Below are 53,569 nucleotides of genomic sequence, written 5' to 3'. Positions count from 1 at the left end.
TCATGCCCCGCCAGTAAAGAACACTCCTTGTCAAGGATACCCAAGGACATCTGGGGATTAGGCCTCCCAGCATCTGTGCAGAGAACTGGCAGCAGAGCAGCTCCAAAGTAGAAGTGCCTGCTAGCAGGGTGATGTCATAGCCCTGGCCCCATGGGAGGTGTGTGTGGGTGGGGTGGGGAGGGTCCAGTAGAGAGAGCCCCAAAGCCACTATGAAGCTGCCTCCTTCCCCCTACATTTTCTTCCCCCAATTTCTACTCTGAATGGGGTGGAGCAGGATAGTCACAAGTGAGTTGAATCAGGAATGAAAAATCCTATGAAGAAAAAAACTTCCTTTATTTCTCAGGGCAGGGCCCGGTCAGAATTTTTAGGTGTTTCCTTGTCCATTCATCCTGTTCAGCCCTGACCTTCCTCCACTCCAAACCTCAGGCTCCCAGCCAGGGTCACCCCTTGCCAACAAACCCTTCCACTTTTTCTGAGCTCAACTGGGGAGTGGGCTCAGATATGGCCTGGGTCACCTCTGAACCACCTTGAGGACCCCCAGATCTGGGAGAGGAACGGTCCTTGTGGATTGAGAGACGTCAGGTTGCCCTTAGGGCAGAGAAAGGAGAGCTGCTTCTCCTGGGGGTTGAGGTCCTCCTATACTAGGTGACAACCGAAAGCTGGGTGTATACCCGCCTGGCCCGGGTTGGGGGCGGGGAGTGGGCCCTTGGGGAATGGGGGGGGGGGGACATCACCCTGCGGAGCAGGAATTCCCCGAGTTCCCCCCTCCCTGGGTTTCCCACGCTGGGAATAAAACCCCACGGACCACGAGGCGCAATGCTAGCCGAGGCGAACCGGGCCATCCGCGGAGTCTGCCCATCAGCTCCCCGATGCAGCCCCAAGCGCGGGGTTCGGGCATCACCCTGGGATCCGCCTAAAGCCCCGAGGCCGCCCCGGGTGCGTTTTTTTTCTTCGAAGTCTTACCTCGAAGGGCTGTCCGGGTCCCACCCGCGCGCCCCGCAGCCTCCCCGCGTTTCCAACCCCGCGCGCGCGCGCTCCGGGCCAAGCTCCGCAGGGAGAAGACCGGCGCGCGGGGGTTGGGGGGGGTTCGCCCCCCGCCCGCAACCCAGGAAAACCCCCGGAGCTGCCCAGACGCAGCGCGCGAGCCGGAAAACCCCCCTGGCTCAGCTGCGGGCGCGCTGCGGGGAAGGGAAGGCCCGGGGAGGGGGCGCCCAGTTCCCCGGAGCTGGTGGCAGAAGAGCCGCCGGAGTGCCCGGGAACCCGGGTGAGAACCCCTGGGGCGCCTCGCCCTCCCGAGCGGCGATCGGGAAACCCCGCCCCGCAAGATCTCCGGGTGGGGAAATCTCCTGCCAGGAGGGGAACCCTGGAGACGCGGGGCCGGCCACCGGCTTCGGGTGCGGGGCCGGGGAGATCCGCAAGCGCGGGGCTCGGAACGCCCCTACCCTCCGCCTCGCGGTGCAGAGGAGGGCTCCGCCCTGCGCCCCCCGCGCGCAGCCCCCCGGCCCCGGCGCCTCGGCGCCTTTAAGAAGCCCAGGTAGGCAGGCCCGGCTGCGGGAGCCGCTCCTATGGCAACCCGCGAGCTGCGGTGGCTTCATGAATATTCCGGGGCGCGGGAGCCGGGGCGCTGCCGGAGGGCACTCCGGGGGAGGCGGCCGCTGATGTAAGCTTTACGGGCGGCCGGGGCCACTGGGCTTCCTAAGGCTGCCCCAGCCGGGCGCGGTGCCGCGGAGGGCTGGCGAGGTCCGGAGTGGCCGGCCGCAGAGCCCCCAAGGCGGGCGGGACAGCGGGGCAGCGGGACAGCGGGGCAGCGGGGCAGCGGGGTGCGCGCGCGGGCTGGCCGGCCGGGACTCCCGCACTCCCGAGCGGCTCCCCGCGCCCATTGTTCCCCGCGGAGGCGGGGCGCCTGGAGCCCGGCCACCAGCTCGCCGCGCCGCGCCCCTGATCGCGGGCGGGAGCGAAAAGCCAGCGCGCGGGGTCCCTCCCGGCGCGCCCCGCCGGCCCGCCCGCGAGCAGCGCGGCCAGCCCCGGCCAGCCAGGCGGCCCCGCGGCCGTCGTCGCGCGCCGGGCACGGGCATGGGCGCTTGAGGCGGTGCCCGCGGCGAAGGACGCGTCCCCGCGGGCGCTCGGACCTGGAGCCGGGCGCCCCTGCGCCCCGGGCCCCGGCGCCATGGACAAGCTGCCGCCGTCCATGCGCAAGCGGCTCTACAGCCTCCCGCAGCAGGTGGGGGCCAAGGCGTGGATCATGGACGAGGAGGAGGACGCCGAGGACGAGGCGGCGGCGGGCGGCCCCCAGGACCCCCGCCGCAGGAGCATCCGACTGCGGCCGCTGCCCTCGCCTTCGCCCTCGGCGGCGGCCGCTGAGCCCCGGGGCTCGGCGCTGGCGGACGGCGAGGGTCCGGCCCGGGGCGCGGGCAAGTCCAGCACCAACGGCGACTGCCGGCGCTTCCGCGGGAGCCTGGCCTCGCTGGCCAGCCGGGGCGGCGGCAGCAGCGGGCACCTGCACGACTCGGCGGCGGAGGAGCGGCGGCTCATCGGCGAGGGCGACGCGTCCCCCGGCGAGGACAGGACGCCCCCGGGAGGCCTGGCCCGGGAGTCCGAGCGCCCCGGCGCCCCGGGGCCGCCCTCCGCCTCGCCTCCACCGCCGCCGCCGGCCTCGGCTTGCAGCGAGCCGCCCTCCGCGGACACGGCGATCAAAGTGGAGGGAGGCGCGGCCGCCGCCGCCGCCGGCGACCAGATCCTCCCCGAGGCCGAGGTGCGCCTGGGCCAGGCCGGCTTCATGCAGCGCCAGTTCGGGGCCATGCTCCAGCCCGGGGTCAACAAATTCTCGCTGAGGATGTTCGGCAGCCAGAAAGCGGTGGAGCGCGAGCAGGAGCGGGTCAAGTCCGCCGGCTTTTGGATCATCCACCCCTACAGCGACTTCAGGTAAGACAGAGTCCTCTCCTGGCCCCTGCCTGCTCTCTCAGCCGGAGGAGTTTACTTTCCTACTTTGCTTCCTCGCGCCGGGAGATCTCAGAGAACTGGGGCGCCTCTGGGCTCCCAGGCACCCCCAGACTTCTGCACCGCGCTGGGAACTTTCCTCTCTCTCTCTCTCTGTGCGCGCCTGGGCTCCATCAGCTGCCTCGCCTCTCCTCTCCTCTCCACAGTAGGCCACTTAGGAGAAGGGTTGTAAAGATGGTTGTGAACCTGGCCTAGCCCTGCCAGGAGTAGGCAGTCAGGTTGGAACTCTGCCTCCTGCAGTGGTTCAAGGCCCTTCCCTCTCCCAGGGCTTGCACCTCCACGTCCTCTATACCCTGCTGCAGAGCCGGCTTTCCCCCAGGAAGACAGACCTCGGAGTAGCCGGCTGGGTGTTCGGGCTCCCACCTTGGACGTTCCCATTTGCCTTCGAGGCTGCAGCTGGGAAGGGAGAGTCGAACCCTTGGAGGATGCGGTTCTGGGGGTCTCAGACTCAGTTTGTACAAACCTTATTCTCCCCCCCCCTTACCCTCCACCCTCATCAAGTATAACCCTTCCTGGTAGTGGTGGGTCAGGGCTACATGTCCCAAGCACTTGGCATAGGGTCTGGGACGAGAGGATGACCTTGCCCATGATGGTCAGCGAAAATGCCTAGTGTCCAGCCCAATGAGTCCTGTGACACTCCCCAAGCTTGTCCAGTGTCCAGCGACCCCCCCTTCATCCCAGAGACTCTAGTCTCCACAGCTACTTGTCTCCCTTGGGTCAGTTGAGGGTCCCCAGGCTAACTGATTGTCAGGGAGCCAGATAGCACCCCCTTTTTGTATCCCCGGAGTCAGACTAAGGTTTCTGTGCCAGGGAGCTTGGCGATTGCATCGAAGTTAGGGTCAGGGATGCCCTTATTTCAGACCAAGTTGTGTGTGTGGTGGTGGCATTCCTCCAAATCCAGATACTTTGGGGGAGGTGAGGAGAATGTTCTCTGCCCTTTTGAACTGGGTTTTATATTTTAGTCTTTCTCTTTGGGCCCTGCCCACTGTTTAGCTCCATCCCTGTCTGCCTGCCTGCCAATATCAATGAGTATTTTGCCAATGTCGAGCCCTCTTTGCTAACTCTAGGGAAACAGGGTTTGTAATGAAAGCAAAACCATTTTCCATGCAACGAGAGAGATTTCTGGGGTTAGGAATGGAATGACCAGTCAGGCAAGACTCGATGGCTCAAAATCGATGGTGAGATACAGGGTCTGAGGGTCCCCTCCCTTTATTTAGGAGGCACTATTCTTCCTTGACCTGACCTGACTAGATTAGGTTTCAGGCCAGCCAGTCAGCCAAGGTCTTCAAGTTGTATGAGCAGCTATCAAGTCCCACGGCCCCCTTTCTCCAGGCTGGTTCCTGATGCCAGGTCCTAAAATATTGCCCTTCCCCCCCATTTTCACTTCTGTGATGTTAGGTTTTCTTTTGAGCTGAGGTGGAGATGGCAGACCTTGTGTATCCCCTCTATGGGGTTTTTCCTCCTCTGCATCTTCCTCCTCCTCCTCCCTCTGAATCCACTCTTGGTGGTAGTAGGTTGATTCAATCACTCCAACCACCACTTGAGATTGTGAGGCAGCTCTTTCCTTGCTCAACTCCTGCTGTCTTTGTTGTCTGGGATTCTACTTTCAGGCTTCTCATTACCAATCCCATTGCCTATGATAGAGCTGGGGACGGCAGGGGCTAAACAAGCCTCTGATCAGGATAGATGTGAATAGGGCACCTTCTGGGCATGGGGTGGGGGAGGTATCTTTGCCTTCCTACTTTTCTCTTGGGTAGTGAAGGGTTAGGACAGGAAAGGCTGTGTCCATGGAAACCACCTGCGCTTCCTGCTCTTTCTCTGTCTACCTGGGCAGGACTGCAGAATCGCCTGCTGACTGCTGATCCTCTGGGACATGGTGAAGGGTGAGCATGGTAGGGATGGGGTTGGGAGTTACCATCTGAGCCAGAGAAAAGGGGTCAGTCTGGGCTTTGAGTGTAAGTTTGTATAGGCATCCATAGGGTCTGGTCACTGGATGTGTGCATCCTTGCAAGCAGGCAGTCCTTTTGCTGTCCAGTGCAGGGGGCAGGGGCTGCATATCTAGAAAGAAACCAAGAAAGACCATCTACTTATTCACGTCAGTTGCTCACACCTCTAGGCTACAACATCTTCTGAGGGTCAGAGGCTGGGACTTGGCAATGCCTAGTAAGTGCAGAAAATACACTGCTTCCCTTCCCCTTACCCCCAGCAGCTTCTCCCACTTCTTTCTATGACAGCCTAAATCTCAGTCTCTTGAGTTTCAGTCACTGGCCTTGGGTGTCTCTGTGGCTACCTGTCCCCACTGCCTACTCTGGCTTCAACGAGCACTTCCACAAGCCTTGCTCCGGCTGGTGGAAGATTTATTCATCATTTTGACGGGCAGGAAGCATTGATCCAGCAGAATTGGTTTAATAAAAAATTGCCAGCAAACCATGATAGATGGAGTTTTGTGGTCTGGAGTTCAGGGCTCGCTTATCAGGGACTGCTTCCGGCATCTTCTTGTCCTGGAGTAGAAACGTGGATGCTTTTCCCTAGGGCTGACCTGGCTGGAGGGACTCACTTAACTGAACTCTCTGATCATAGACTTTTCTTGGTTGTCTTCTCCTGCTGCTTCTCACTCCACCACTAACCTTACTCCCTTCAGTTCCCCTCTGGCCTATTTGTTTTCTCTCTCATGCCTCACCTGTATTGAAAGTTTGGGAAGGAAGAAACCAGAGTTAGCCCATAAGGACTTTACTCCCTACGTTCCCCATCAAGGCCACTTGGCTTTTGGGTCTGGCTGCGTCCTTCCCAGGAGTACTATTCTGGAAGCTCAGCTGGAAGATGGGAACTTGGCAAAAATCACTGTGTGTGTGTTTTTATGTATCTCTGTGTGTGTGTCTCTGTATAAGTGTGTGTGGTGTTGGTGGTGTGTGTATCTTTGTGTGGTGGCGATATCCTGATTTTTTTCTGAGGGGAGAAGTGATGCATCTGAGTGATGAACTGGCATCTGGGACCCTTTTTAGTGGTCAGCCCGCCTTTGTGTGTGTCTGCCGGAGCTAGTGTCTTGGGCTGTGTGGGTAGATGTGGCTAGCAGGGCAGTGCCTATGTGAGGTGTCTGTTCTGTGGACCCTCCAGTGCACCAAATCCTGACATGACCTGGAGGGTGGATGGAGGTAATACCATGGCCCTTCTCATCCATTGAGCCATCTCTTGCTTGAATCTTCTGAAGCTTTGAGGCAGGACATGGAGGCAGGTCCCACAGGGTCTTCTTGTCAAGCCAGAAACAGCTGAACTCTGAAGTCACAGTCTGGTAGGTAGAGCCCAGGAGTAGTCTAAACTGACTTCCTGTGCAGTGCATGGAGCCCAGGCTTGGCTATCACTCAACCTTTTCCTAGCACCTCCTCTCCTGTTGCAGGGCCCTCTTGAGTCCTGAGCAGACTCTGGTGGTCATTTTCCCTACCTAGAATACCTAGAACATTGAGATCTTCATGGAAGTGACTCCCAGCACTACCAGTCTACCAGTTTCCTTCCCTGGGCCTTGGCACACTGTATCTGCTCCACCCCTGGATCTGTGGCTCTGAATGTGTTTTGCCTCCAAGACCTCACAGATCAGCTGCTAGAAAGGTGCAGGTCAGGGATGGGACTCAGCATTGGGTCCTCTGTACATTTCCCAGGACTGGCTCCATTTTTTGTCCTGTGTGGCTCCCTAGTACCTCTGGGAGTATCTGCTTATCCAAAGGTGCACTTGTATCTAGACACAGTATGACCTCCACTCTCGGGATCTGTGAACCCTCTCATCTGAGAGTCCAGGTCTGTGAATAACCCCCAAATGGCCCCCAAATAAAGGCTGTGCCTATTGGGGACAGGTGCTTGCCCATGCTGGAGCCTGCTACCTGCCCGTTTCCCCACAAAAGAGGCCTGCTTGTAGACTAGTGACTCTGGCTTCCTCTTTCCATGATCTACTGGCTCTATCACCCACAGGAGGGACTCTCCAAGTGGGGTGGTAGAGAGGAAGAGGGACAGCCAGGCTGGGAGCAGGTCAGTGCCCAGGACTGCAGCTTCTTCTTTGCTGCAAAACTGGGCAGGAAGCAGCAACACCTCGGGTGCCTGGGAGGTGACAGGCTGCCTTGGTGCAGAGAAGATGCCAAGGTGAGCAGCCAGGCTGTGCTGTGAGCAGGCACCACAGACAGCGCTCTAGTGAGCAGGCTACATCCTGACAGCCTGGGGCTGCTGCAAGGTGTATGTGATGGCCAAAACCTGCACATAACTGAGCGTCGGGCAGGGTGGGGCACAGACACACACATAGGTATAGGACAGAGGGTAGGGAGGGTGCTTTCCTTGTATGCAGCTGATCTTGGTTCCATCCCCTGATCCCAGATGGCCCCCCAGCACCACCGAGAGTATCTCTGAATGCAGAGCCAGGAGTAAGTAAGCCCTGAACACTGCTGGGTGTGGCCCCCAAACGAAAAGCAAAATAACTCCAAAGCACAGTTTTCCCTGTGGTGGGGCTTCATGGGAGACTCGATGCTGCTATGGTCTCTTTGACTAGCCCTGCTCCTCTTGTAACCTGAGCACTTGAGAGTCATTTGGCTTCAGTGAGGTCTCAGCATTGGCCCAGCTGACTGCCTATTGCCCTCCTTTCCAGGCTTTTAAGGTCTCCTCTCGGTATTCTGGGGTGCTCGCTGAGTATGCTCTGGCCCCCAGACTCTGTCCTTTTCTCCCTGACCCCCTCCTGGTGTTGGAGAGCTGGTGAGTGTCCTAGAGTCCTAGAAAGGAAATGAAAGCATTCTGGGTGGAGGACAGAGACCTCCAGTCAGAGCAGTGCCTGGCCCTGAGGGGAGAATATGGGGTGTGAGAATCTCTTGTCACTTCCTCTGGCCTCTCCCTGTGCACATCTGCATATGGCTCATGCAGCAGATAAGTGCCATAGAAGTCTCAGAGACCCTTGTGCTTGCTGACCCTGGTTACGTTGGGGGAATTCCACTGAGCAGTTGGGCCGGCCCTCAGCCTGGCAAGGAGGGAGGTTTGTTATGGGACTGACAAGAGAGCCAATGCCAGCGCCAATGCCACTCACATAAACACACACCTATGTACCACATACAGATAGACAAATAGACACACTTCCGTGTATACATAGATAACCACACAAGCATGCACAGACATATAGACAAATCATATACAGATGCATATATACACATCATGTGCAGCCACACATCACATCACAAACATGTACTACTTAAATCTATGCTTCGTACTTACACATGCCATATATACTCTGCACATACAAATACATATACTGTACATATTCACACACAGGCACACAAGATCACACATATATACCACATATATACACACCCTACTCACCCACACTGTTCCTCACCTCCTATATTCTTTCTCACTCAGCTCAAAGGCTCTTGCAAAGCTGCTATTGCCAGTTGCTAATTAAAAGAAGGCCCACAGAGCCACCAGTGGGATCTGCATGAGCCCAGGCATGGACAATCCACATTTACCAGCCAGAATGTCCTAAGAAGCTAATGTCCTAAGAAGCTGGGACCCCTGCCCATGGGCCCCTTGGAGGCACTCTCTGCAGTGTCTGCCCAAAACTGGTAGAAGGTAGCCCTGAAAGGTGGTGAGATCCCCATCCGTGTGTGTGGATCAAACTGAGACTGAGTGATACTTGGACAGGAGGTTGCTAGGCAGTGCCCCAAGGACCAAACACCACACCAGATGTGTCCTGTTTGGTCAGCATACTGCAGCCGAACAACTCAGAAACAGCATTGGAAATGGAAAGATGAACTGTACAAATAAAGCTTCTGAGCTTCTCTTGAGAAGCTGGAAACTAACCAGCGCTGCCTCACCTGCTGTCCCCACCACAGGGAGCTGAAGGGATTTAGGTGTCTGTCATCATTCAGCCAGCTTGCCTTCCAGGGACCCACAGTCCTCTCCCGTCCTTGAGGTTTGTCCCCCACACATCCAGCCATGTCTCTTACACATTTAGCTGTCAGACCCTTGTAGCTTCTGAGTTTACAATTTGAGACACAAACCAATTGAGTTGAGTGCCAGGTGGACTCAGACCAATAACCGCCATTTATGAGCCATGCATTTTGTGCCAACTAACTACAAGGAGCATTGTTTCTTGTGTTTCATTTACTCGTCATAGCTGCTTGAAAAATTGGTTCCATTATTTTACTATTTTACAGATAAAGATATAGACTCTGACGGGGGATAAAAGATTTGCCCTAAATCATGCAGCTGTGAATTAGTACAACAAGAATTTGAACTTGATCTCTGGGACTTTAAACTGAAACTTGTTCCCCCTCTTTCCACATCTCCTTATTCTAGAACCTTTCCCTTCTCTCCTTCTCTACTTATTTTCTTCTTTCTTCCAATCTCCCTCCTCATCCACCACCTTTTAAAAGTCAAATTACAGAATAGTTTGAGAAAACACTCTCTTGGGACCAAGAGATAGGACAGTGGGTAGAGCACTGCCTTGGAGGCAGCAAACCTAGATTTGATCCCCATCTCCACATAAGATCCCCAAGCCATACCAAGAGTGATCCTTGAAGCCGGAGTGATAGCATAGTAGTAGGACATTTGCCTTGCATGCAGTCCGACCAGGGACAGACCCGGGACAGACCCAGGTTTAATCCATGGCATTCCATATGGTCCCCTGAGCCTGCTAGGAGTGATTTCTGAGCACAGAGCCAGGTGTGGCCAAAAACCAAAAAAAAAGAATGATCCTTGAGCACAGAGATAAGCCCTGAGTACTGTCAATCGTGACCCAGAAGCCAAAAAAAGGGAGAGGGGTGAATGATAATATTACAGATACTATTTGAGCATGTAAAGATGAAAACAAGGCTGCAGACTCAGGAACCCAAGTGAATGGGGGGGGGAGAGAGAGTGAGAGAGAGAAAGTGAGAGAGAGAGAGTGTGAGAGAGAGGCTGACTTGTTCAAGGTCATTATCAGAGAGGAAGCCAGAACCCAAGAGTCTTTGAGATGCCTGGCTGCAGAGGTATAAAGCTCTGCATGTACCCCTTGCTTCCAGCTTGGGGTCCCAAAAAAGGATTCCTCTATTGGGACTTTCGCTTGTCTCCCCAATGCCATACCTGGGTTTGGAGGTGATCCAAGTGACTCCCTGTTTATCCAAGAGGGAGAAGCTCAGGATCTCTCATGGATGCTGAGATCGCAGAGAGCATTAGAGCCTGGGTCTGTGTTTACTCAGTGGTTTCTGCACAGATATACTTATCATCAGGCATAGGGAGGATGAAAACACAGCCAAGGCCACCGAGATGGTAGAGCAAGGTTCTGAGTTCTGTTCTTAACACCATATGCAACACCACTCCCCAGCACTGCTGCTTTGGCCTCATGGTCAAGGTGTTGCCATTTCAGTAAAAAAAAAAAAAAAAAGAAACAACTGAACACATACCTCCACAACTAAAATAAAAATGAACAATTAGAGGGGTTAGAGCTATAGTATAGCAGATAGTTTTATATATATATATATATATATATATATATATATATATATATAGGGTGCTAGCCACATGGTCTCCTGAGCACCACCAGGAGTAATCATGAACACAGAGCCAGGAGTAAGCCCTAAGCACTGCCAGGTATGGCCTCAAAACTGAAAATAAAACAAACAATTATGATACACTGTAAAAAAAAATGTAGTTGAAGTGTGTTTCCTTTCAAAATACCTCATAGGACCAAGTATTTTCAGATTGAATGGCAGCATTATTTGAAAATACAGAAAGAAACAGCTATAGGGATATTCATCTGAATTCAAGTCTAGCCCCCAAAAGGAGGCTTTCTAGAGGTCAAAATGGGCCTGTCTTCCCAGGCTTGCTTGGGTGTCACTCCTGGGGTCCAGGCCCCATCTCTTCCCACCTGCCCTCCTCTGACTGTCAGGGACAACCTTGGGCTCAGAGCCCCATGGACTTGCCACCTAGGCCACTGGTTCTGAACAGGGTGACTTGGGTTCCCAGGGAAAGGGGCAAGTTGTCAAGGGTATCAGACCACTGAGAAATAGATGGTTACCTGTCTCCTAAGGCACCTTCCTGAGATGTGCCAGGTAGGGAAAATAGTGGTTAGGGCATACGTGTGAAAAAAGTGTTATAAGGTCTTGTCTGACATACTTGGGACCTATGTGGGACAGACTCATGGCTCTGTGTGGAACAGGATCGTGATTTCGTGGGACAGACTGTGTGACAGGATCAGGGGTTACATGTGGGTCAGATCTGGGGGTTAGTGTGTGGCAGTATTGGTGTCTCATGAGCTACAGGATCAGGGTTCTTTGTGGGATAGGATTGGGGCCCCGTGTATGATAAATCAGAGCTCAGTGTAGAATAGGATCATTAGGGCCTCACATAGGACAGGATCAGAGCTCCCTGTGGATAGGATTAGGACTCCGTAAGGAACAGGATTGTGGCTCTGAGTCAGGACCATTGCTCTGTGTGGAACAGGATTGTGATGGTTTCGTGGGACAACTATGGCTTTGTGGGACAGGATTGTGGCTCTGTGGGACAGGCCTCTAGACAGTCTCGGGGCTCACTTCCAGGTGAGAGCTCAGTCCGAGTTTAGTTGGCACCCAGGTGAGACCTGGAACTGCAGTCCTTGAGTGTGGCCTCTGAGCCCCCCTGTGATGCCCTCCTGTTTAGGAAGCCCTCCGGGCCTTGGAGCTCCTGAATCTTGTGGCATACACCTCCAGTGTATGATCCAGCTGCCTCTGGCTCTTTCTGGGAGAGGGAAAGCTAGAATTACAAATAAACATCAGCACTTGCTCTACCCAAGTCAGCATACGTGACCCCTCCACCCACTCTGCTCCCTTTGTCCTGGGCTGGGGCCAGCTGGTCAGTGAGCTCCTGCTGGTGGGTGGAAAGATACGTGAAAGAGAGAGAAAGAGAAATTCCTTCTCCCCTTGTGTATCCCTAGCTCTGGGCTCCCCCCCCCCCCCAGCTGTGGAGCAGGCCTTCAGGTCTGCTCAAGGCAGCTGCGGGGGCCCTGATAATTGGTTGCTGCTGATTTTGTGTCTGTCTAAGCATTTATCCACGTGGGTGGACGTGTTATGTCTGTGTGAACAAGGCTTTCAGAAATTAATGCCTATATGGGGCTGGCTAATATTGTGTCTTAGGGACTTGGTGAGGGCAGCTTGGGAGTCACATTACCTGGGAGAATACAACACCCATTCTGAAACTTTGTGAGACCCATTCTGAGACACCCGTTCAGTCAGGAGGGAGGGTGGGGATGGGACTTATAACCAGCTGGCAAAGAAGCTGGTAGAGTTTCAGTTCTACTGCCCAGGTCACATTCTGGAGGTGTACAAGCTTCAGGAGCTCCAAGGCCTGGAGGGCTTCCTAAACAGGAGGGCATCACAGGGCGGCTCAGGACTGCGGTTCCTGATCTCACCTGGGTGCCAACTAAACTCGGACTGAGCTCTCACCTGTCAGTGAGCCCCGAGACTCTCTAGAGGCCTGTCCCACAGAGCCACAATCCTGTCCCACAAAGCCATAGTTGTCCCACGGAACCATCACAATCCTGTTCCACACAGAGGCAATAGTCCTGACTCACAGAGCCACAATTCTGTTCCTTACGGAGTCTTAATCCTGTCCACTACCCAGCCCAGGTGGGGCTGGTTAGCACTGCAGAGGAGAGCAGAGATCCATAAAGTTTGTTGACTGGGGAAGGTTTCCTGGAGGAAGTATTTGTTGTATTGCAGAGCTGGAGCTGAAGGAGTCACATTGTTTGTCCACCTTTTGGAACATAGGGGCTGCCTGGCCACGGTAGGTGAAGTGGGTTCAGAGAGCATCTTTACTGTTTGTGTTTTTTTGGGCCACACCTGTAGATGCTCAAAGTTTACTCTTGACTGCATTCAGGGAATCACTCCTGGAGGGGGGTTATTGAACCTAAGTCAGCCGTGTGTACACGTGAAGTGTCTTACCCACTGGACTGTCTCTATGGGCTTGATAGCAGTTTACTCTGCATCTGGGCCTTCTTCCACTCTGCCCTTTGCCTTTGTAGATCTCCAGCTCACTCCTTCCCTGCATCTTGCCTGAGTGGGTGTGGGGAACTTTGCATTAGCTTGTATCTCTGGCTCTCCCCCTGGGTTGTATCTCCCCTGGGTTGCAGTAGCTTGTATCTCTGGGTTTCCTCTCTGCCCAGGGGAGCAGCTCCCCAGCTGCACAGCCTTTGAGAAGATCCCCCTTACTATCCTTTCCGGAAGGCAGGTGTGACTGCTGCAATCAGGGCCCTGAGCGGGTGGCCTGGAGCCCAGAAGTAATTACCCTGCAGCTTCCCTGGAGTCTAGAGCTTATACTTGCTGATGATGTGTGCCTAGCCCCTCACCCCAAAGTCTGCCAAGGGCTTCTCCTACCTCTTGGTCATCCTTTGACTGCTGTCTCTGTGTCATTCCCTGGAGGGGCAGAAAGATCCTCAGCCACTCTCGTCCTGTCCCTGGCATTGAGCAGCTGGGGAGACTGTCTCTGGGGTCATCGCCGCAGCCCCAGGCTGACCTTCCCCATTATTTCTACCTTGGATCTACTCCTAGCCCACTCTGGGCTTTGCTTGTTCTCCTCCTTGTTCTCCTGGTCCTCAGCCTGTTCTGCTTTGTGACCTCAGCCAAGTCCTTTCCTCCTCTTTGTGTCCAGGGATCCGTGGAAGGCTGGGAAGAGAGCAGAGTTAATTGGCTCAATAGGTATTGAACCCGTAATTCTGACCCCATTAGTGCAAGCTTAGCCCTTGGGGGAAGCTCAGCACTGCCCACAGCAGAACTGAGAAGACTTTTTTTCAGACTGCCAAGGCCAACCAGAAGCCTGACGTGATTGGCTTGTGCTCCCCAGCAGATGGGCTTCCTTAACTGTGGGTCAGGGAAGAAGGGGTCTTCTTACCCATGCTTTGGCCACCCTTAGAACTGGGAAATAATGCTGGAACTCCTGAGACTGTGATGTGGTTTGGTGTGGTCTGTGGGTCTTCGTGAGCCCCTTGCAGAGTGGTGTTCCGACTCTCTTTCCTTATTACATGGGTTTCCCCCACCCACTTTGACTCTGACAGATACACAAAAAATGTGCTGCCACATTGCTTATTTGCAAAGTTGCAAAGAAACCCCTTCAGAATCTCCTAGAAGCTCTGGCCTGGTCCTGCAAGAGGTTACTGGGAAGCTCTACTGCCTCAGCTAATATGCAGTGGCCCTGGATGTCCCTGAACAGACCTGTGGGGCCAGAGACTCTGGAAGTGTCGAGGGAAAAAGTGTGCCTGCCAGCTCTTATGGCCCAGCCCAGAGTGCTCTGGGTCTCATCATTCTGTCACTCTGCAGTTTCAGGGACACAGTCAGGTTGCTGGCAGTGTCCAGAGGCTGGTTGAGGCCCCCTGCCTCCTGTCCAGCTGTGGGATCATGTCCTCATCTGATATCTAAACTGGGGAGAGGCTTGGTCTCAGGAACACCTTGAAGCTGACTTGGGTGGCTGCAAGTCACCTGGGAGCTCTCTGCCACAGCCACAGGGTGAGCCTCGCAGGCATAGTTTTGGGGAGCATGAGGTGATTTTGCTTCTGTTACTTATGAGCCAGTGAGCAGCGTGACCTGAGTCTTCTTCTGGGTAACTGCCCCCCTCCACATCTCTGCACTGCATTGGCCTGAGGCCGTCAACATTTCTTCCCCCTGCCCCCTGCCTCCTCACCCTGCATTTGAGACCTCCATGAGGAGCCCCTACATTGCTATTGGCACTGTGAATCATTTCCTCCAGGGACCTGGAACAATGTCAGGGCCTCCTCACACCAGGTGTTCTTGGAGGGAAGTGACAGGGACCCATCTGGTCCAGGTCCAAGGCCTTGATCACAGTCCATGGTCACAGAGACAGGCCAACTCTTCCAACACACTCTGTGCCCTAAAAGAATGTGCAGTAGTCCTGGGTGATGGGCTGTCTCCCTGCTCCCTCACCTTCCTCTTGGCTCCTCCTCACAGCAGCTGGAGCTACACTAGCTACCTAATGCCCCAGCCCAACCTCACATGCTCACGCACAGTACCAGTGTCTATTTTTGTTCCATTCTCCCAAGCAAGCAGGGAGAGCCTAGTTTGAGCCTCATCCTTTGTTTCTGGACAACTGGTGCAGTTCTAAGATTTCTCCACTCCCGCAGTGTTCACACAGAGAGGTTGGTCTCCTAGCCCAAGGAAGCACAGCAGGGCGGTGCCTTGGGGCTACTGTGAGAGCAGATGACGCTGCAGCTGACAGTTGCGGGGCAGTATGCAAGTGTCTCTGCAGGTGTTACACACGTGGGTGTCTGTGTTTGTCAAGCTTCAGGTCTAGCCCATTGGAAGTGTAACGGGCTGGTATCTTGGTGTCACTTACGGGCAAGTTGGCGCCTCACTGTGTTGCCGGGTCATGCAGTCACTGTTTTTTCCCCTGGGGCCCCTTTTCCTCTGCACTCTGTTTCTCTTGCTCCCCTCTGGCCTCCATCAGAATGGGGTGGGAACAGCAGGCTTCTTCCCCGAGAGGAGCACCCCTCTTTTGGCATGCACCCAGCTGGCCTGCTGCCCTCAGCCAGCCTCTCGCCTCTGCACTGCAGAGATTTGTGGAATTGGCATGTCTTGGGACATGATCTATCTCCATCTTTTCATCCTACAAATGGGGAAACTGAGGAAGGCATCAGGAGAGGTAGGCTCTCATTCAGGGGCAGCAGTGAGTCAGCAATGGCTGCATGTCCCAACTCTGTGGCTTCAGCTACAACTCCCGGGTCCCCTTTCTGTCCCTACCGCCCCAACCTGCCTCCCCAGTAATCATCTGCAGGCCACCTGCTCTTGAGCTCTTTAGTTCCCAGCAGCCACACAGCCTCCTGCTCCACTGTCCTGAGCCTTCAATCAGATGGTATTGAGCAGAGAGCAAACCCCTGCCAGTGACTAGCACACCCATCTGCCATCACCTAGTCTGGGTCATCCTCTCTCCTGGGGCTGAGGTTGGCCATTCTCCAAAGGAACCATTTAGACTAGACCAGACTGGACCAGTGCACAGACCTCAAGTGGGATGCCTTAGTGGTCATGAAACCAATGTAGACAATGAGGATAAAGAGTATGTTGACCTTGGGCTCATGTGTCATAGCTATAGGACCCCATACGGTTTCACTAAATCCTGTAAGTCAATAATGATAAAAAAAGAAAGAATCCTGTGAATGAGCATTGGCGTTCTCACTTTGCTCATTGAGAAATAGGTTCAGAAAGCTCCAATGATTTGTCTGAGGCCACACAGCCAAGTAGCCAAACATGTGATGCAGCATCACTATACCTGCTGCTAGAGCCTGACCATGCAGGGTGTGGGCCCTAGACTCAGCCTTGGCTTCCACCACCTGAATACCTGGAAACCACACAAAGGTGAGGGGTCAAGAAAATGGGCTGGACAAGGCCCCCAGATGATTTGTGAGTTAGGGTTAGAAGAAGCACGTAACTTCTTGGAGACAGAAAACTAGCATGGAGATAAAGTGTTTACCTTACATGCAGAAGAACGGTGGTTCGAATCCCATATGGTCCCCCGAGCCTATCAGGAGCGGTATCTGAGCGTAGAGCCAGGAGTAACCTCTGGGTTCTGCCGGGTGTGATCCCCCCCAAAGAAAAGGAAGAAGCACTTTGAGAGGCAGGGCCCCAAGGGAAAAGGGAGGGTCAGTGAGTCCAGCTGGCTCCCCTTTTTGACACAGGCCCTCCTTGTGGTGTGAGAGGTGCAGACCTTGACTGTGGCCTGGGAGACATTTCTGAAGAGGTAGCCACAAAAGATTCTCTCTCTGGGGGCTTCAGAAAAAATACACTTTTTGCTCTTTTAGTTGCTGGGAGTGTGGAGTCGGCATGGGCAGAGAGATGCCCTAGTGCCAGCAGCCAGCGGTAAGGCAACAAGCACCCCCAGGCAGCCCCCAGGCAGCCAGGGAGTGGTACCTGGAGCCCTGTGATTCTGAGTCAGAGATTTGAGGTGGGTTAAAAATAGCACCCCAGTGGCCAGGCGTGGGTGGGAAGCAGAGAGCAGCTTCTCCGTGGGAGGGAGGAGACCCCAGAGTGGCCAGGGGCCAGTCCTAGTGAATTTGTCTGAAGTAGGGCCAGAGAGCGGATTAACTTTACCCCTGACTTGCACATTAGCAATGGTAGGAGTTGAATGTCCTCCTTCCTCCTCTTTGGAAGTTTCCTGCCCCATTTTGACCCCGATTAACAAGATTCCTGAACATCACCCCTTTGAGTAGTGCTCACTTGCTGGGAATCCCCCTCCTTTGATTCTGGGTCATCTGGAGGGTTTTTTGCATCACTATTTCAGTTCATCTCAGACTCTTCCTATTGCTCTAGGCCCCTATTCCAGCACCATTTGCTGGACAACAGCCTGGGTGAATGAATCTGAAGCAGGGGTACCAATAGGATTAAGAAGAGACATACAGGGCCCGGAGAGATAGCACAGCGGTGTTTGCCTTGCAAGCAGCCGATCCAGGACCAAAGGTGGTTGGTTCGAATCCCGGTGTCCCATATGGTCCCCCGTGCCTGCCAGGAGCTATTTCTGAGCAGACAGCCAGGAGTAACCCCTGAGCACTGCCGGGTGTGACCCAAAAACAAAAACAAAAACAAAAAAAAAAAAGAAGAGACACACATAAAAGAGAAAAAAGGCATGAAGTTAAGGGACTCATAAAGTCATGGACTGAGAGCCCATATTCTCCATCACATCCCATATTTATTGTCTTAATAAATAAACCAACAGTCATAGGAAGAGCCAGGGTAATTTTACACAAACATCTGTTTATCTATGCTAACCTCACCAGGTTCCGTTAATAGATGTCAACAGGAAGCGACAAAGGGGCTACATGATTAAGGGTCTCTAAAGTGGATTTTATTCTGAGGAATGTTCTCTTGGAAAGGGAGCAGAGGTAGGAATGACTACAGGAAGCCATTAAGGAAACTTTTCGCTGATGATGCCAGCTTTCCAGGAAGTAAAGGTCCCACCTGTCCAGCGACTCTCCTTAGTCTATCACATCTATTTTCAACATGGGTCATTACGAACTGCCAATAGAATAGGGTAATGGGTGGGAAGGGGATAGGGGCATCTGATGCCCTTAGAGGCCAAAGCTGAGTTTCTCTTCTAGAGGGTGGGGAAGGCTGAACCCCAGCCCCAGGTCACCTCAGTCCCACAATCAGCAGCTGCTTTGGGTGAATAGAAGGGGCTGGGAGCAGGGCAGCAGCACTGCTCAGAGAATAAGAGGCAGAAGCTGGGCAGGCAGAGATTAGAGTGGGGACATGCTTCCAGATAGCTTTCTTGGTTGGGAGGGAAGACTAGGAAGAGGTCATTTGACTTCACGTGTGTCTCCTGTCTGCCCCCTGCCTCACCCTCCCCATTCTGACTCTGGTACATGAAGAGTTGAGGAATCATTCCCCTGGGCCCTGTTCTATCTCTCCCCTACACATATTTGGGACCTCTTCCCAGCGGATGGGGTCATGGCAGAATGGAGGTTTATTTTTCCATTTCTAAAGGTACTCTATGCCCATGAGGGAAATTTAGAAAATGGAGAAAGAAATCCCTGAGAAAATGAAACCCAGCCCCAGCCCCACCACAACATCTCAGGGTGGTCCAACACAGCCACCCAGGGTTAGCATTTGGCCTTTAACCGTCCCACCCATGGAGCAATCAGGTCATTCTACTGGGTCACACACACATTCTCTCTCCTCCGCCTTGGCTCATCTCTATGTTCCCATCTCGGAATAGAAAGAAAAAGCATTTCTGCTCTTGAGATGCCTTAGTAGGGTTGGAAAACTCGGAATCATTCTCCTCATGGGTGAAGCATGTAAGGAGGGTCAAAGGACAGACAGTGGATTTGCCCCCTTCATTGCCCTTCACTCTTTACTCCTGCCCTTTGCCCTGGCCCCACCTCTACCCCGGCCTGTGCTATCCAGGCTGGGAACAGTCCTGGTTACATTCTCCTTGATCAATTTTCAAACTCTGTTTATCTCTCCATCCAACACACACACACAGTCTCTCTATGTCAGTCTCTCTCTTTCTCCTTTGTTATTGCTGCTATTCTGAGATGACCTAGGGAAGGATGTTCTGTGCTACTTGAGTAGATTTGTGGTTGTGTTCATGGGGTTGCATGATTTAGTTGCTTCGTGGAGGCATATATGCCCATACACATGTGTGCTTACACATGCTAACAAGCACTCACACTGGTATAATTGTACTCGCACACATACATTCATTCATAAACCCACACCCTGGGCTTACAGTGAAAGACAGACTTGTTCCCTTTGGTTGAGCATTGCCCCTGGTTGAATGATTCCCACCAGCCTCCTATCTCTCCTCATTGTCAGAAAATTCAACCCCCAGACTACTGGTACATCTCTTGATCATCAACCTTCTCCCTATTTCAGTCTTTTCTCTCTACTCTGCCTTTCCCACTATGATCTTCAGCACTGTGGCAGGGGGAAGAAGGATGTTTGCTCAGGGACCCGGGTGGGAATTTAGGATTCATTTGAATAGGAGAAGCTTCTGAAAGCTTTGTGGGAAGGAGAAAGATTCTCAGAACCATTCATAGCTTGCTGCTGAGCTGTTTCCCACTTCACTCACTCACTCATTGGCTCACTTGCTCATTCGCTCACTTATTCACTCATTCATTCACTCATTTACTTATTCAATTCATTTTTTTTCGAGCTGGAGAGATAGCACAGTGGTAGGGCACATGCCTTGCATGCGGATGACCTGGGAGGGACCCTGGTTCAATTCCTGGCACCCCATCTGGTTCCCCAGCCTGCCAGGTGTAATTTCTGAGTGTAGAGCCAGGAGTCACCCCTGAGCACTGCTGGATGTGGCCCAGAAACCAATTAATCAATCAATAATAAATAAAGTTAAAATTTTTTCATTTCACTCATTCATTTACTCATAAATTTATTCACCTGCTGACTCACTCAATTAACTCATTCATTAATTCGCTCATTCATTTGGTCACTCAATCATTTATTTCACTCCACTCACTCACTCACTCACTCACTCATTTATTCATTGACTCTCACTTGCTCTCATTCACTCATTTTATTTACTCTCACTTGTTTTCTATTACCTATTCATTCCCTCACTTACATACACTCACTCATTTGCTCATTTAATTCACTTTCACTCACTCTCATTCAGTCCTTTATTCACCTATTCACTCACTCATTTACTCACTTCACTACCCACTTTACTCATTCACTCATTGAGTCTCACCTACTCATCCACTCACTCATCCCCTCATAAACTCACTCAGCCACCCACCTGTTCATATGCGTTCATTTGGCTCCTGGATTGTAGAATCCTGGTGCCAGGTTCAGAGAATGGAGATGCCACAAGCAGAGGGATACATGCATCATTTTACGGCTACTATGTTCTCTGAGCAGCATGTAGGGTACCCGAACATGTTCCTCAGACCCAAAGAAGCTTCCCAGAGAACTGACCTGCTGATGAACCAGGGGTGCTGGAAAGGGAACTCCAGGGTGACAAGACACTGATGGGCCTGTGAGGATGAGGAGGAAGTGAAGTCAGGGGAGAGAGGCAGCAGGCGCAGCAGGAAACACCCTGAGGGAAATAGGAAGAAAGTTGGAGAAACATTCTGTGCTTCTCAGGGGCTACTCCTGAATCTGCTCAGGAGTGATCCTGGACAGTGGCCAGGAGGTCTTATTATGATGCTGGGAAACAAACTAGGGTCTCTTTGTGCAAGGCAATTTCAGGAAGTTGGGTTTTAGATGTAAGTACTTTGTGGGTTTGTGAAGGGTATAGAAGGAAAGGAGGGCAGAGGAGGAGAGAAAGAGGGAGAGGAGGGAAAGGAGGGTAGAAGAAGGGAGGGGAAATAAGAGGAAGGGAGAGGAGAGAAGATGAGAGAGAAAAGAAGAGGGATGGGATTGAATGGAAGAGGAGAGGATGGGGAGCGGGAGAAGTGAAGGAGGGAGAGGTAGAGAGGAGAGAAGATGAAAGAGGAGAGGCAAGGAGAAAAGAGGAGTGGAGAGAGGAAAGGAAGGAAGAGAAGGGAAGAGAAAGGAGAGGAAGGGAGAAGCAAGAGGGAGAAGAGGAGAAGAGAGGAGTGAGGAGGGGAGGGGAAGGGGAAAGAGGGAGGGAAAATGAAGAAGGAGATGAGATAGGAAGGAAGGAGGGGAGGGGAGAGAAGGAATCGATAGGGGAGGGGATTGTGAGGCCAGAGGGAAGAGAATGAGGATGCCAGAGCCAATCTAGAGCATACCCATCGAGGAATGAGAGGCAGGACCAAATGGAATGAAGCATGGTCTGGTGGAGAAGCATCCCCATGGGCCAGGAAGAAGAAACAGGGAGGAGGGAGGAAGCCCTGCATGGCCAGGGTCTGCAGAATGGGCTAAAGTGGTTGAGGGATACTAGAAGAAAGGTGGGAGAGCTATACTGGACCCCTGGACCCTCTCTTAGGAAGCTGGTTTTAAGGGGGGAAGGGAGGTCTGGGCATGACTGATCTGTGTAGAGAGTAAAGGGAAAGTGGATAGGAAAGGGTAAGCCTGAGAGGCTAATGATAGAGGATGTAACTCTGGAAATAAGGCTGCTGGGACTGTGGAAGGGAAGGGAACCAGATGACAGGAGGGGAAAGCCCTGATTTCCATGTCCTTTTGTGACTAGTGGAGGGACCAGTAAAGAGGGGAGAGAGAGCACTGGAGTCTGGTGGAGGAGCTGGGGCTTCTCTCTTTGAGCAGCATAAATACTGTTCCCTGTAGGTCAGTGCAAGCAGAAGGGGTGTCCTAGCTCAGTGGTTCCTGTGAGAAACTTTTGGATCTCCTGCAAGGACAGAGGTCAGAGACTAAGGATGAAGCCCCTGTAGGTGAGGAAAGAAACCTATAGAAGGGACAGGATGCACTCTAAAATTCAGATGGACTGGGAGGCATCTGGGTGTTGTGAGATAAGGATAAGAAGGTACAGATCTGCAAGATGGTGGCACCATGTGGAGTATGGAACAGTTGCACCGTGACACAGGGATCCTGGCAGGATGGCCACAGGTGACAGGCTGCCTGGAGCATCTCGGATTATTCCTTTTCCAGACAAGCCCTCACCTTAATCCTGAAGTCTGTGGGCTTTGAGAGACAGATGGCTTTGGGGAACAACAAAAGTTCAGCTAGAGAGGAGGGAGCCATAAAGAGGGGAGCGCTGAGTGGCTGGGGCGTAGGAATCACAGTTCGGGCGCCATTTGCAAGATATCTTCGCTGTTATCTTGGCTGGATATTTGTGAATCCAAGAACAGTCCCCAGAATGAGAAATTACTTCCCATCCCCTTGTCCCCTTTCGGGGGAAGACCTTGGAAATACTTATCCGCAGCAAATAATAATCCACACAGACCAGAACGATAGGGTTTAAAAGATCGGGCAAGGAGAGCCAAAGAATCCTCCTGCAGCCAGCAGCTTTTCACAGAAGGACCCCTAACTCCTGTCCCTCCAGCTATTTATTCCCAACTCCACAGCGCCCCACCTGGAAGGGTTAGGTGGGGCAAAAGTCACAGAACAATCCTAAGGAGACACTTTTATATACAATTCCAAGAATCATCTTATGGAAACTTTTTCATATGCTACACTCACTTAACCTCTATTTCTGTTCCAATTCCAGTGGGACTCTAGAGTCAAACTCTAGAGTTGTTTGGCTTGGAACTACTTTCAGGGTCAAGGTGTGCTCCCAGTGCTCTTGGGGCTCAGGGGTCACTCCTGGGTGATGATCCTCCAGCCTGACCTGACATTTCAGTGATCGCCCCTGGATGTGCTGCTGCTTGGTCCTGCGTGCTGGACTGCAGTGGTATTGTGGACTTCACTGAGGCTCCGGAGCTGCAAAACCTGTGCTCTCTCTCCTGGGCTGAAACTGTTGATATCCACCACCTCAGCGAGTCCTCACTAGACATCCCTTAGGCTCTCAGAAACTGTGACTTCAACTGACTTGTAACTCACTTTTTGTTTTGTTTTGTTTGTTTGTTTTTGGGTGGTCACACCTGGCAACGCTCAGTGGTTACTCCTAGCTCTACACTCAGAAATTGCTCCTGGCAGGCTCGGGGGACCATATGGGTTGCCATGATTTGAACCACCATTCTCTGCATGCAAGGCAAACATCTTGCCTCCGTGCTATCTCTCCGGTCCCTGAAACTCACTTTTAGAGAAGACTTAGGTCCCCACGTCCTGCTTCTAGCCACAGAAACATTGCTGAACTTCTAAGTCAAGACCCCTCCCTGAGCATTCCTAATTCAAAATAATCATTTGTATTCATTCATTCATTAATTCATCAGTCTAGTTCAGGGTCTGGGGAACGAGTTTATAATGGAAGCTCAAGGCACCAGGTAGGACCCAGTCCTAGCCAAGGATACCCTTTCTTTATAGGGGGTCAAGCCCCCATCCTGATGTTCCCTAGTCTGGGACATTTTAAGTGGACCTATGGACCTGTGAAGTATGTCTTGGGCCTTCATCATTGGAAGAAGCCAGAGGACCTAGAGAAAACCAAGGCAGATGTGTGTTGGTCCTGATAGAGCGGATATTTTTTTTCTCATCCATAGTATAGCAAAATAATATTGTGTTCTGTGTTGGTGCTCTTCATAAAAGAGACTCAAGCCAGGGTCCTGTGGAGAGGAGAGGTACATAGCCCATGGAGAAGGTGTCCCCCACTTTCCTCAGCATAAGCTTCACCTTGGATGGCGGCTAGTACTGGGCCTGAGAGCCCCACGCAGGATGGTTCTGTCTCTTTCTTATACAGAAATGCTCCTGAGTTCAGGTTCTCAGATTGGATGGGGAGTTGGACAGTGAAGTAACTGATGAAGGGGAAGGCCATGACCTGTGCACACACCCTCAGCATGGTCACATAAAGTTGGTGGGCATGAAGCTGTGGTTCTGAGCCTTGGGATTTTAAAGGATTGGTATATTGGGGCTGGAGCGATAGTACAGTTGATATGGTACTTGCCTTGCACATGACTGACCTTGTTCAATTCTTGGCATCCCGTATGTTTCCCCAAGCACTGCCAGGAGTGATCACTGAGTGCAGAGCCAGGAATAACCCTTGGGTATGACTGCTGGGTATGACTCCAAAAGAACAACATAAAATAAAAGATGTGTCTATTGGGTCGCTGGGTGGTGTTCAAGAACCACTAGGTTCAGTTGATATGGTAAAGAAAGCAGGATGGACAAGGCAGGCAGTGAGGAGTTGAGACATTCTCCTATGGTCAGTGGTGTTCCCCTAACAGGACCCTCAAAGGGACTGCTGTGTCCATGCAGGAGTCTAGAGGAACTGCTGGGGATGAGTCAGGCCAACTTAGTAGCATTCACAGATGGTGCTAGGCAGGACTCAGTCACTACTTGGAAGCTGCAGTGGTGGTGGGAGGAGAGAGCAGACCATGGAGGTTCGAACCTGGGGGATTGGAGTGCAAATGCCTGTGATGCTCAGCTTTGCGGGGGACGATGCTGAGTTCTGCTTGGTATTTAGTGATTGTAGAAGATGACAGACCCTCCAGGTGGTAGGTGGGGATAGAGGCCCAGTGCCAAGAGTGGTGGCTGAGTGGGATCTGTCTGCACCTGAGTGGAGAAGGGCAGGGTGTAATGAGTGAGAAATGGGGCCTGGGTCTACAGCTCTCTTGGCAGGCAGGAAACAGGGAGCCCAGTCATCTGTCAGTAATGTGGGGACACCATGTCTGGAGCAGGCCTACTGTGTTCTAGGAGTTCCATCTCAGCCTGGCTGAGGCTTTAGTGGGCACTGGTTAAAAGAAGCTGGGAGAGGGTGATATGTGAACAACTCAAGAGTGGGTCGCCCCGGAGAGATAGCACAGCGGCATTTGCCTGGCAAGCAGCCAATCCAGGACCAAAGGTGGTTGGTTCGAATCCCGGTGTCCCATATGGTCCCCCGTGCCTGCCAGGAGCTATTTCTGAGCAGACAGCCAAGAGTAACCCCTGAGCACTGCCGGGTGTGGCCCAAAAACCAAAAAAAAAAAAAAAAAAAAGAAAGAAAAAGAAAAAGAGTGGCAGGAAAGAAATATGTGCTTCTTCCCAATGGTGGAGATCATTCTTTGATTTATTTATTTGTTGGTTTTTGGGCCACACCCAGCAGTGCTCAAGGGTTACTCCTGGCTCTGCACTTAGAAGTCATTCCTGGTGGTTCTTGGGGGGGAACCATATGGGATGCCAGGGATTAAATCTGGATCAGCTGCAGCAAAGCAAATATTCTACCGACTGGCTAGTGCTCTGGCCCCAAGTGATGAAGATCATTCTTGTCCAGCTAGTATACAAGAAAGTGTGCAAGAAGATGCATGTGTGAAAATGGGTGTGTGAACATTGACAAAATGAGAAGTACAGAGATGAGAGCATGTGTGCAAGAACCTGTGCTGGTGTATGTGCAGTGAGCACACACATGTATGCAGACATGTGGACAAGGAACTGGTTGCTCAGAGCCAGTGGAATAAGTGTTGACCAAAAGCAGCCAAAGGAGTCCCTCCCTGTGTGAACCCTACTTACGTGGCCACCCTCTCATTTCATTACATCTTCTTCTGCCCCACCCCCAGGGGAGGACAGGGCCCTGGTCAGCTCCTGAGACTCTGCATTTTTCTTGTCATCTCTGCTTTCAGCTCCCTTGAGACTATAAACTTCTGCTCACACGGAAGCACAGAGGCTTCCAGACCTCAATGAAAAGGGTTCTTTGCCTTTGTTTTTGTCATTTAGGGGCAACAGCTGGCAGTGCTCCGAATTGCCAAGTAGTTCCAGGGATTGAACTCCCAGGGCCTTCTTTCTGTGTACATGCTAAAAAACATGCTTTTCTGTTTGAGCCATATTACTGGGCTCCACACAAGCTTTTTACCTTACATTTTTGAGGAGGTTGTCCTTGGTAGTGCTCTGAAGGTGCTGGAAATGGAACCCACAATTTTCACCCGCAATGCATTTTCTCCAGCCTTTCGAGCCAGCTTCCTGCTGCCTCTTTTGCTTTTCTTCCTACTGCTGTCCCTTTATCCATCTGCACAGGGAACCCACTCCTCCAAGTAGGCTGTTAGGCTGCTTCTCCTATGCAGAACCCACCTACCTGCCTGCATAAACAGTTGGACCAGTATGGGAGGCAGGTGTAAGTCTGAGAGGACGGGCCAGGGTCTTGGGCTTTACCTGGGTCAGGGCTTCTGAGGCTCAGCTTGCTGACTTCCTCTCAACTTGTAGAAACCCAGGGTGTAGAAGGGTCTAGTTCAGGCATGAACCAGCTTTAACCTATGTAAGTCTAACTTTCCTGCCAAGGCCTGACCCTCACCATTGTAGATGAAGACCTGAATTGGGGTGGCTTGGTAGCTAGAGGCTCTGGAAGTGATATTATTCCTGGCTTGCAATGAACTTCAGTTTTTCTTACATAGAATGAGTGCCACCAAGTCCAACTGTGAATAGCCAATGTATTATTTAAAATAATATTTTAGTTTAAAAAAAAAGTGTGCTATTTCCGCTACTCAAAAACACCTTTGATGGCTTGGCACCAGGATGATTGATCTCCCCAGAGCCTGCTTGCAGGCCAGAGAGGTAGCCTAGGAATCTTTCTGGGTTTGATTCCTGGCACCACATCTGATTCCCTAACCACTACCAGGAATGATCTCTGAGCAGAGAGCCAGAAATCAACCCTGAGCACTGCTGGGTATGGTCCAAAATAAAATCCAAAAAAAGAGAATAAAATGACTATTTAAAACTTCCTCTCATCTCATCTCTGGAGCAAGGGTCACCACAGATGTGTCAGGAAAACTTCCCAAGAAGAATGCAGAAAGGCCCCGAGATTTGTCTGCCCTTTTAAATCTCTCTGTCACTCCTCAAACAAGAAGCCAGACACACTGGGATCTCTTAGACCTCTCTGAATTTTGTGTTTGTTTCCTGCTAGCTGTGTGGTTGGGGGCAGAGCCTTCTCTCTAAACCTCAGCAGCTATACAAAAGCAGAGGATAGCTGTTGTGAGAGTTAATGCGAGGTCTCATGAAAAGCATATGCAAAAAGGTGTTTGAGAGTCCAAAGAGACTCCCATGAAAATGCACAGGGACATTAAGGAATCACTTGCAACCTTCTGATTACTAGGGGCGAGGAGGGGGTACAAAGAGGAGCAAGAGAGCTAAGGATGCCTATGGAAAGCTGTTGCCAAGCTTCGTGGCTGGACTGCAGGTCTGGGCGGGCTGGCTGGCTGGCTGGCTGGCACACTGGGAGCTGTCTGTGGTACTGAACATCATTTTATTTTCCTTCTCTCACCATTGCTCACAGTCCTTTCAAAGATCGGTGCAACCATCTAAAGAGTGGTGTGTGTGTGTGTGTGTGTCGGTGCAACCATCTAGTCTAAAGAGTGGTGTGTGGTGTGTGTGTGTGTGTGTGTGTGTGTCGGTGCAACCATCTAGTCTAAAGAGTGGTGTGTGGGCAACCATCTAGTCTAAAGAGTGGTGTGTGTGTGTGTGTGTGTGTGTGTGTGTGTGTGTGTGTGTGTGTGTGTCGGTGCAACCATCTAGTCTAAAGAGTGGTGTGTGGGCCCGGAGAGATAGCACAGCAGTGTTTGCCTTGCAAGCAGCCGATCCAGGACCAAAGGTGGTTGGTTCGAATCCCGGTGTCCCATATGGTCCCCCGTGCCTGCCAGGAGCTATTTCTGAGCAGACAGCCAGGAGTAACCCCTGAGCACTGCCGGGTGTGGCCCAAAAACCAAAAATAAATAAATAAATAAATAAATAGTGGTGTGTGTGTGTGTGTGTGTGTGTGTGTGTGTGTGTATGGGTGGGTGTGAGGCCAGAAGCGGCTCCTAAAGCTCAGGTCCTCTTGCCAGGAGAAATGTTCTGGTCTTTTCCAAAAGCATCAGGTGCCCAATTTTCAGTGGGCCTTGGCTGCTGTGTAGGCTGGTTTCTTATTTTGTAAGCCAGATTTGTATGGGGGAGTGGAATGAGTTTTAGGGCCAGTCCTGATGATACTCAGCCAATGTGTTTCAATTCAAAGGTCCAGCTATGTGGTTAAGGTCACCAGGATCTCCCCGCTGGTGCTCGAGACCCCTAACCTACAACTAACAGTGCTAGGATCAAACTCAGGTCCTTGAACATGCAAAGCATGACCTCTGATCCCTGGACTGTCTTCCTGTCCTGTACCCCACCTGTCTTTAATCTCATGTTGTCCTTATACTGAACCAGGAGCACTCTGAGGTGGGAAATACTGTGGGCCCCAGTTGCTACAGTTGGCTCTTGTGAGACCATTATAATTTTCCTTAGCTCAACCCTTGATTTGATTTTTATCTTTTCCTGGAGATATTGTCTTCCTCCTTGGCCTCTTTCTTGTGAATCTGTTGGCTCAAATTACTTATCTAGTCATTAAATATTAGACATGGGCATGAATCATAACATCTTACACATAATTCCTCATCATGATTTTACTCATTTGATCCTGTTATCCTCACCTTTTTGGTTTATGGGCTACACATAATGATATGATTACTCCTGACTCTGTGCTCAGACATTACTCCTGGCAGGCTCGGGGAACAATATGGGGTGTCAGGGAGCAAACCTGGGTCTGCCATACCAATGACAAAGCACCCAATCTCCTATACTACTTCTCTGTTCCCACTGTTATCTTCATTGCACAAATAGGTAAATGGAGGCACTAAGGGATGAAGCTGCTGAATGAAGGCACAAGAACTCAAGTCCCTATTGACTGACTCCATGCTTTAGGCTTCAGAACTCCTATATTGCACTGTCATTTTTTTTTACTTGTTCCATTGGGCTCAGGATGAGGGTTTGTGGTAAATTTGTTCCATTCTCCGACCCCCACCTACACAGACACCACAAGTATCTCTTAGCATCTGGAAGCTCATGATGGAAACAATTAGTCAAAATGCAAAGAAATGGGTGTTTTTGCCTCATGTAATTTGGCTTTATGAAGACCACTAAATGCATACATTCTCCTGTTAATTACCATCTCAAATGTGGTCTGTAATTGAGGGAAGTAGAGCCGGGGAGAGTGTAGAAACCCGCTGGAGTGCCAGGCCTGTTCGAGTCAGCATTCCCGGCCGCCTTTCTCCTGTGCTGTTAATTTTAGAAACTCCTGCAGCCCGAGTGTATTATTAGCTTTATGTACAGAGGGCCCTAGGGCCCTCCGTGACCTCTGTAGGCCACGATTCTTTCAGTTTTATTGGGTTTTCTCCCAAGAGGTCAGACGGAAGGGATGCTGGCAGCGAGTGCACATGGGTACTTGCATGCTATGTGTGAGTGGGGACATGGGCATGTGGTGTCTAAGGAATATCCAACGGCTGTCTCCAAGTGACGCACATGGGATAGGGTGGAACATGTATATGGCGCCCCACAGAAGCTGCAGTTAATCTTTTGAGCTCATGAGTCATTCGAAAGATAGGTTGTGCCCTGTGTGGGGCACAGGTCTTAGGTTAAGCTCTTTCTCTGGACTGGGAACAGGTAATGGCTTGCTGGACAGAGGTGTTGAAGTTGTGTCGGCACCAGCCCTAAGAAGAATCCCAGGATAGTGGGTAGGGTATGCTTGCCATACATGTGGCTGACCTGGGTTTGGTCTTGGTCCCTCTGTGGTTCCTGAGCCTCATCAGGAATGATTCCTAAGTGCAGAGTCAGGAGTAAGCTTTGAGCACCGCCAGGTGTGGCCCAACCCCTTCCCCCCACACACAAAAAATAGCTTCTTCTTGGCCCCAACTACTTGCTTTCTGATCCCCTGGCCAGCTCTGCCTCTTCAGATTCTATTCAGACCCACATGCAGTGAGTCATCACAGCCTCATTGTCCCCTTCAGTGAAGTAGTCCTGCCTTCTCTGGGGCTCTTGACACCACTTGGCGTTGCTCAGAGAAAATAATTTGCTGTGAAGTAATTTTCTTCAAACCTGGAGCTCGTGGGAACCAAGCAGATGGGAGAGAGTTTAGGTACAAGCACCAACTACCGTTGAAACCACAGAAGTCCCTGAGGATCACCTGGTGTGGCCCTGGAGGTCCTCAAGCACCTTTAAGGGGGCCCTGGTTTTCTCTGGCACTGCAGAGTTTATGTAGCATCACATACAAACCCCTCTAAGTCTGAACTTGTGCCATTTTTGATTATTGCTAACAGGGACCCCAGGTCCTTGAACACTATTCAGGAGGCTCACCCACAAGAGAGCAAACAAACAAAAGACTAGCATCCTGAAGCCAATGAAATCATAAAGGGGGAGGGTACAAACCCTGCACTCAGCTGACCTGGTTCCATCCCTGCATTCTTTATGGTCCCTGAACCCTGCCAGGAGTTATCCCTGAGTGTAGAGCTAGGTTCTCCTCTGGGAACTGGCAAGTGTGGCCCCAAACCAAAACAGCCTAGAATTATATTTTGTTTTGATTTGAGGCCATATCTCGTGGTGTGTGGGGCCTATTCGTGGGGTAGTTCTCCTCAGTAGTCTTTCCTAGCAATGATCGAGGGGTCTATGTGATGCCAAAAATCAAACACAAGGGAACCAGCAAATAGTACAGTGGGTAAAGCAGGCACTGACCTTGTACATAGCTGACTGGACTCAGTCCCTGCTACTACATAGGGTCCCCTGAGCCCAACCTTGAGCACACAGAGCCAGGAGTGAGCCCTGAATACTGCAATGTGTGCCTTTCCCCACCTCACCCCACAAAATCAAATAAACCGATTCAGCCCAGGGTTCCCAAGCAGAGCAGGAACCTGAGCTCTCTAGCTAGTGTGTGATTACCTTGGTACGACCCTCTGAGGCTTGGGGAAACCTGATCCTTCCCACTCTCCTCCTCAAACCCTCTCCTTTTCAACAGCAGAGCATTCAATAGTGGCGATGCTCTTCTCCAAGGAGAAAATAAGTGTCTTCTTGGCTCTGTAGATGGGTTGTTGGGACAGAGGGAGACAGCAAATTGTGGTGTGAAGAGCAGACACTCATGGGGAGTGGGTTCTAGAGATGGGCCCCTGGAAATGAATTGCCCTCACAGGGATTAGTGCTCACTGTATCATTTGCACAAGTGACTGGCATCACACACAGTCCTCCTTCCTAACCTTCCCAATTCTGTGTGGGGAGACAGACTTTGAGGGGACGAGTTAGCCCATCATCTGACAGTTGGGGACAGACTTTGGGGGTACTCCTGAACCCTCCTGGGAGGAACTGATCAAAGTGATAAGACTGAGCGTGGAGGAGACTTATCCCTCAGTGCATGGCAGGATTGTCAGCTGCTGTCACTTAGCATGGCCACAATGGGGCTGGGGCCAAGGAGCCAGGGCACTTTGCCTGCTGTGTGGGTGACCCTGCACCCTGCATTCAGGGGCTAGCGGCTGGCATGTCTCAAGTATCTCCTGACCCTCTGGGAGGACAAGGCAGGTCATGACAAGGTCAAGACAAGACCATGGGGCCCGGAGAGATAGCACAGCGGCATTTGCCTCGAAAGCAGCCGATCCAGGACCAAGGTGGTTGGTTCGAATCCCGGTGTCCCATATGGTCCCCTGTGCCTGCCAGGAGCTATTTCTGAGCAGACAGCCAGGAGTAATCCCTGAGCACTGCCAGGTGTGGCCCAAAAACCAAAAAAAAAAAAAAAAAAAAAGACAAGACCATGCCAGCAGCTTCTGTCTGAATGACTGTTACTGAGTGCTTTTTAGCCTGACTTAGGAAGGGGTGAGAGGATTTGTGGCAAGACAAGCCTCTTTCTCTGTGCTCTCTTGCCTTGCCGGTCTGTTCTTCTGCCCTCGGGCTTGCCTCTTGCAATACTTGCAACCTCCCATGCTTTTCTCCCCATACTTGACTTTGGATCTCACACAGCAGTGCTCAGGGGCTACTCTTGGCTCAGTACTTGAAGGTCATGCTTGGTGGTGTTGGGGATGGAACTCAGGGTTTCTACAGGCAATGCTTGCACTTAGGTCCTTGACAGCTTTTCCTGGCACCTTCTCTCAACTTCCATTCTCCCTCTGGGCTTTCTCTCTCTGCCAGTGACTCATTTCCTATCTCCTCTGGCGACTGACCCCTGTGTCTCTGGGCAGATTTTACTGGGACCTGACGATGCTGCTGCTGATGGTGGGAAACTTGATCATCATTCCCGTGGGCATCACCTTCTTCAAGGATGAGAACACCACGCCCTGGATTGTCTTCAACGTGGTGTCCGACACCTTCTTCCTCATCGACCTGGTCCTCAACTTCCGCACAGGGATCGTGGTGGAGGACAACACCGAGATCATCCTGGACCCACAACGGATCAAGATGAAGTACCTCAAAAGCTGGTTTGTGGTGGATTTCATCTCCTCCATCCCTGTGGATTACATCTTCCTCATCGTGGAGACACGCATCGACTCGGAGGTCTACAAGACAGCCCGGGCCTTGCGTATCGTGCGCTTCACCAAGATCCTCAGCCTCCTGCGTCTCCTGCGTCTCTCCCGCCTCATTCGCTACATTCACCAGTGGGAGGAGGTGAGTGAGCCTCCCCATCCTTGGGGGAAGGGGATCTTCTCTCTGGTAGAGGCATGAGAGCTCAGTCTGGCATTGCAGATGCCACCCAGCTGAGATGGAAGCAGCGTCCCTGCTCCAGGAGACAGAGACTAGTCATTTTTGTTTGTTTGTTTGTTTGTTTTGTTTTGGGGCCACACCCGGCGTTGCTCAGGGGTTACTCCTGGCTGTCTGCTCAGAAATAGCTCCTGGCAGGCACGGGGGACCATATGGGACACCGGGATTCGAACCAACCACCTTTGGTCCTGGATCGGCTGTTTGCAAGGCAAACGCCACTGTGCTATCTCTCCGGGCCCAGACTAGTCATTTTTACACTGTTTTTGTTTTGGGATCACATCACTGGTACTCAGGACTTACTCCTGGCTCTGTGGGTGGGCAGGGACCCACTCTGTGGGTGGGCAAAGGGGTCACTCCTGGCAGTGCTTGGGGGACCATATGCAGTGCTAGGGATCCAACTGGGCTTGGCTATGTTCAAGGCAAGTGCCTTCCCCATGTAATATCTCATCAATTTCAGTGCTCCTTAGTGTGCCTGGACTATTAAGGTACCGACATTGGAGAGGCTGGAAACACGTACACTTGTCTGCACCAGACAGGGATGGCAATGGGGAAGGGCCTGTAGCTGGCAGAAGGGAGTGTGGTCGACCAGAACTGTCTAAAGCTCAGCCCCAGCTGCTCGTTGTCAAGTAGAAATGGGCTCAGCACAAAGACAACAGATGGCCATAGCTAGTGGCACCTGGATTCCTGTGCAAATCTACCTTAGGTTGTCTTCTTGCAGGGTGGATTTTGAGACTTAGTTTGTATAAAAGTGACCATTTCTTTGCATTTATAAGATGTTTTCTACCTCTAAGTCATGTCTGTGGCCTAGGGAGATTTGGGGGCTAAGGGGTGGGCAAGTTTTCAGGACAACCAGGAAAGATATTGGGGAAGGATAGAGTAAAGAAGGAAGTTGAGCAAGAATGGGACACCATGGGGTCAAAGAGATAGCATGGAGGTAGTGTGTTTGCCTTGCATGCAGAAGGATGGTGGTTCGAATCCCGGCATCCCATATGGTCCCCTGAGCCTGCCAGGGTGATTTCTGAGTGTAGAGCCAGGAGTAACCCTGAGTGCTGCCGGGTGTGACCCAAAAATAAAAAAAAAATGGGAACACCAGGAAAATCCCCCAGACCCCCTTAGAATTTACTCTAAGGACAGTGTACCACTCATGTTGAATTTGATCAGAAACAAGAAGCTGGTAGTTTTTTATTCCCTTACCTGTTGGCCACTTCCAACTGTAGGGTTGGTAGGTACCTCAGTGCTGAGTGGCCTGGCGCAGGCCTCTGAGTAAGAGCTGAGAGGTAGAGTTGACTGGGGTGCAGTCCAGGATGCCTGGATGCCCATGTATATGTATGACCAGGCTTGCTGGGTCCCGGACAGTGCAGTAGATAGAGAACCCACATGGATATTCAGATTAGAGGGCCAGAGAGGAATGGGGTGTGGTTCAGAACAGTGAGCCATGAAGGATGGCCCACCAGATTCTGTCTGGTAGAAATTGCATCACTGGCACCACAAAGTCTCCCAAGCATTCTTGGGAGTGATCTCCCACAAACAAGGACACTGCTGAGCACGCTGTGAAGTTCCACAAACAAAACTCATAAGCACTCTGTCAGGACTCCCCTCTTGGCAAGTGTCATTACCACGGGGATGAGGGGAACATCCTGGGATGGGGTTTGAGGTTTGTGACCTTGCTGGGCTCTCTGGACTATATCTGCCGCCACTCAGTGGCACTTTTGGTGTGGCAAGTGGCCTGTAGAGCAAAAGGGTGATGCACTCTATGAGGGCACTCAGGTGTCCTGAGTGGGCTGGTGTCTCAGATGCTTCCCTAGGAGGATGCTTCCCTAGGAGGTTGCTGCCAGTCTCCAGGATCTCTAGGGGATGGGTCCAGTCCCCTTGCTCAGATTTTTACCTTCACCTCTTTCCTGGCCCCCAGTTCCCAGCTGGGGTATGGAGTAAGGACACCCTCATTGCTCAGAGGTATCTTGATCTTGGCCTGGCAGGGATTCTCCTTGCCTTGTACAGTTAGTGCCATTTTGGTGGGCAGAATGGTGGCCCTGACTCACCAGGCCAACTCACAGAGCTCTGGTGGAAGGCAGAGGGAAATGCTTGTGGACTTTGGACTAAGAATGACCCCAAGGACCTAGCTAAAATCCTATATCTGGGACCAGAGAGATAGCACAGCGGTAGGGCATTTACCTTGCACGTGACAGACCCAGGACAGATGGTGATTCGAATCCCAGCATCCCATATGGTTCCCCACGCCTGCCAGGAGTGATTTCTGAGCACAGAGCCAGGAGTAACCTCTGAGCACTGCCGGATGTGACCCAAAAACAAAAACAAAAAACAAAACCCTGTATCTATGGGACTGGAGAAATGGTACAGTGGGTAGAACACCTGCTGGCATACAGCTGACCTAGGTTTCATCCCTGGCACCTCATATGGTCCCAGTGCGGTCACTTCTGCTCAGATGCTCTTCACCCTCACTCCCACCTCACTGGCCAAGGCTTCTCACCTGCTCTTGTCCAAGGACCAAACTGAGGCTCAGAAGGTTCAGCCCCACCCTCTCCCACTGGTAGGATGACCTTGACCCAGGTTTCCAAGTTCTACCACTCTCCTCTCTCTTAGACAGCCTAAAGGGGAAGAACTTGGGCCTTGTTGTCATCCTGGGGTGGGGATGACCCCTTACCCCAGGACTTTGTGAAGGCATGGTGGTCCAGACTCATCTTTGTGACAAGGTGGCTTTGAGGCCCTGTGTGTCTTGAGAAGCAGAGATACTGGCTGAGTGGGGACAGTGCCATGGGGGGCAGGGCAGCTCTGCAGAGAATGATGCAGGGAGTGTTGGCAGGCTCCTGGCATGGCTTTAGTCCCCTTGGGACGAACAGGACGTGTTGGCACCCTTGGTCCCCAGCAGCTGGTCTGTCACTGGCAGCAGCAGAGGAAGATCCGCCCACTCTGGACAGGTCTACATGTCCAGCTGCCCTGGCCTCTGCAATATTTGGGGCCTCTGTATCTCGGGAGCACTGCTGGGACTCTGGTCCCCACAGCCCCTCTGATGCTCTTTGGACACCCCACACTGGACAAGTACCGTACTTGCTGGCATATAAGACGACCGGGCGTATAAGACGACCCCCTAATTTTGCAGTTAAGACATAGGTTTAGGCCTATATTCGCTGTATCAGACAGAACGTTCCTGTGCTGCATGTGCTGCATGTGTTCCTGTGCTCATGTCCCACAGTGAGCCAATCACAACAAGCAAAGGTTCAAAGGTTATACTGTAATAGACTTCCTTTCTGACTCTGGCCCATCTGAACAGGCTTTTTACAGTGTAGATTTGGGTCCAGAACATTGTCTAATTTGTATGCATCAAAAGCCTGCTTGGATTGGCTGAGTTAGAGAGGCGGTCGGAGCAGCCTTGCAGTGATTGGTGCAGGATCGAGTTGGAAAATTCATTTTGTGGCAATATTCAGACAATTTTCGTTTAGCGGCATATTGAAACATTTTTCGGGATATACTCGGCGTATAAGACGACCCCCGATTTTCGGTTGACTTTTTTTTGTTTCAAAAGTCATCTTATACGCTGGAAAATACAATAGTTGCAACTTGACCTTCCCCCAGGTCAGCTGTTACTGCACAGCATGTGGCTGCCAAAAGGAGATCCTAAGGCTAAGTGCACCCCCTCCCCACATCTGGGTAAAGCAGAGGAGGAAATTGCTTCGAGTTGGTGTCTCCCCAGCTGCCGCCCAGTATCCTCCCAGCTGGGTGCTCCTATGGGCCCCTGGGATTAGATTGGGGATTCCCAGCTCACTTTAGGAACCTATCTCCATGGGACCTTACAAGCCTGCCCCAGGCTTCTCTTAGCTGTATCTCAGCCTGGAGGCAAATCAGAGATGCCCCTTTCAGGCAATCAGGTTGGCAGGATTGCTGGGGGAGGAAAATACTGAGCGCAGAAAGCCTGCTTCAATCTCTTCCTCTGACTCTACACTCTCTCTACAAGGCTCTTTTCTTTTGTCAGCCTCAGTTTCCCTGACTCTTAGGCCTGTTTGATGCTCTCAGAAGCTGAACCCCATCAACGCCAGCTTTCCTAAGGGTGAGGTGGGGGAGGACATTGCTATGGCTTGGGTGGGTGGGTCTGGATCTCAGCCTTGCACTGAGCAGAAAGGCTGGCCCTGGGCCCCCCTGGGCAACAGCAAAACTTCCCAATCACTGAGCCCCCAGGTGTTAGCCACAGCTCTGAAGTAGGGTCGTGGGGGGTCCTGGCAGTGAGAATGAAGGAGCTGCCCCCTCGCATCCCTGGGGATCTAGGTCAGCTTGCTCCCAGCCAAGCCTCTCCCTCCCTTGGAGGTGCGAGCTTGTTATAGGAAGGGAAGCTATTGTTAGAAACTATGGTCCCCCCCTTCCGATGTTCCCTGCAGGGCCCAACACCCCAGCGACCCATCCCACCAGCTTCTTCTTTGGCAGAAGCCAGAGCAGCAGTAGGCAGGCTGGAGGGAGATCAGAAACTCTGGGCCCTGCTTCTCTGGTCCTCTCAGACTCGGGTCTTAGGCCAGTGGGGAAGATGCTTGCCTGGTTCGAGGCAGGACCCAGTTCCTCTCAGGTACCACATAGGGTCCCCCCCCAGCACTGCCAGGAGTGATTGCTGGGCAGAGCCTGGAATAGCCCCCCTGAGGTCCGGTCAACCCCTCTCCTCCCCGAATAAGACTCAATCAGAGTTTGCCATCTCCAAAGTATGGCCCTGGACAGCAGAAACTGGTCCTTTGGATGGCACCCAGGAGGGAACCTAACTTGACCCTCACTCTCTGGCCCTGCAGCTGTCCCCAGTGTCCTCATATTTCAGCCCCTCCTCAGCCTCTGCTTGCTGAGATGCTGGCACATGTCTGAGAGAACATGGAGAGAATTTTGTTTTTCCTCTTTGGGAAAGTCAGCTCCACCTTTGAAGACGTCTAGGCAGAAAACCCAGTGCCTGTTGTTTCCCCTGGGAAAGGGAGGGCAGGAAAGGGAAGCCTGAGGTTTTTGTAGTCAAAGTCCAGAGCTGACAAAGTCCAAAGTTCTCTCTCCTGGAAGCTGGTAGGCAGGTAGTCTGTCTCACACATGGAGAGAGTCCGGGGGCTCATGAGTTCCTTGGTCCTCAGCAGATGCATTAGAAACTAGAATGCTCCCACCAGTGTCTCCAGGGGCTAGGAATGAAGGCTCTCACCTCCCCCTCAGTTAGAAGCAGCTTCCTCAAAGGGGCTTTTAATGAGGTATCAAGGGCCAGGCAAATATTTGCACAGTGCAGTAGATGGCCATGGTCCCAACGCAACACTGGGGGTGCACTAGGTTTCCAAAGTTTTCCCAGCAACATACAGCTTCACTCTCAGCAACCATGACCCCTGTCAGAGTGCTGGGGAGCAAGGAGGATCCTTACCATCTGGGGTGCCCTCCATGATGGAACATATGTGCGCCCCTCCCTCCATTCTTCCCAGGAACACAGACTTTGCTTTGCAGTGCCTGAGCATATCTTCACCCTGGACCTGCACCTCCTCTCACAGGTGCTCCTTCAGCTGCTCCTTCTTCAGCCCAGAACCTTGCCTTGATAATGTGGGGGATATGCTTCCTGAAGAGAAAGACCCACTGGGGAGGTGGGTAAGGCCCATGGGGTCAGCGGCTTTTTCCAGCACTACTGTGCTTACTCCCCCACTCCTCCCATAGCCTCTCCTTTTCCCTTCTCCAGACTCCATCTTTGATTCTCGATGAATCTTCACTAACATGGTAACAAAGACAAAAGTAGACAGTGACCCTCTCTGGGAAGCAAATGAGTTACTGCAGAAGTGATGGGAAAGAAGATACTGCAGGGTCACATGTTTGAGAGCAATCAGTTCAGAAGAAAAGGAGCTGGGGCATTTCCTTGGAGCCTTGATGGGATGAGAAGGCCACATAGTGAGATGGTCAGGCAGCTCCAACAAGCAACCGATTGAGGGGCAGGGCCAGAACCAAGAGGCAGGGGTGTTGCAGAACAGAGGGAAGGCCAGCAGGGTGGGGAGAGGGCTTGGGGACTCTGCTCCTGCCTAGCATGTGTGAAGTCCTGAGGCCCACCCCTAGAACTACAGGCCCACCCCAGTCCCTCAGGGAATGGAGGCTACATCTGGTGGTACCATAAAAATAAAAATGCCATTAAAATACCATAAAAATAGCACAGCAGTAGGACATTTGCCTTGCAATGTGCTGACCCCGAACAGACTGTGGTTCGATTCCTAGCATCCCATATGTTCCCCTGAGCCAAGAGAGATTTCTGAGCGCATAGCCAGGAGTGACCCCTGAGCATCACCAGGTGTGGCCCCAAAAGCAAAATAAATAAATAAGAATAAATAAAACAAGCCCATGCAGAGGGGGGCAATGTGGCAGGCAGGACACCTGGCTGCAGTCAGCAGTAAGTTTCACTCGGAGTCACAGTGAGACATGGAGATATTTCCCTTGTTTGTTTTTCTTTTATTTTAGTCACTATGCTTTATAATTCTATAATATTGTCAAGGGAAGGGTTTCATGCATATATCTTTCCAGCACCATTCCACAGCCCTCCTTTGGCATATATTTTTTCTCTACCATTGTCCCCAATACCCCCCACAGCCCTTACTAACCCCACCCCCACAAGTCTCACACCTATGCTGAGCTCTCTTCTGTGGACCCATTCTCTGGTTCTGTTGCTTTTGGTCATTTGGTCATTTGTGACTTACTTAACTATATTTCTTTTTTTTTCGGGGGGGGGTCACACTCGGCAATGCTCAGGGGTTACTCCTGGCTCTATACTCAGAAATCGCCCCTGGCAGACACGAAGGACCATATGGGATGCAGGGATTCGAACCACTGTCCTTCTGCATGGAAGGCAAAAACGCCTTACCTCCATGCTATCTCACCGGCCCCAACTATATTTCTTTATATCCCAGATACGTGTGATCATTTTGTGTGTCTCTTTCTGGATGACATCACTCAGCATGATATTGGGTTTGTTTGGGGACCATATGTAGCCATGCTCCGGGCCTGCTCCCAGCTTGGAACTTGAGGGTCACACCTGGTGGTGCCTGGGGGACTCAAACCTGGGGGATGCCTGTGCTTAGTGGAACTGTCCTTCAGTTCCAATTTGCCTTCTATCTGCAAGGAATCTTTGTGTATTCAGCCGGGTCTGAAATGGATGATGGGTACAGGAGTGTTGTAGGGAGCCCCATGTGGAGACCAGACTGTCCGAAGGTATATTCTGTCCAGGGAGATCTGGGTTGTCATTGTGAGCTGTTTAGCAATGAGCGCATAATTCTAAGTTTCCCAGTCTGGGCCATGGAGCTGCATCTTTGGCCTCCTGGCCTGGCCTCCAGGGTGGCATTTTTCTGGCTTCAGTGCTTGGTCAAGTGCCCTGGGGGCAGGCCCCCTCCCCCTAGTCCCCCTGCATCCCTCCACCTGACAGTATCTCCTGTGTCTTGTGCATTTGCCCTCAGTAGCTTCAGTAATGAGCAACTCACCACACTGTCCTCAGCACTCTGCCGGTACATTCTGGAGCCAGGTGGCCCAACTGATGTGTTCATATGTGGCACAGTGGGCCCAGGAAACCCCTACTGTTTGCAGATGGCCACCGCTGGGTTACTTTGCATGGGGCTGCTGGTGGTGGTGGTGAGAGAACTATTCTCCCAAGCAGAGCTCAGGGAGCCAAGGGCAACATTAGGGCCATGAGTTCAGTGTCTGGGAGTGCTCTGCCTAGTCAGGCTGGCCTCCACTTGAGCATGTGCCGAGAGAGAGAGAGAGAGAGAGAGAGAGAGAGAGAGAGAGAGAGAGAGAAGAGAGAGAGAGGAGAGAGAGAGGAGAGAGAGAGGAGAGAGAGAAAGAGAGGAGAGAGAGAGGAGAGAGAGAGGAGAGAGAGGAGAGAGAGAGGAGAGAGAGAAAGAGAGGAGAGAGAGAGGAGAGAGAGGAGAGAGAGAAGAGGAGAGAGAAAGGAGAGAGAGGAGAGAGAGAAAGAGAGGAGAGAAAGAGAGGAGAGAGAGGAGAGAGAGGAGAGAGGGAGAGGAGAGAGAGAGAGGAGAGAGAGAGGAGAGGTGAAGATATTCTCATCTGTGTTCATCTTGTTCATGACTCTTCTCATGACTTCTCCCCACCTCCAATGACCCCACTTCTATATGTACTTACATGGAGACTAGACTTAATAAAAAAAATTCCTGGGAGATACTTGTCAGGGTTAGTAGGTTTGTGAGGCCATGAGATGAGTTAGAGGCTGTACTAGGGGCTCCCCTTAGAAATACCAGGGGAACTTATTAGAGAAGCTGGGAAGTATCCCCCAGATCTCAACATTGAGGTACAACCAGCAGTGAAAGGATAGCTATAAGCTGCATCTCAACACCCAGCTGATCTGCCCCTGCCTCATGTTGTACCCCTGGATGTACCAGCCAAGAGCTGGTACTGTGATAGCAGGATATGCCTCTGACCTCAGGGGCCGCTATTCAGAGTGAGAGGGTGGCCCTGCACCAAACATCAACAGATACGCTTAGTCCAGCTCACTTTATGACGAGGGCCAGCCACGTCACTTGGTCACTCTGACTCTGAATTGTTTCACACCCTGCAGAACAGAGCTAACAAAGATCACTTTCCCTCAAAGAACAAGTCTTTTTAGAAAGTCTATGGGCATTAGCTTTTCACAGACCAATGTCTGTGATCCTGATTGTGGGCATGGGGCATGTGAGGATGGGCATGGAAAGGTGAGTCCACCCTTTCTCAGATGCATTAGTCTTCTGGCTTGAAGCCTCTGAAGGACAGCCAGCTCTCGATCAGGATTTCTTTACTTCCCTGAGCTTTGGTGAACAGGGAGGAACAATTGTTGTGAGTGGGGAGGAGGTGGCAGGTGGGATTTGGGGCTACACCCAGCCTTATTTCTGGCTCTGTCTTGAAGGTTACTTTGGCAATGACCATGCTCTGCTGGGTATTGAACTGGTGTCAGCCACATCCAAGGCAAGTGTCCTAACTCCTGAACTGTCTCCCTGGAGTAGCTAGGGATAAACACAATCTTCAGCAAATATTGCCAGGTGTTCACAGGAGACACTCTGGGATGGAAGTCATTCCCATAAGCTGGTCTGGTGATTGTATCCCTCTAGGGAGTGATGAAAGCCTGGGCTAAGCCACCATGGACTTTTCCTTTCTTTTCTTTTCTTTTTTGGGCCACACCCGACGGTGCTCAGGGGTTACTCCTGGCTGTCTGCTCAGAAATAGCTCCTGGTAGGCACGGGGGACCATATGGGACACCGGGATTCAAACCAACCACCTTTGGTCCTGAATCGGCTGCTTGCAAGGCAAACACCGCTGTGCTATCTCTCCAGGCCCACCATGGACTTTTCTAATGTTCCTTTGTTCAGAAAAGTCTGTAGCCTTTCACTTGTGGGAACATCCAGAATCATGCTGCTGGCAGAGGCCACTGAGATTGAGAGACTAGTAGTGAATGTCTTTGGTTTTTCAAAACTTAACTAAACTGAGTCCATGTTCAAGATGGGGATGCTGAAGCCACTAGGCTCTGACTACTCTGCTATCAGTCCAGGTTGTAGCTCAGAGACCAGACAGGGGTGGAAAGATATACTCTACTTTCCCATCTGAAACAAGCCTAAACTGAGCCTTGTTGGCAATTGGCACACTGTAGTTTTGGACCAAAGCCTCTTTCCAGGTTGTTTCTTCTTGGGAGACTATGGAAGAACAGTGGTCGGTAGTTGGGGATCCCGACAGAAACTTCTGGAAACCTTGTATTAACTCCCCATCTGTGTCCTCATGACCCACCACCATGGAGACCCCTGTAGGTACCTGATGGGGTGGAGGATGGGCATGCAGGGGTGAGTCCACCCTTTCCTAGATGCTTTAGCCTTCTGGTTTTGAACCTCTGAAGGAGAGCTGGCTCAGAGCAAGAGCTAGTTTGAAGGCACTGCACTAGAGTGAAAAGTAAAGACAGATTTCCTACTGGCACACAGGAGCTAGTCACAAAGATGAATTTTGAATTTTGAATAAGAGTTTACCCATGAATCATGGTTTTCAATTTACCAGGTCCATGTGTCAAGCACCTCAGAGGTATCCTTCATTCTTTTGACTGCACACTCATACATCAGTTGTTATTGTCATCTTCAAGATGAGAAAACATGACACAGCTAGGACTTGGGTAGAACCCTCCTGGGATTAAGGCTGCTGTGAACTCCAGCCTGGCTGCTCTCCCTCAATACCCTTCCCCCAGTTCTACAGTGAGTTTAGCAGAGTCCACCATCCCCAGGTTGTCCTGATCCTAGTGACAGATTTAGGGGAGCCCTTGATGAACCCTTGGCCTGTGCCCCCAAGAGCCTTAAATCTTCATTGCATTTCTCTGCCCACCGGGTGGCTGCGGAGGGTTCCACATGCCCACCTGGATGGCTGAGCTTTGTCTCTAGGATGGCCTTAGGTGCACAAATTCCAGGACTTTTCTGCTTTCAGGCTCCTACATCCATGCCCAGCCCACACTGCCTTTTGTCCAGAGCTTCAGCCTGACTCTGCCTAAGTTGGACGTGTTGCCAGGCGTGTGTAGAGGAGTCAAGGCCACACACAATGCAGGGGTTCTCTGTGCACCCCACGCTGGGCCAACGTTTACCCATGTGCCGACAGATCTTCCACATGACCTATGACCTGGCGAGTGCCGTGGTGCGCATCGTGAATCTCATCGGCATGATGCTGCTTCTGTGCCACTGGGATGGCTGCCTGCAGTTCCTGGTGCCCATGCTGCAGGACTTCCCTGATGACTGCTGGGTGGCCATCAATGGCATGGTGGTGAGACGGGGACCTGAGCATGGGGTGGAACATATCCAGTCTGCCCTTTACCCTCCTGCTTCCCAGGGGGCCAGAGACTATGCAGAAAGATATGTTGTGGTCTCTTAGGAGCTGAGTAAGAGAGCTTATAACCCAGGCTCTCTTCTGGCAAATAGATCCCAGTAAAAAAGAGACAAGAAAAAAGCCAAGTACAAAAGATGAAAGGTCTGCAAGACACTATCCACAGACTGCTGGGTTACTACCTTAGCATTCCTCACCCCATCAGTGGGTCCTAAGCTGGTGAAAATGTTGCCTGGGATGAATGACAGATGATGGAATTGTAGGGGGGCACAGAGCAGCGTTCCCCCCACCCCACTTACAGGGAGAGGAAGCATCCAGATCTGTGAGCTTCCATGCTTCAGCTGGAGCCCTGGCCTCCCTGCCAGGCAGTTGGGTTTGGTGTGAAGACTAACCCCCAAGGCCCCACAGGAGGAAAAAACCAACTTTGAACAGAGACCCCAAGGCAGCTTTCTGCATCAAACGGGCCATTCCAGAGCAGTCTTTGATGAGCTAAGTGTAAATGAAGAGGCCATATGGATTTAATTTCCTCGTCCCCAGAGGCCCAGCGGTTAGGCTGGAAGCCCTGCCTGCCAACAGCTGGGTGCCCCCCCAGTCCTGGAAGCAGAGGGAGCCTTCCCCCCAACCCCCATCAGACCTCCCACTCTGCTTTGCACAGAGTTTTCCCGGCTCTGCCAGCTGGTCCATGACCATGATTGTGTCCAACCTCCTGAAACCTGGTAGACCTCAGGGCTCTTGGGTTTTGTGAGTCTTGCGCTAGGGCTGGTTTCTGCTTAGTCACTACTGACTTCCCTTGTAAGCAGAGAGGTGCTGGGGATGGAGCCAGTGCTGGGGTTTGTCTGGTGACTCCTTCATCTGAGAGGGTCTCTTCAGTATTAGGGTGCCCCCAGCTCCTTCCACCCCCTTGTTCTCATACAGAGTCCTGGAGACACCAGCTTCAGAGACAGAAAGAGCCAGGAGCCTCACTTCCTCCCACCACTGCCTCTGAGTGGTGTGTCCAGCCTAGCCATATTTGGGGGGATTGTAGTGCTGGATTGATGCAGGCAGGGATAATGGGGCGAGAAGGTCTCAGTGCCTTGACTTCCCCTTCCACAAATGCTTGCCAGTCTAGGTGGACAAAGAGGATCTGGTTTTCTCATTTGGATCTATGGGGGGGACACATTCTATGGCAATAGTTTTGGAGTGGAAAAATATTCTATTCAACCATGAGTGAAGGTCAGCAGGGAGCCTTTTGTCCTCAGGAGGTGAGACCTGATCTAGGGGACTCCCTTCACCAGGCCTTTGCTGGGACTCCAGTCTGATCCCTGTTCGCCACTGCAAAAGAAAGACCTGAGTGGGGTGTTTACCTGGCCTTTGCCGACTTTTCTACCCCTCACACAAGACCTTTGGCCAGTAGTCAGTTAGGGAGCCCTGAGCCCCGCCACAGGGAAGAGATGGGATAGAGATAGATAGATAGATAGATAGATAGATAGATAGATAGATAGATAGATAGATAGATAGATAGATAATAGATTGATAGGATGATTGGTGTAAAGCTCTCCAGCCTGGTCAGTGATTTGCAAAGAAAAGATCTTTCACTCGGTTCCCAGATAGATAGATAGATAGATAGATAGATAGATAGATAGATAGATAGATAGATAGATAGATAGATAGAAGAGAAGGAATAGGAGGCAGGCTGTTGCAAGGTTTCCCCTTATGAGAAGGCTCTGCACACCATTGGCCTGGACCCACCAGCACCCCTGTTTGCAGAACAACTCGTGGGGGAAGCAGTACTCATACGCGCTCTTCAAGGCCATGAGCCACATGCTGTGCATTGGCTACGGGCGGCAGGCTCCTGTGGGCATGTCGGACGTGTGGCTCACCATGCTGAGCATGATCGTGGGTGCCACCTGCTATGCCATGTTCATCGGCCACGCCACCGCGCTCATCCAGTCCTTGGACTCCTCCCGGCGCCAGTACCAAGAGAAGGTAGGTTGGAGCTAGTGCAGAGCACTCACAGGAGGGCCCAGAGCATCTCCCCACATCCTCTCTGGTCCAGACATGACTAGCTCTTCCAAGGGGAAGCAGAGGAAGAAGGAGACCCCCTTTAGGAATGAAGGATTCTAGTCTCCTGAAAAAAACCTTTTCTCCATCTCCAGCTCTCGTGTTGGTTTGGCTTTCCTATTGTCCTGTCTCTTTCCCACAGGGACCCCACCCCTCTGGACCCAGGATTCTTCATCTCTAACCTTCCCTTCTCCAAGCCATTCTTAGCAGTGAGGACTCACTTCATCTTTTCTCCTCTTGAACACTCTTGACCAGGACTAGGGAACTGGGGGACCTGCCTTGCAAGTTCCCAAGGTTTTCCTAAACAGATTCCTAATAGAAACTCACAAAGGCCACATCCTAATCCCTATTCCACTCTGGGCCCTTGTGTTACAGAGGCCAACACACACATGCATACACCCCTATCTGAAGTTTCACCTCTTCATCTCTGACTTCCTCCTTCCTGCACCCGGATGCTCTTCCTCTCTCTGCCCCATCCTTCCTGCCCTTTTGACTGGATTGAACCTGGCTCTCTGCCCCCATTTTAACTTCTGCCTTTCTAACTATCACTGTTCTGCTGTTGCCCATGGTCTAGCAGACACAGTTAGCCTCATCCTTTACCTCTGCAGTGCTCTGTGATGCCTCCTGGAAACCCATCTCCTTTCTGTGGGAAAGAAGAAAAAAAAAAATGCCCCTCTACAGCTCTGCTCTTGGCTCTAGTGTGCCATCCACTGTCTTTTTGGGAGAATGACACCCCTGCCAGTCCCTTGGACTAAACTCAGGATCTTGTGGTCTTGAGTGCCCCAGGAAGCACCCTCTCCCACTGTTCATCCCTCCCCACCTCTGCCTGGCCTCCACCTGTGCCTTGCCCTTTGGCAGCTTCTCCATGGGCATCCCTGAGCACTCTAAGCTCTACTGTGAGGGGGGAAACTGGAATGTATCATGGCAAGGCAGATTCCCCACAGTTATAGATGACTCAGACCTCATCTCTTCTCTGCTCAAAAACTCATTGCCTCTGGAAAAAAAAACCCAGGCCTCATTGTTTGTACATTTGTTTTTGTTATTTTGTGGGCCATACCCAAAAGTACTGGGTGACTACTTCCTGTGATGATTGGATGACTGTGTGGTACAGGGGGTAAATCCAGGGTAGCCCCATTCAAAGCAAGTGCCTCATGCCTAGTACTTTCTCTATGTCTTCTACATGTCTTCTCAGCCTGGTATTTAAGGGCACAATTTGGCCTCTGCCCTTCTCAATGCTGGATCCTGCTTTAACAACCCTTGTTTTTGTTCTCTCCCGCCACAGGACCTTAGCACACACTTTTGTGGGGAAACCTTCTCTTCTGAAGCCCTGGCCACCTCACCCTTCTCATCCTAAACTTCACTTCCTTATCCCATCATGTGGTCCTGAAGCCCCCTCTCATTTCCTCATTTCCATGCAGCACACTCTGAGGGCCTGCCCTTGAGGTCATGATTTTGGAGAGCCAGCCCAGGTCATCCCTCCCTGATGTCCCCCTTGGAGGTCTCAGTCTGGTTGGATGAATTGCCTGCTTGCCAGGGCCTGGCCCCTGGCAGCATGAGGCCAGATGGTCAGCGATTTTTGCTCTGGGGGATGAGGGCTCAGAAGAATCCTGGAGCAGGCAGCAAAGGGAGATGGAGGCAGTGGGGGACTTGTGAAGAAATTATGAGTGAGGGGCAGAAGAGAAGATGAGTCCCATGGGTGTGAAATAGACCAGCCTGATTGGGACAAAGCACTATGGTGAGGAGGCAAAGGGGAACTAAGCCAGAAAGGTGAGGAGGAGAGGTCAGTAGAGGATCACTTTTTTACTCAGACCCCTGAGGGAAGGAGTATGGGACCAAGCAGCAAGCCTATGAGGCCGGTTCTGGTCTCCTTGTGAGACAGGCTCAAGGGAGAGTGTGACAAGGGATGTGTGTGTGTGTGTGTGTGTGTGTGTGTGTGTGTGTGTGTGTGGTGTTAGACCCAGGACTTCAAGTATTATAGTATAGAACTGCTTGTAGAATCAGCATAGAGGTTCAATCCAGGCCCCAGGTCAGGGGTTAATTTAGGGAATGCATCAGGGCTTAGTCAGGGTACTGTGTGTTCCCTCTGAAGCTCTCTTTATTTAACCTTTAGCTAATAGCTCTGCAGGCCTTCATGATTCACTCACGATACTCTAGTGTGTGCCCTTACTTTCTCTCCGACCACCATCTATCCTGGACCATTCCAGTAGTCTCCTCCCTGCACCAGACCTTTCCTCCTCACCCTATCCACACTGGGTCTCAGTGACCAACCAGATTGTTGCCATCTCCTGAGGTGGCTCTGGCATGACCCAGTGTAGACCACTGGCATCTCCATGTCTTTCCATCTTTAAGGTCCTCATATATGTGAGCAGCCCCCTTGTTTCTGATTGTTCTTGGGCTCTTAAGTTTAGAACATCCTTTCACTGACCAGCCACAGCTCCATGTCCCTACTGTGTTTCTGAGAGCCCTTACTCTCCACCCCAGTCCAGGGATAGCTGACCTTGTAGGGAATGGAACCGGAGAGTTTCTTATTTGGTTGAGCCCTGGGCACTCAGGGACACACATCTCTTGTTTCCAAGCACCCGGGCCAAGAGCTGTTGTGAGCAAAAGACCTGTGTCTTGCCACTTCTTGCCCTGGGCCTTCCACCTCCTGCCTCATCTAGTAGGACCCAGCTGCTGCTCACCACCAAGGTTCTCTGCAGGAAAGAGACCTTCACTGACCAGGCCTGAGCCCCATTGGGTAGTCCTCCTCGAGCTGGGCACAGACCAGTCCCCGTGATGCCTGGCCCTTCGTGTAGTGTGGAAAAGGAAGTGACAGACAATAGGAGAGCCTCTCTTAGTGTCCAGACAGTGGTTGGGAGGATCCCCATCTCCAAGGTGCTGCCCCCCTGCCAACAGGGCCAGCGGGACTGGCTGGACAGAAGTGACACATGTCCCTTCTCTCTGGGTATCAGTATAAGCAGGTGGAGCAGTACATGTCCTTCCACAAGCTGCCGCCTGATACTCGGCAGCGCATTCACGACTACTACGAGCACCGCTATCAAGGCAAGATGTTTGATGAAGAGAGCATCCTGGGGGAGCTGAGTGAGCCGCTCCGGGAGGTAGGCTGGGCTGGCAAGGGCGGGAGAAGGGAGGCTGCCCTGCCACCAGCCCATCACCCACTATCTCCCGGCTTGCCTGTGCCAGGAGATCATCAACTTTAACTGCCGGAAGCTTGTGGCCTCCATGCCGCTCTTTGCCAATGCGGACCCCAACTTCGTGACGTCTATGCTGACCAAGCTGCGCTTCGAGGTCTTCCAGCCTGGCGACTACATCATCCGTGAGGGCACCATCGGCAAGAAGATGTACTTTATCCAGCATGGCGTGGTCAGCGTGCTCACCAAGGGCAACAAGGAGACCAAACTAGCCGATGGCTCCTACTTTGGAGGTGTGGGGAGTGGGCAGCTGGGAAGGGGGGTGGGTGGGTGGGGAGGTCCCTAAGATGCCTTTAATGATGGTGGTTGGCTCAAGGTGTGTTGGGATGGACAGCAGGGAAAGGGGGGCTGGAGAGATCCCTAAGATACCCTTAATGATGGTGGTTGTCTTGAGGTGTGTGAGTTGGGCGGCAGGGAAAGGGGGACTGGAGAGACCCCTAAGATGCCCTTAATGACGGTGGGTGATTGACTCCAAGTGTGTGAGGTGGGCTGCAGGCAAATGGGGGGGGGCTGGAGAGGCAGACCCCTTAAGATGCCCTAATGAATGATGGTGGTTGGCCAAGCCTGATAGAGGGCGACTTGCACAGCTTGTTCCAAAGCCTCAAGTGCTGGAGATGCGGGTGGCCTCCTCCACCCTCCAGTCCCTAGACTCCTGCCTGTCCCGTCTGTCCTGCAGAGATCTGTCTGCTGACGCGCGGCCGGCGCACGGCCAGCGTGAGAGCGGACACCTATTGCCGCCTGTACTCGCTGAGCGTGGACAACTTCAACGAGGTGCTGGAGGAATACCCCATGATGCGGAGGGCCTTCGAGACCGTGGCGCTGGACCGCCTGGACCGCATTGGTGAGTGAGAGCGGGCGAGTGCGGTGCGTTAGGGCGCAATGACCTGCGCCTCCGAGCCAGCAGCCGGCCTGAGCTTGCTTCCTTTCCCGTCCCTTCCCTTCCCTTTTGCAGGCAAGAAGAACTCCATCCTCTTGCACAAGGTGCAACACGACCTCAACTCGGGCGTGTTCAACTACCAGGAGAACGAGATCATCCAGCAGATCGTACAGCACGATCGCGAGATGGCGCACTGTGCCCACCGCGCCCAGGCCGCCGCTGCGTCCGGCGGGCCCGCACCGGGGCCGGCTCCGGTGATCTGGACGCCGCTGATCCAGGCGCCGTTGCAAGCCGCCGCGGCCACCACGTCGGTGGCCATCGCGCTCACGCACCACCCGCGCCTGCCCGCCGCTGTCTTCCGCCCGCCACCGCCTCCGGGCCAGACCCCGCGGCACCGCGCCTCGCGCCTGCACTCGCTGCTCCCCGCCGGCAGCCCGGCGCAGCTGGACACGCCGTCGTCGTCCTCCTTCCACATCCAGCAGCTGGCCGGCTTCTCGGCGCCCGCCGGGCTGAGCCCGCTGCTGCCATCCGCCGGTTCCCCATCGCCCGCGATCACGCCCACACCCACGCCCGCCGGCCCCGCGGGCTTCGGCCCGTTCCACCAGGCGCCCGGCGGCTCCGTGTCCTCGTCCGACTCGCCCTTGCTCACGCCCCTGCAGCCCGGCGCGCGCTCCCCGCAGGGTCGCGGGGCGCTGGGACTCTTAGAGCATTTCGCGCCGCCGCCCCCCGCTGCCAGGTCCCCGGCGGGCAGCCCCGGGCAGCCGGGCCAGCCTCCCGGCGAGCTGTCACTGTCTCCCGGCCTGGGCGCGGGCGCGCCGGGCACCCCCGAGACGCCGCCCAGGCAGCCCGAGCGCCCCGGCTTCCCCGCGGGGGTGTCCGGGGCGGCCTCCCCGGTCGCCTTCTCCTCCCCCCGCACCGGCCTCAGCCCCGCCGGCCACAGCCCCGGCCCGCCCAGGACTTTCCCCGGGCCCCCGCCGCGCGCCTCCGGCTCGCACGGCTCCTTGCTGCTGGCCCCCGCGTCCAGCCCGCCGCCGCCGCTGCCGCAGGTGCCCCAGCGTCGGGGGACCCCGCCCCTGACCCCCGGGGGCCGCCTCACCCAGGACCTCAAGCTCATCTCGGCCTCCCAGCCGGCCCTGCCCCAGGACGGGGCGCAGACTTTGCGCGCCACGTCCCCGCACTCGTCCCGGGAGTCGGTGGCCGCCTTTGCGCCCTTGCCCAGGGTCGGGGCCGGCGGCAGCAGCAGCAGCAGCAGCAGCGGGGGGCTCGGCGTGCCCGGGAGGCCCTATGGCGCCCCCGGGCAGCACCAGCATGTCACCCTGCCTCGGAAGACATCCTCGGGTTCTCGGCCACCCCCTCTCTCCTTGTTCGGAGCCAAGGCCGCCTCCCCCGGCGGCCCCCCTGTGACTGCAGCCGCCGCGCAGCGGGAACCTGGGGCCGGGGCGGAGCCGGGGCGCTCCAAACTGCCGTCCAACCTCTAGAAAGAAAGGCACCACCTGTGTCCCCTTCGGTCCACTCTCCCTTGCTTCCTTCAGGCGTAACTGTGATTAGGAAAGACGCCGCGCCCTGTAATACTCGCCCTCTTAAGTCCTCCAAACAAACCCACCAACGGCCCCCCACACCACAGCCACCGGCACCAGGTATCCTCAGAGCTCTAGATTTTTTTGGTCACCGGCTTTTATAGACTATTTTAATACTCGGCACTACAGGGAGGGGGGAGGGGGGCAGGCTGGGCCCACATGAAGGATCCATCCCAGAGGAAGGGCGTGTATTGGGGTGGGGGCATCTCAGCTGCCTGCGTCCTTGGAGTCTTGCTTTTTTTTTTTTTTTCCTACTGCTGTCTGGGCAGATAGAAGCTGCCTGTATTTATGTAAGACATTTCGGTAGCTTGTAGTGACAGCCGCCCACATGTGTGCACATGTGTGTGTGTGTGCGATCTAGTTTAATCCCCGGCTGCCAGGACACCTTCCATCCAGCCACCTGCCTGGGGAAGTGAGGTGTTGTCACCAGTGAAGAGGACCCCAGGACCTGTCGGCAGCCCCCACACCCCATCTCAAATCCACTCATGGCACAAAAGCAGGGCAGGCCAGGCCAGATGTCCCTTCCCCTTCTTTCTTCTCTCCCCTTACCTCCTTTCCCTAGCTCTTCTCTCCTCTCCTCTCTCCTCCCCTCCTCTCCTGTTAGGCTTCAAACACATCTCCATGGCTCTCGGTTTCCTCATCCACACAGTGAAAGGAACTTTTATTTATTGAATCTGTCTGGTGCCAAGCACTGGTTTAGTACTTTACCGCCAGTTTCACAAAGACTTTCAGGTAGGTGCTTTGTTATTCCTCATCCCCTCCTCCCCCATTCACACATGAGGAAACTGAGTTTGGGGTTTTTTTCTAGAACTGTTAGAAGGTGTGACTGAGCAGAGATTCGAATCTATGCCCTACCTGAGGCCAGAAGGCCAAAACCTGGATTCCTTCCTTCAGAAATCTGTGTAGAGGGCCCCAAGATAGGACAGGGATTAAGTCTCTTGCTCTACATCCAGCCCACCCTGGTTTTAATCCTCAGCCTCCATAGGATTCTCCCAGGTACTGCCAGGAGTGATCCCTTTGCAGAGGCAGGAGTAAAACTTGAACTTTGCTGAGTGTGAACCAAAAACCAAAAAAGACAAAAACTGTTGAGAGGGCTGAGTTAAGCATAGGGAGGTTCGGGCTTTGGAGGCGGGCAGTTTGGGGTTTGAGTCCCAACGCTGTCAGTTCTTAGCTCTGTGACCTTGGGTACTTTCTCTAAGTTTACTGAGCCTGTGGCCTCAAGTGTAAAATGGGAATTGTGGTTCCATCTCACAAAGGCCTATGATCATCCCTTGTACAGCTGCAGCAGCCATAAAAGCGCTCACCACACCACGAGGTAGGTGCTCTGTAAACCAGGCTTCTCCTGTCCTTGCTTCTGTGCTTAGCCCACTGCCCCACAAGCTGTTTTGCTTCAGCACTCAGGAGGTGGGTGGACCTCCCTAGGATGCAGGGCAAAGGGTGGAATGCACTGGGAAATTTGGCTGAGGTGGCTCTGCAGTGATGGCTTCGGGAATCCAGCTTGAGACCAGGAAGGCGAGGGAAGATGTGGGTGACTGGTGGGCTAATGTGCCCGATTCAGCGCCGTGGGATCCCAGCAGAATGAACTGGGATTGGCTGCAGAAGCAGAGCTCTGAACCAGCCCCATTCCAAGGCAGAATAAGGGCTGCAATGAAGTTCTGCCTCTGCTGTGAAGGGCAGCGAGGAGGAATGGTGCCAGAGCCAGCTAGCCTCCCAGAAGAGAAAGGGTTGAAGGAGCTTGGGGTCTTAAAGGGGAGACAAGCATCTAGCGTTGGCCTTTTCTATGCTCAGGAAGTCATATTGGGCTTAGAGCATTGTCTCAGATGCAGGGATTGAAACAACAGCTTCATACCATGACACTCCAGAAAGGCAGGAGGAGCTCAGTCAGCCCTGGAGGTGGTGAGAAAGTAAGGGCACAGGGTCTAGGAGCATGAGGAGTGAGGGTCTCTGCAAAGGGCTAGCTTCCACCCTTCCACACATAGACACATACAACGCACATATGATGTGACCCAACCCAGGATCTAGGAGCATAAGAAATGAAGGTTCCCTGTTTGCTTAGGAGTAGCTTCTACACTTACACACACACTGTAACCCAACCATACACACACACACACACACACACACACAAACACACACACAACCCTTGACAGAGATGGCAATAGCCACACTGTAACCCAACCATAGACACACACACACACACACACACACACACACACACAAAACCCTTGACAGAGATGGCAATAGCCACACTGTAACCCAACCATAGACACACACACACACACACACACACTCCTTGACAGAGATGGCAGTAGCCAGAGTCCCAGCAAGTATGCAATCCACTATTTAGACAGAGGATAGACACTGAGCCTTGGTGTAGCCTTTTGACTTAAATTTTAAAAAAAATCTTTTTTTAAGTGCCACAGAGGCACACGAGGCTTATGGGGTATGTGTAGACTCTGTCTGGGGTTGAGAAGTAGCAGAGAGCAGAGTGGACCCTGTGTGCCTCCTCCTGTTCCCTAGAGTGGGATATGGGGGAGAGGGCTGTGGGAAAGTGAGAGTTGCTAGGCCAGAACAGAGCTAAGTTTTTGGGAAGTTCCTGGAGCTGGGGGATCCTCAGTTTCCCCCTAATTCCTTGCTACGCAG

At 52.6% G+C, this 53,569-nt stretch overlaps 1 protein-coding gene across 1 annotated transcript; it reads left to right on the top strand.

Annotated features, from left to right (window-relative positions):
* Positions 1-2,095: 2,095 nt before the first annotated feature.
* HCN4 (hyperpolarization activated cyclic nucleotide gated potassium channel 4) lies at positions 2,096-50,830 on the top strand. The gene is made up of 8 exons (XM_049777650.1): positions 2,096-2,922; positions 31,910-32,333; positions 43,023-43,184; positions 44,991-45,209; positions 48,236-48,382; positions 48,468-48,708; positions 49,152-49,316; positions 49,428-50,830. Exons 1-8 carry the CDS (start codon positions 2,168-2,170, stop codon positions 50,828-50,830), a joined length of 3,516 nt encoding a protein of 1,171 aa, XP_049633607.1. The 5' UTR covers positions 2,096-2,167.
* The last annotated feature ends 2,739 nt before the right edge of the window (positions 50,831-53,569 follow it).

Source organism: Suncus etruscus, chromosome 1 (assembly GCF_024139225.1).
Source record: "Suncus etruscus isolate mSunEtr1 chromosome 1, mSunEtr1.pri.cur, whole genome shotgun sequence".
NCBI classification, from domain to species: domain Eukaryota; kingdom Metazoa; phylum Chordata; class Mammalia; order Eulipotyphla; family Soricidae; genus Suncus; species Suncus etruscus.
This window is presented reverse-complemented; position numbering and strand designations above follow the sequence as displayed.

Excerpts from the sequence above, each read along its gene's own strand:
- HCN4 (XM_049777650.1), top strand. The coding sequence starts at position 2,168 with ATGGACAAGCTGCCGCCGTCCATGCGCAAGCGGCTCTACAGCCTCCCG. Across the intron at positions 2,923-31,909 it reads CACCCCTACAGCGACTTCAG|ATTTTACTGGGACCTGACGA; the intron begins GTAAGACAGAGT and ends GTCTCTGGGCAG. Across the intron at positions 49,317-49,427 it reads GGACCGCCTGGACCGCATTG|GCAAGAAGAACTCCATCCTC; the intron begins GTGAGTGAGAGC and ends TCCCTTTTGCAG.